We start from the raw sequence: 72,089 nt of genomic DNA, 5'->3' as shown, positions 1-72,089 counted from the left end.
CATAATATATGCACTTTCTAGTTTGTATGTCTATTTTTGACTGACATCTTTGATTGACAACTTAACTTTATATGATACATTCTGCACCTACAAGCTACATAGCACATATAATATATGTGCTTTATAGTTTGTACGTCTGTTGTGACTACACTAGTGCAATTTCTGTTAGCTTACCTTTTCTTTACATTATAAATAACACATTGAAAATATGAAGAAAATATTTCATTACAGTATAATGAATCATAAAGCTCCAACAAAAAGTTGGTTTGATATTAGATAAAACAAACACGGGGTGGGGTGGGGTTTCAAAGAACACTGAAAAGGTATTTGGGTGCTACACTGATTTATAAAAAAAATGATATCATCGTATTCGTCGACTAAAAAAATCAATTTCTATTTATCATAATTTAAATTGCTGGACACATGTTAGAGAAGCATACTCCTATAAAGCTTAAGATTTTATTATTTGGGGTGAAATACTTTAGTGATCTCAGCTATATTTTAAATATTGTGATTATGAGGTGTCATGTCGATGACATGGTTTGATCGTTCCATAGGTAGTTTCTGCTACTTTTCAAACATGTAAGTTTAGGGATGAATCATAAGTTATTGAATAACTGAATAAGAAAATATTAAAAATGAAAATAACATTAGATCTCTTTCATGCATTAGACGATCTTAACTATCAAAGAGCAGATGAAGAGGAACATTATGAACTACTCAAAGATCAGAGACTATATAAAGATTCAACCTATCTGTTACACCCGATAGTTGACAAATGGACAGGACTTTAAAAATATTTATTCCAAACATTAGATTTTGACGTTCCCTATAATTGTATAAATCAATTGAATTTAGTTGAACCAATACAATAAACTGGTTCAAATTGGGGTCTAGATTATATTGATAAAGAGAAAGACTATGTAGTTCATGAAGCTGATAAAGAAGATATGAAATTTTTTATGTTGTGTGTTATTTGTACTCTGATGTTATAAAAATAAAAAATTTCATCTCCCAATAAAATACTTAAAATATTTATTAACATGAAACTACGTAATACAATAACATGCAAAGCAAATCACAATAAGACATATAATTGTCATCATCTCCTAGAAGTGCTAGCACCTCCAAAGCTATTTGCTGCTCCATATGCATTAGCATTATACTCTCTCGATAGACAATTGTGCTTATCATGTCCTAGTTGTTTGCAAGTACATTATTTTTGAGAAAAAATACTTTGTGAAAGATCCATTTTATAGGAAATATGTGTGTTTGACATGATCTTTATTTTGAGCAAAAAGGATTATTTGCAATCATGGAGAACAGACTTTCTGGCGAACAATCCTTGTCACTCAGTGGATTCAACTTCCTAGAGTAAGTCCGTTTGTAGCACACCACCAATAATTATAATGCAATATAATCACCCAATGCAAAATTACAAACAAACTTGAACACCCTAATTGCATGAGAACATGCGAAGTAATTTGATTACGATTTACTACAGGTACATATTTTTTGCATCTTATTAACAATTTTCTTATTAACACCTTTTTAGTGGTGGAAATTGAATGTCCTGACTTCAAATATATTATCTATCATAAGATAACTTTGGATAGTGTGCATCGATGACTTTTTCCTATAATCCTTCATTTTTTTGGAATGTTTGGCATCTATTTTTGTTTACCAACCAATAGTTCTTTTGCCTACTTTGATGTCTAAACAAAACAATCCATGATCACACTATAAGACATTTCAATTATTGCAGTCATTGGTTACCCCCTAGCGTACTTTATCATGCCATTGAATGACTCATAGTGATTTGTTGTGAGCATGTTCTATATCCTATTGTCATCCTTATGCAAGTTCTATTTTTCTATGTCAGTATTCCTCTACCACTCATATGCTGGAAAGTGTATCTCTCTTATCAACTCTATTTGTAACAAGAATTTTTTCTTTTGGATAGCAATTGCTGTAGTCCATGATATGTTATTTAGTTAAAAATTTTTGAATGCTCTCTGATAAGTCGCTTTTAAGTGACTTAAATAGTAGTAGTGATAGGAAAATGGATCTTGCCAATTATGGTCTATAGTAATACTTCCAAGTATTTCATGATATCTGTTAGATATTAAGGTAATATCTTGACGATCATACAAAACATGCTGATGCAAATCTCTCAAGAACTTGGTCCATGTATCAAGCTCTTAGTTGTTGCTATTGCAAAAGTTAAGGAAAATCTGAATCCATTACCATTCGTGCCTACCACAATCAATAATTTGATATCATACTTGCCATATACATGTGTTTCGTCTATTAATATTACTAGTTGAAAGTAACAAAAATCATTGACATATAGCTTAAAAGTCTAAAAACATAGTTGAAAATATGTTCATCAACTTCTCCACATCGTTCGAATCGTCATTCATCAATGAGGCCTGGATTGAAATGTTTCATAGAAGTCATGAACCTTGTCAATTCATGAAAGGAGACATTTCAATTTCCACCAATATAAGCCTTCGATGACTTATTATTTTGCGGTACTTATTGAGAATAGACGTTTGAAAATGTTTGATAGGTTACCTATGAACAATCAGGCTTAAAAATTATAAACCAAAAAAAAAACTATTGATTTGTATAGTTAGATAAACCCCAAAAAATTGGACCTCAATGTATTTTCAATACACGACACAAGAATAATTGCAATCATATTTATATCCAAATTTAAGTGTCATCTATGACAGTCCATATTACAGTTGTGCTCGTCGATGTATTTTTGATTTTTCATATGTTATTACTGTTATTCTTAGTAGCACAAAGGTTGAATAAACAACCTTGATCTTCACGCTTGCAACAAATTTAAAGACTTCTTTTCTCCAAATTAATAACAAAGAAATCCCTTCTTTCTTTAATATGATAAAGCCTAGCTGCTCTTTGTAGGTCTTTTTTAATTTCAATAAAATCTTGCTAGCAAGATAAAAATTATCATTTCAAAAATCTACTGCTTCACAACACACACCTATAGAAATAAAATTATTTTCATACTTATCCGCAAACAAATCTGGCCCTTCATAAAAATGAAATTTCATTAGAAAAAAATGAGGCCTGCTGAATGACTGGTAGTGGCATTGGCGCCAACTGTGGAATTGATTCTCGTTTAGGAAAAGGTTCATGGACATGGATCTTTGTTCAAAATTGGACCTCACACCATTATCACTCGATGATGAGTCCTAGGGGCATTCATCTTCCTTAGCATTACAAGGCTCGCTATCATCACCTGTGACAATTCATCATAGTTTGGGTGATCACTATTTTCAATATCTTCTGGGAGAAGATGCTCATCTCATGTGATATTATCCCTACATTTCAAAGAATAGAATATTTATATACATTCCACATACATAAATAAAAAATAAATACATGAAATTAAACAACATAACTTAATACTATGTCTTAGACCCACCAATAATAGTTAGCAACATACAAACTCTATGAGAGAGGAACATTTGTAGATGTTCTATCATTGTCCATCCATCCAAGATGCGATGATTGACCATAATTATAATATTTTCCAAAAAATTCATCATTATTAGTCTTACCTAGAGTTAAGCCTCTAAATGAACTATAACATATGACATAAGAAATAGACACAAATAAGAGAAAATATATAATAACACAAATTAATAGACATTACCAATCACGTTCATTCAAAATTTCATTTAAATAAGGTATTGAGGATTGTGTTGACATGTTACCCAACATGATGTATTGTGTAATGCCCCGCACTTACCTAAACTAGAAAATGAATCATTGTTTGTATATGTGAAAACCCCAATTTTACAAGCCATATTTGGGCACCTAAATTACCAAGAGTAACCTAGTTATAAGAGAGATTATGATGTATTAAGTGTGGTTATATGAGTCACTTAAGGTAGTACAAGCTAAGAGTTTTGAAATCCATCAAGTTTTAGTGTTTGAATTCGCAAGGGTCATCTTTGAATGAGAATAACTTGATAAATATATGGTATTTCTGTATATTTCTACCCACAAAATTATAGAGAATCTAATTAGCTTTCCAACGATACCAATTTCACCAAAATCCAAAACCCGAGCTAGGAGTTATGGCTTTGCGAAGTAGAGTGCGTTACCTAACCAATCGCACATGGCCACTGGAAAGTATATGCGGCGCCTAAGTAAATATAGGCGATATCATATGCGGCGCCTAGGTAAATATATGCGATATCATATGCGGTGCATATATTATGATTTCAAGTGACTTAAACACTCCATTTTTGGGTTATTTTGAGGGAAATTATGTATTTTGGCACTCCTTACACACCCCTAAACTTAACATTACGAATTCAATAGATTCTAAACACATCATAACCCTATTATCAGTCTAAGTTCATCATCCAACAGAACTAAAGGAGAAAAATAACTAGGGTTACACAATCAATATTGAGGGTCCAATCTTTCAACGAATCCGTTAGCATAAAGGTATGTGGGGGTTATGAACAAGAAAACCCTTTCGTTCTTGTGCCCAAAGTTTGCATTATTTTACAAAGATACATGATTTTTACATGTTTTATCATGAATTTGAAGTGATAGATCTTATCCTATGTTGTTGTTCAAGATACTATGACTATTTTGAATGTTTAGAAAATAAAATCCATGAATTTGAGATTATTGTTATGACCAAAGGCTGAAATTTTTCAGATTTCCGTATAAATTATGCATGCTTGTGATGTAAATCATAAATGTTGAAATGTTTTGATTAAGTATGGCTATAAGGGTTATTAACCCACATTGAGATGGTTGTTTTGAGAATTTATGTGCTACATGCACTCATGTTTCGACTATTTTTGATGAAGTATAGAAAGATTTGACCTTTTGGTCACAACAGAGTTAAAATCCACTTTATGAAATGAGTTATGGATTTTATCATTTATTAACTTAAGAAATATGAGATTACCCTTAAAGTAGATTTTTCTTGAGATTTTAAGCATAGTATTGGGAGTAGTATTTAGCACCAAGTTGGGTATGTTACTACGGTTTCATACCCCAGAAGTACGTGCCACCATAGGTTGAGACATTGACTTCCACTATATGTGGAAAATTGAGATAGTGATCACTGAGTTGAGATTGTTCTACACCGATAAAAAGGGTAGGACAGCCCTAACCTTATGGGGGCAAGTCGTGGGACATCATGGGTGCTCACATGGTGTACATGTCGGTTAGAAGAACCTCCCAAAGAGTCGTCCCTCATTCTTAGATTGATTTTACTGATTTAAAAGAGATTTGAAATGCAGATTTATGATGTATTCAATATTCCAGATTTCACTAAGATTGCTTGATGATAGCATAAGAAAAGAATCTTGATATTTGGATTAAGTGTAATGGCTCATGATATCCATATTGGCATTTTTTTACCATTCATTGTGTATGATTTCATAATTTAGATTTCTTTCAAGCTTTATGAGCCATTTACAAATGTCCTGCATGATTTGGAAAGAGAACTTATGACAAGATCGTTAAATATATATATATATATATATATATATGCCTATAAATATGTTTATTTCATGTACCCCCATGTACTTAGTACATATTCCATGGTACTGACCACCTGTTTGGATGTGGGATACATTTTCCCTATAATATAGGTTCAGGTGCTCATTCCCAGGTTTGATCGTGATTATCTGAGCAAGTTGATCTACATCCTTTGTAGTGGTGAGTCCTTATGGTCTGAGGACTAGTTATTCAGATTTCCTCATTTACTTTGAGTTGTTTAGTTTATTTCCTAAGTTCGGGTTAGTTGGGGTTTGTCCCAATGGCTCATGGATATACAGTTTAGTAGAGGCTTGTCAGACTAGATGGATAGATTGATTAGATTTGTTAGAGATGTCGTATTTTGTTACTTTCCGTATTTCATTTGTATTGTAGTATGATATTATAGAGGATGCTTAGATGTTTTGATTATGATGACTTTGATTATAAGTGTTGAATGGTAGAAAAATGGCTAAAAGGTTAGGTTGGGGCTACCTGTAGCCTTAAGCACCGTGTGACGCCTCGGGACGAGTTTTTGGGGCGTTACATATTGGGAACATTCATATCAAAAAAATATTACATTAAGTTAAACGAGTATCAAGAACACTGGTTGGATTATCATATTGCGTAGAGACATTCGTCTATTTCGGAGAGTGCGCACGGCAATTTAAAGGTCCTTCATAATATATACTTGTAGAATATTCATCTTTATTTGACTAGTATAATCACAAGGAGCCCTCAAAAATCCAGTCAATAACTCATCATCACTGATAAATCATTCCCCATAATTTACTAATCCTTGTAATGAGAAGAAGTTTGGAAATTGTCCGGTTATAAATAAATCATAATGTTATATTAACAAAGTTTTGATAATTGACATATAAATAAAACATGTCACTTAAGATGGTTCAATCATATGAAGACATGAGACCTCACTAAGAGAAGCAAACAAGTTCGGTTGAAGACAGAAATGGATAAGCCCTCTTGATTGATTAAGTGTGAAAGAAAAAGTAGGGATTTGAGTAGGAAGTAGTGATTAAGAACAACACTTTGAAATAAGTTGAAGAGAAAGAGTTTCACTCAAATAAAGAGATTAACATGAAGAAGAAGTTTTACTTGAAGAAGGACTTTGGCTTAGCAACAAACTCTATTGAGTTAAAGAGTCCAAAGATAAGTAGAAGACTGATGACATTGAAGCACTCTTTGGAGAGTTGTTATATATCGAGGGAGTATATTTAATTACATGCTTATAAAGATAGAAACATATTGACAAATTATCTGCGAAGTTCCAAAGCTTGAAGCAGCCATAGAAGAACCTGTTCCTATTACTTAAAGTTAAGGAGTCTTAACTTTATATATTAGGTTGGTTCTTTAGTTGTATTATTTTCTAGTCTCAGTGAAGTATAAACTGTGTTAGGAGCATTGTATCCAAGTTGGGTAACTTAAAGACTTGGGAACACTTACCTTTGGAAGGTTTGTGTTTTGTAGAAATAGGAGTTAAAGTTTAATTCGAAGAGTACAAGAGTCTTGTCATTTGTTATTGTTGAGGCCTAGTAGTTTTAGTTGAGTTGGGGTTAAATCCTATAGAGGTAAAGGTCTTGGTTTTTTACACCTCTTTGAGCTGGGTATTTTTCACGTAAATATCACTATGCAAATTACTTAGTGTTTTAGCTAGATAGGAATAGGTTAGTCAACCTGTTCCATTTAGCCAACTGTTAGGCTAAATAAGTGATGAGTAAGGCACGTACTCTAACAAGTGGTATCAGAGAGAGGTCTCTTAAATAAGGTTAAATTCTATGAGTAAATCATTTTTATGAATTACGCACCACCTAGTAGTCACAGTAAAGGTCAATCTACCACTAGGCCACCACTCTTTGATGAATCTCATTTTATTTGGTAGAAAGCTAGGATGGAAATGTTCATTTGAGGAGAACACTATGAGTTGTGGTATAGTATCACGGATGGACCAACTATCCAAATGAAGCTAGAAGATAGAGAACATGTCAAGAAAGTAAGAAGTGAATTCACTGCTGAAGATTTGGTTGCACTAAGAAAAAATGCAAGGACAAATAATATATTAGTGTGTGGACTAGGTCCTGATAAGTAGAACAGAATATCTAGTTACACCACTTCTAAGAAAATTTGGGATGCCCTGGTTAATGCACATGAAGGCACCACTCCAGTAAGAATATTCAGAATTGCCCTTCTTTTTACTGAATATGAGGCTTTTAAGATGAAGGAGAATGAATCTCTACATTAGATGATGTCAAGACTCACTCCTTTATCAAATGAATTGTCTTCCTTGGGAAAAGTCGTTACTACTCAGGAAAAAGTTGAGAAAGTGTTGAGGGTCTTACCTAAGTCAAAATGGGACGTCAAGGTTATTACAATTAGGGAGACAAATGATCTAGCTAGTATGACTTTGGATGAATTAGTAGGTAACCTGATGACTTATGAGATGCAAATTGATGAAGCTAAGAAGAAAAAAGGAAGCTATTGAGAAAACCTTGTCCCTAAAGGCTTCAGTCAGTGATGGAAAGTGGAACTAACTGAAGAACAAGTGGCTTTTATAACAAAAAATTTCAGCAAACTCTTTAAAATGAAGAATGGAACAGGTAGCAAAAGGCATTCCAATGACAATCCCACTGGGTGTTATAAGTTTGATAAAAATGATCATCAAGTCAGAGATTGTACAAAGTATTAATGGGTTGAAACAACCAGTACTGCTGCATATATCATAAATAGATGCATGATCCAACCTATTCTACAGACACTCCCGATGAATTACTAAAAGAAAGAAAGCCTAGCATTTCTTACTTTAGGAAAGTATGTACGTAGTATTTGATGTATCTTATGCTAAGACTAATATGCAGGAAGAAATTGACTATGAAGAATAGTCAACGGAACAAGTTGCAAAATATGGTCCATCGACCGAAAAAACTAAATTTGGAGGCACCTCGACAGGGGGAAATAGATCTGGAGGAATTCAGAAAAGGGGAACTGAATCACCATATACTCCTTCTTAAACTAGTCATGGTGATCCTAGCATCTCTTAAAAAATGCATTCCAAAAGGATACAAGTATAAAGATCTCATCCTATAGAAAATATTCTTACTGATCTCACTTTAGGAATCACCACAAGATTAGGACTGAGAAGTTTGTGTGCCTTCATAACATTCTTGTCTATGATTGAATCAAAGAAGGTAATGAAGAACTCATTGATGCTGATTGGACCATATTCATACAAGAAGATCTCAATCAGTTTGAAAGAAGTAAGGTCTGATACTTATTTCCACCTCCAAAAGATAGACCTATGATTGGGACTAAGTGGGTGTTATAGAAATAAAGTTGATAAACATGTAGCAATTACAAGGAACAAGGCCATATTGGTGGTCCAAGGATACAATCAGGAAGAACGCATAGATTTTGATGAGACTTGTGCACCTGTGACAAAACTTGAGGCTATCAGGTTCTTGTGGCCTTTGCTCATTACAAGGAATTCACATTATACCAAATGGATGTCAAGAGTACATTCTTGAATCATATTATTAAGGAGGAAGTGTATGTGAAACAACCTCCTGAATTTCAAAGTAAGGAATTTCCTGACTATGTGTACAAGTTTGATAAGGCATTGTATGGACAGGAATTCCCTGACTATATGTACAAGCTTGATAAGGCATTGTATGGACTGAAACAAGCTCCAAAACCTTGGTATGAGTGTTTTTCAAAATTTCTTTGGAGCATAGACATACTAGAGGTAAAATTGATAACACTTTATTTTTAAAGACAAATGGGAAAATTTGTTAATAGTACAGGTGTATGTTGATGACATCATATTCGTCTCAACAAATATCAACATGACTCATGACTTTGCAAAACTCATGCAAATTTAACTATCACCTTCTGGAAACCTAATTCTTCAATAAAAATATATGATAGAACTTCTTAAAAAATTCTCCATGGAGGAAGCCAAGGAAATCATCACACCAATTGCCACTACTACTAAGCTGGATATGGATGAAAAAGGTCTATATGTGGATCATAAGTTGTATAGAGGAATGATTAGGTCACTACTATATGTCACAACAAGCATACCTGATATTATGTTCAATGTGAGACTATGCGTAAGGTTTCAAGCAAATCCCAAGGAGTCTCATCTAAGAGCTTTGAAGAGTATTTTTGGATATCTCAAGGGAACCACTGATCTTGGATTGTGGTACCCTAAAGGGAGTAATTTTAAGTTGGTATGTTACTCTAATACTGACTATGTAAGGTATTTAATGGACAGGAAAAACACTACATATATGGGATACTTCCTTGGATCATGTCTAATTACCCGGTCCACTAAGAAACAAAACTTAGTAGCCTTGTCTACTGCTGAGGCTGAGTATGTTGTTGCTGGTTCTTGTTGTACCCAATAATTGTGGATCAAGTAACAACTCATGAATTTTGTATGGATTTAGGCTATGTTCCTATATTTTGTAATAATACAAGTGCCATTAATATTGCTAAGAATTTCGTGTAATATAAGAGAACTAAACATATTAATATCAGACACTATTTTTTTAGAGATAACACTGAAAAAGGTCTTATATCAATCATGTTCTTCTCTACTGAGGACTAAATAGTGGATATTTTCACTAAGGCATTGAGTAGAGAGAACTTTGAAAATATCAGATTAGTTATGGATGATTAAGATTGCATAAAATCCCCTCCATGATTGACTAGAAATGTTAATTTTTTTTGTATCCTGACTAAACTATTGTGTGATTCAGTCTTGCACATTAATTTGTGTGTCGTAATTCCAGAATTTTGATGACCAGACAAAATTGTGAAGAAATATTAGTTCATACAAGTAATTTTAGTTGTGTTTTAAAATCTACAAGGTATGATCTTCATTAATCCTTTCTAGATTTAGCTTGATGAAAGCTTATTTGGTCCCAAAACATTTCAAGTCTATACCATCTAAGTCCCAAGAGTCCATTTTTTTTAAAAACAATAAAAACTCACTCATGTTATACATCTGCTCCCACTATAATTTCTTCATTATCACACCTTATATGCCACACATTCTCTCAACTCTCACACTGATCTCTCTTTTTTCATCAAAAACCTATTTCACCCTCCTTCTCCATGCCTCTCTCTTCATCCTCTTTTGATGCACCCAAATACAAACCACCAACCGATTCTCACCTCACAAAATTAATGCCCCTTGCTTTTCCAAACATCATCAGCCGCATTCCTCAAAATCTTCTTCACATCAGCAAAAAGAGGTGTGTTGCAATCTTTGTTACTACCCATACTCCTTTTTCTCCAGATGTGTTGCATTGTTCTATGACAGTGGGAAAATCATTTGATCATTCTACTTTTAAATCTTCTTCACAATCCATTCAGTCAAAATCTTTTTTCCTGTTAAGAAACGGGCTGTACAACTTATTCTTTATGACTCCTCCCACTCTGAAGATACTCAAAATGCCATCATTAATCAAGATACAAACTTTATGATTCAAGACATTCCTGGGACACTAATCCAATGCTAAAGTTAAGACATATACTTATTGAATTAGAACTGGAAGAGAAATTAGAACGCCAAATATATAAGAATACTTAGCCTACGTCCTGGGAAGTTACTAAAACCGAAATACTCTTGGCTCAAATTGTTCATAATACTAAAAAATTAGAATTGATGCTCTCTAAATTTTTCTGGATAAGAAGAGTGATACAGTGGATAATCTTGAGGCTGAGAGAATAATTCTTCTTCCCAAAATCAACTCCGTGCAGTATGATCTTTCTTTGGAACATGCTACCAAAGACCACCGTCCAACCTAGTTGGTTCTTTTTGTTTCTTCTATATTCACCAACTCTTAAAACCCTAGGATTTTTTTTGTTTCATCTGGTTGTTTTTAGAATGATTATATGTTATCATGTGTTGGTAATTTTAATAATATGGCTTCTTTTGCCTATTAAACTTATTTCTTGTTCATTTTTATGCATGATTTGTCTTTTCTTTCTGGTTCTTCTTGTTTTAGTGATAGCCCCAGCATCCATGAGTTATTAAACATCTATTTTTTGGTCTAGGCATATCTTGAACTATCTTTTCGATGATGCCAAAAGGGGGAAATGAGTTGTGTAATGTTGATAACCTAATGACTAATCTGTTTCATTTTTAGTGCTTTTTCTTGAATAAGTGTTTTAGGAAATATAGTGGCTACATCAAGGAAGTAAGTTTGTCATCATTAAAAAGGGGGAATTGGTTAGATCAACTAAGTTTTGATGATTGACATATAAATGAAATATGTCACTTAAGCTAGTTTAATCATATGGAGACATAAGTCAGACCTTACTTAGGGAAGCAGACAAGTTCGGTTGAAGACAGAAATGGATAAGCCCTCTTGATTGATCAAGTGTGAAAGAAGAAGTAGGGATTTGAGTAGGAAGTAGTGATTAAGCAACATATTTTGAGATAAGATGAAGAGAAAGAGTTCCACTCAAATAAGGAGATTAAATTGAAGAAGGAGATTTACTTGAAGAATGAATTTGACTTAACAACAAACTCTGTTGAGTTAACGAGTCTAAAGAAAAGTAGAAGACTGATGAATTTGAAAGACTCTTTGGAGATTTGTTATATATTGAGGGAGTAGCTCATTTATTTACTTACGCGCTTATAAAGATAGCATCATATTGACAAATTTTCTGAGAAGTTCCAAAGCTTGAAGCAGTTATAGTAGAACTTGTTCCTATTACTTAGAGTTAAGGAGTCTTTGACTTTATGTATTAGGTTGGTTCTTGAGTTATATTTTTTTCTAGTCTCAGTGAAGAATAAACTAAGTTAGGAGCATTGTCTTCAAGTTGGAAACTCCAAGTATTAGGAACACTCACCTTTGGAAGGTTTGTGTTTTGTAGAAATAGATGTTAGAGTTTTATTTCTAGATTACAAGAGTTTTGTAATTTGTTGATTGTTGAGGCTCAATTGTTTTAGTGGAGTTAGTGTTAAATCCTGAAGAGGTATAGGTTGTGGTTTATTAAACCTCTTTGAGTCGGGTGTTTTCCATGTAAATATCACTGTGCAAATTACTTATTATTTTAGCTAGATAGGAACATGTTAGTCAATGTATTCCATTTAGGCAACTGTTAGGCTAAAATAAGTAATCAATGGGACATGTACTCTAGCACAAAATCTTCACTTTTCATTTCCATTCTTCTAAGAATTGTATCTATAAATTCTTTGTAATCAATTGAAATGAGATACTTGGCATTAGGCTTGGAGGAGGTTTTATAGTACATTGTATTACCATCTTAAGAGCAATTTTAACACATTCAGTATCAATTTTCTAAGATTTTATCATGTTTTGAAAAGATGAATTGAATTTGAACAAGGTTGGAGAAGAAGAATTGAGTTTAACCAAGTTTGAAAAGAAGAATTGAATAGAGGAAAGACTGATGATATAATGAATGTATACATCTCTTTAAAAAGGACCTTTTTAAGATCTGGTGGAAAAAAAATTTAAACATACCTCATACATTTTTGGCACTATATTTGTATTTCACATCACTACTAAGACTACGAGAACATGATGTGGCATGGCTAAAATAGATAACTCTCTTAAATTGTGAGTTATTCATCTTACATTTGAATAACTCACATACTTTGTGAGCTTTATAGAATAAAAATGGATAACTCACATAATTTCTGAGCTTTATAAAATAAAGATAGATAACTCTCATATTATGTGAGCTTTATAAAATAAAATAGATAAATCGAATGTTATGTGAGCTTTATAAAATAAAAAATGAATAATTCACATTTTTTGAGAGTTTTATACTTGCAACCATTCTGTTAAAAAGAAAAGCTAAAACTAACCAAGGTTTCTGGTATCCTTATCGAAGCCCAATTAAATTTAACAAGTTGTTGCAAAATTTGAGTGTAGTGGGCAATATTAGTTTGATTTTCACTTAACCTTGAGCTTGAAAGAAGTGGAATTGGTTGAGTTCTATCTGACATTCGATGCACTATCAAGAATTTGTAGATCACTACCCAACCTTCAAGACCCGAGTTTAAAAAATAGAAGCATCTTTAAATCTTTAAAATTGATTGGTGTGTCTTTTTATGAATTCAAGATTATTGCATATGAATTCTTTCCCGTGTTAGAGGAATTAAAATTAGAATTGTATTATAAGTATATGGAAAGCTCAGAGAATTTTGAAGAGATAGCTTCAGTAGAGTTTTGATGTGTGAGTAGATGCTAACACATTTGAGGCTTTTAACTGAGAACAATTGTAAAGTATTTAGATACTATTGTTGTTTTTGATTGTTTTATCTTTGATATTGCAGTAACAGTCAAGATGCAAGAGAACCAGCAACAACAGAGGCAAAAGAGTTGATTTTTGAGTAAGTAGAGATGGAAGTATGGATGACGACTTCTCTGTAAAGTCATCATCTTTGTGATAAGTTATCAGAAGTACCGTTATCCTTAGACAGAGAATTGACTTCAACTGGAATACATGACGACATCTGTGATAGGCCGTCAGAGTTGCGATAAGCCATCAGGTTTGTTGTCAGGCTTGGGCAGTGCATGAGAAGTTAAAGTGAAGAAATGACGACATCCATGATAAGTAATCAAAGGTATGACAAGCCATCATTCCTTATCGTCAACCTAAGAAAGAGATTGTCAAAAGTGAAGAGGATCTGACGAAATTCCATATAAGTCATCAGACTCCTGATAAGCCATCACCCACGACGTCATCTGTCCGAGAAAAAAACTGTGATCTGTGATTTTATTTCAATAATTAGGATGAAGTATTTAAGGACAAGTTCTAGGGTTTTCATTAATCATCTTGATTATCTTGAAACGGCTGGAACTTATTCCAAAAGAGATCACCTCTCTTTGAAAACTCTTAACTTAGAATTCAATTTTCATCTCTTTGATTTGGTTGTAGGAATTTTCTATTGAACTTAAAAGAGAATAAACTTCAGACTTCATCTTTTGTAAGTTGTATTACTTTGAATGATGATTGTAATTGTTGCTATCTCTTTCTTTCTCACGTGGAACTAAAACCCAAAACTAGTGTTGTGGGATCTATGATTATTCCCTTATGGATTTAATAGTTTGTTAGGGTTTGAGTGATTGTGGGGACATCTTGATAATTCCTTTGTTATGATTGTTATTTATTAGTTGCAAACAATAAATCCCGCCTTATGTTGATTTGCTCGAACTAAGAAATAAACTAAAGGTAGCGAATTATCAATAAGGATTTGGGAAGGTTAATCTCCCATCTAATGATTAATGTTTTCATAATATTGATCAAATTGAGATAAAATCAGTATGAATAGAATGATTTCCTAAGTTGGAGAGAATTAGGAAGTTCAACATCTAGGCAAGTTGAGAAACACTTAGATGGACTGTCGAAACTGATAATTTGGTGTTTCCCATAATTCATGAGAACCCAATACTATAGTTATTATAAAATGGAGATTAATAATGTTAGTGATCACAACCCTAGTTTCTCTCTATCACTGATTTGAACCATTGAAATTTTAGTTTTGAGCTCTAAAGCAAGTCGAAACTTTAATTATTGTTTGATTGATAAAACCCCTCATTTTATCTTTTCGCAACATTGTTTAAATTCAACTTGTAGCTATAATTTCAAATTAGGTAAATATATTGACGACGACCGCCTTGCACTAAATTGACTTGTAAGTTGAGTGTTATAAAAAATAGTGCCGTTGTCGGGGAATAATTTGGCGTATAGAGTTGGTTTGGAATTTTAGCCTATTTTCTTGAATTCAAACTTGTAAATATTTGTTTTTAGTTTTCTTTTATTTCTTGTATTAGGTAGATTTTTATTTTAGTTTACTTATTACTATGGCATCGTGGAATGAACATGAGCTTGGTGGTTGGAAATCTTATCTTGATGATCCATGTCCATATTGTGATGGACTTTACTTTTGGTAAGATTGTAGATATGCTCCCTGAAGAGAGATGTGTGCACCATATCCATCCTACCGGGAGTATAATTGTTCTTTATGTGGTGGTCAATATGGACATTGGAGTGATTGCCCAAATGACCCTTCCCCCTATTGCGCTAACCCAAATTCTAGTTCTTTTTATAAGTTTGATAGGTCTTATGGTCAAGAAAAGAAATAACAAAGCACTGGTAAGAGTGGCATTGAAGCTATGTTTCAACGAATGTTGGATATGCAGAAAGAAACGTATGATATCATATGTCATATACGTCAAGACATGAGACCAATCATTCATGAGGAGATAGATATAGAGGTCAATCATTTAAAGAATTGTTCTATATTATGTTTAGATGATATCTTGTCTGTGGAATCATTTAAAATAAGTGAAGAGTGTGAAGATGAGGAGCAAGAACCCTATATTGATGTTGAGCTTGATAATGAGGAACCCTCGGTGATTTCCCAACCAACCGAACAAACCATGAGAGATGATGCCAAGATTAAGGACATGGTGCTAGAGGCAAAAAAAGAAACAAAGAAAATCTCTAATAAAAACTCTAGCCAATTCGAAGTGAAAAGGTCGAGAAGGTGAATAAAAGTGAGTGTGTAGTAGATAGTGTAAATTTTGAAGTAGGATTGATTGGGACTCATTCAAAGCACTTTTCTACATTATGTTTAGATTATATCTTGTCTGTGGAATCATTTAAAATAGTATAAGAGTGTGAAGATGAGGAACAAGTTGGAGGTCTAGTGGTTTACCATGCCAAATCTATTACTCGACTTCTTAATTTTTGTACCACCCCCTACGAACGAGGAAAGAAGATAGACTCTAAGTTGGAGGTGAAATTCATATCCTCAAGGTGGTGGGAAAACCTGAGTTGGGTTGTGCCACGACATTAAATCATGCATTGCTTGGGAGGCAACCCAAGGTATTTTGTTGTTTGTATTTATATTATGTGATTGACATCAGATCTTCACACCCATGGTGCCATAGGTATGTTTCTAACTCTCTTATTTTTGTTTGACACATTGGGGATATTGCATGATTTTAAGTTGAGGGTGGGGCTACTTGTGGGTGTTGATGTCCTCTTGGAGTTTTTGTTGTTGTACCTCTTTTTCCTGGAGTCTTGTTCCTAGTAGAGCTGGCATATATAGGCATATTGTGATTTTTTGTAAAATTTTGCAGTTGACTAGGAGAAATACAAGTACCTTAGGTAGTTAACATGTTTTTGTTGATTTTTGAACACCTCTCCAATGGTTTGTTTTACAACTGTGTGATATGCATTTATGTGTGACCAATATGCATCTTGTAATGGCATTAGTACTAGTGACATAATAACCATTGCTAAAAAATTGCATGAACCAAATGGGTAGTAGCTTGTGATGTACCTTTGTGCCATATGTGGGTGAGATACTACCTAGTTCCAGTTATTTGTTAAATCCAAAACTTGCTCGGTTGGTCTTGCCTTGGTTGTAGGATATCGGTTAGGAAAAGATCATAGGTCATTATTGATATTAGTCCACTTTTAACCTAAATGACCTTCCATGTGTAAATAATATCCCTTGATCCAGATTTTGAGCCTGAATGCCTATTTTTTTTATTATAGCTATCACCTTCCCATTTGTATCACAATGAACCTATTTTGGCCCTGGTCCTCCTTGGACATTATGCACTTTGACTTAAGAAAATAGCCTAAGTTGAGAGTGGGAACCATAGGGGTGCGTGATGTAAAATGAGTATGAAGAAAGGTAGAATAAAAGAAAAGAATAAGAAGCTGGGTACGTTGGAAAAACAATAAGAAAAACAAAAGTTGTGAAAAAAAAGAAATGATTGTCAAAAAGACTGCACCCATCCGGAGTATGTGTAATCAAAAAAGGAGAGAATTAGGTAAAGGTAAATAAGTGAGACCCCAAAATTTAGTGTAGCGCAAAGGAGTCTTAGTCACCTTAAATATCATCGAGTATCATACCGTCCCTTAGCCTACATTACAAGCCAAAGAAAAAGACCTATAGTGATCCTAGCTTATTTGTTTGAAAACCTTAGTAATGAAAATAAGGGAAAACTTATGGTATTTGGTAGACATTGACTGGAACTTCTTTCTGAGAGTGAGTGTATCTTGAACGTCCCCGCATTGACATGCTTGAGTTCACATATGAGTGAGGAGGTACCTCTTTGTTGTAAGGGCACACTGGTTATGTTGCTAGTTGCTAACTTATTTGGATAGTGTAATATTGGTACATGCATGGTTGTTATTGCTGAATTGATGTCATGTCTTGGTTCCTGTGTGTCGGATTGTTTTTCTTCAATAATATACATACTTTTTTTTTTAAAATTAATTGACCTTGGAGATGGTAAAGATGTTTTGAGATAATATGAATGGTTGACTGCCAAATGTACTTTGTATCCTCTTGGTTGTGTTTTAGTTGGTTGAGGACAAATAATTATTTTAAGTTGAGGGTATCGATGTTTGAGCAGATGCTAACATATTTGAGGCTTTTAACTGAGAATAATTGTAATGTCTTAAGCAACTTTTGTCGTTTTTGATTGTTTTCTCTTTGATATTGCAGTAACAGTCAAGATGCAAGAGAACCAGCAACAACGGAGATAAAAGAGTTGATTTCTGAGTAAGTAGAGATGGAAGTATGGCGGACGACTTGTCTAATAAGTCGCCAGCCTTATGATAAGATATCAGAAGTACAGAGAATGGACTTTAACTGGAATACGTGATGATATCTGTGATAGGCCATCAGAGTTGTGATAAGCCATCAGGTTTGTTGTCAGGCTTGGGTAGTGCTTGAGAAATTGAAGTGAAGATGTTATAACATCTGTGATAAGTCATCAAAGGTCTGATAAGCCATCATGCCTCATCGTCAACCTAAGGTAGAGATTTTCAAAAGTGAGGAGGAGATGGCGACATTCCTGATAAGTCGTCGGACTCCTGATAAGCCGTCACCCACGACGCCAGTCTGAGAAAAAAGCTGTGATTTGTGATTTTGGTTTTCATTCATCATCTTGATCATCTTGAAACAGATGGAACTTATTCCAAAGGAGTTCACTTCTCATTGGGGGCTCTTAACTTACAATTTAATTTTAAACTCTTTGATTTGGTTGTGGAAATTTTCTCTTGAACTTAGAAGAGAATCAACTTCAGACTTCACCTTTTGTAAGTTTAATTACTTTTAATGATGATTATAATTATTGCTCTCTCTTTTTCTCATGTGGAACTAAAACCCACGACTAGGGTTGTGGGATCTATGATTATTTCCCCATGGATTTAATAGTTGGTTAGAGTTTGAGTGATTGTGGGGACATCTTGATAATTCCTTTGTTATGATTGTTATTTATTGGTTGCAAAAAATAAATCCCGCCTTATGTTAATTTGCTCGAATTGAGAAATAAACAAAAGGTAGCAAATTATCAACAAGGATTTGGGAAGGTTAAGCTCCCATCTAATGATTAATGCTGTAACAAGTTTGATCAACTTGAGATAACATTAGTATGAATAGAATGATTTGCTAAGTTGGAGAGAATTAGGAAGTTCAACATCTAGGCAAGTTGAGAAACATTTAGATAGACTGTCGAAACTGATAATTTGGTGTTTCCCATAAGTCATGAGAACCCAATACTATAATTATTATAAAATGGAGATTAATAATTATAGTGATCACAACCCTTGTTCCTCTCTATCACTGATTTGAACCAATGGAATTTTAGTTTTCAGCTCTAAAGCAAGTCGAAAATTTAATTATTGTTTGATTGATAAAACCCCCCATTTTATTTTTTTGCAACATTTTTTTAAATTCAACTTGTAGCTAATAGTTTCAAATTAGTTTAATCGCCACTCACATTGTTCCTCGTGGATTCGACCCCAACTCCAAAGTTGGGTAAATATATTGACGACGATCGCCTTGCACTAAATTGACGTGTAATTTTAGCGTTATCAAGTTTATATAATTGAGTGAAAACACTCTTCTTGAAGAGCCGGCATTAAAGATTAAGAAATACATTAAAGAAATTACGGAAGAAGACAATAGCTTGATGTAAGGTGCAAATATCAAGTTCTACGGGAACTTCATCCTGTATAATATTAGTATTTTCTTGATATCATACGTATGCCCGTTTTCATTACCATGAGATCTGATGTATTATTAGATTTTTCTAAAGTGTTGCAGCTATAATCTTCTGTTACAGCAAAGCATGAAACTAGCAAGTTCCAATGCCTAACTTGGAATTGGCAGGCATAGACAGTCACCTTAACTTGGTCTGAACTGCCAAATAAGAGTTCTACCTTACAATATGATCATCTAAAATCTTCCAAAATTTATGTGCTGCGTCAATGTCGAGTGTCTATAAGAAATGTTGTGGTTGAGTAGAGGTGACTAGATGTACATACAAAAGTTGTAGTATTTAGTTGTCAGTTAAGGATCAAGTGAAGTTGTCTATCTACGTATTATGCTTATAATAATGATAGTCAGTAAAAGCAAGTAGAAGGGGCATTTTGAAAATAACAACATAGGGATGAAGGAAGAGGGATCATATATAACTGAACATGGATTTCAATTATCACAAAGTTTCAATTACAACTTCATGCTTGAGGATCAGCATGTGTTGTTTATATATGTTGTAAACGGTCATACATTTTGCTCGGAACCCTTAGGAACACTGGTTCAGATATCCGTTCATGCGCCTCCGCGACCTCCAAATCTTGAATAAGCTTTTTCACTCTACTATATCTACCCTCACCACACTTCACCCACTTAGTCCCCATCCTTATACCCTTCTCTAGATTCCAAAGTTTTTTAAATCAATTTTAAGGGTTGTTTTGTATGCTAAATGGAGTAAGGATATCTCCTGACATTATTTTATCTCACCTTGTAGATGGGATAGTGTCATTTTAGTATACATAGTGAAATAAGATAATCTGGGAATTAGCTAATACCTCGAACCAAATATGACTAAAATTTAATCTCAATTTTTATTTCCAAAATTCTTATTCTTATTTGACGTATCAAACGAGCCCATGTGACCAAATAAGAATTCCACTTAATCATGCTTTAATTTTCACTTTTTGTGCAGTCTCATTAGGTAAGGTTCCTATTTGGTCTGATCTGCAACGGTGTCCACAAAAGTAGAAAAATACAAAGGGGTAAATGACTTTTACGTGCAATTACATAGGGGTAACTTATGTCTTTTTCCTTTAATCAATGGACATAATTAGTGAAATTTGATTTATAAATAATTAATAACGTACTCACACTACTTTTTCTAATGTGATTTATCATTTTAAACATCAAATCGTATGGAGATTAAAGTAGTCCCCAGTCCTGCACTATGTGGGACATTACATTCTCTTTAATCCAACTATGTATTATAAAAGTTGGTGTCTGAGTCAATTTTTTTTTCATAACCTTTTTGAGTAAGAAAAATAATTTCATCCTTCACCTTTTTAATGGCTTTATGGCAGAGGAAGTCCAGATTAATGAAACTCGAAAGCGGAACTAAACACCGGACAAATATCCCAAAAAAAGAAAGAAATCAAGAGGTATCATTCGAGTTACGGTAAGATAGATATGATGCCTTCACCTTTAACCATAGATATAAGGTTTTAGTCTTGAAAATGGAAAATAAGATGCTTCCGGTTTATTGTGCATGAACAAGTCTGAATTAGTCGAGCCTGAAACCCAGCGGAAAAAAAAGGAAACAAAACAGGTCGGTACGCTTGAGTTAGTTTAATAATCAAAAAGAAACCTAAAGTAATAAATCCCTTAGTGGAATAATCTCAACAACTTTATTATGATGGAGTGTTTGATTTTTTTTTTACTGTTGAAATTCCTGTTTAGCCATTTACTTTAGCTTCTCTCTGAATCACCTCGTGTACTATTTCACACAGCTTCGTCTTGGCAGGTTTGTTGAAATTTAAAGGTATGATTATATATTCTTGAACCACTCTTATTTTAAAATTAACTCTTGCACGATGTTGAACATATGATTCAATTTTTCTCTCTTAAATTTTAATTATTAGTCTCTAAATAGATCCCTAAATAAAATAGTACCATCAAATCTGTTTATAACGACATTATTTGTCTGAATATTTTTGCTGCTATAGAAAAATTGTGTTATAGAGAACATGCAAAAAATTGATTCCAACACGAAAAACAATACTTTTGTTATTTATTTATTATGAGTCGTCTGGATACGTTCCTTTTCTTTGTATGCTTCAGAATGCTTCCCCTATCTTTTGCGGTGTCTTCATTTCTTTTGTTTTGTCCTTTTAAATCTGGTCTGAACTACTTTCGTAAATAGTCTGTCGAATACCACACATAGGGATAAGGTTCGTGTACGTTCTACCTTCTTCAGACCCCACCTATTGGATTACACTAGGTATGTTGTTGTCGTAGATGTCTGACCATATCTGCAGTAAATTGTTTCCTTCTATGATTTATTAAGTTTTTGTGTTCTTTATTTTACTTTCAATACATTATCAGATCTTAAGAACTAGTCCGGCTTGACTAGTAAAAGCTACAGACATGGAAAGAGGAAATGGAGGAGAAAAAGGGGAAGTGGAAGCAAACATATCATCGGTATGTTATGCAACATTTGTTTATACTTCTTTTTTTTTTTTTTTTTCATTTCACATAATTAAGTTAGTCTTGTAAGTATGTTCATTTTTATGTAGTTTCTATATAAGAAGCTGAATTTTACACCGGGCTAAGTTGGTTTAAGGGCATTGATTCAGATTGGGTAACGTGTCATTTTATGGTTGGATTTAATGTGCAAAATAGTGCTTATAACGATTTGGAGCTTGGGCCTATAATTCAAACCCAAAATAGTGCTCAAGAAAACCACCAGACCATTCTGTAGACAGTAAGGGACTCAAAACAGTGTTGAAAATCAAATGACTATCTCCAGTATATATTCATCTTTCTTTGATTTTGTACAAAGGCATCTGTTCTAATTAATATACTTCTTCTCATTGTATTCTCCATCCATTATAGTGAAATTCCTCTGCCTCTGCCCGTGGTTTTTTCCGTCAAGAATTTTCACGTAAATCTGTGTGTTCCTCTTTTTTTTTCTTTTTCTTGTGGTATTGCTTATTTTATTTGATCATATCAAACTGGTATTAGAGTAATCAATTATTTTCTTTGGGATGGAAACCATGAAGTATGATATTCCGTTGTTGGACCGCAATACCAAATTTTTGTTATGGCAAGTTAAGATGCGTACTGTGCTCATGCAGAGGTATTTGGATGATGCTCTAATAGGGTTTGATAAGATGCCCTCATCATGCACATAGGAGGATAAATGGCACAAGCATCGAAACGCTTTATCTCAGACCTATCTTCATTTATCCAATCAAATTCTACAGGATGTTTTGAAGGAGACCACAACCACTATGTTGTGGTTGAAACTAGAATCGTTATGTATAACAAAGAGCCAAACTAGTAAGTTGCATCTCAAATAATGACTTTATTCCCATTTTCTATCTGAGGGTATGTCTTTAGAGGATCACCTATCTGTATTTAAGGAAATCATTTCTGGAGGTTAAGTACAATAAGGAAGATCTAGGGTTGATTTTGTTGTGTTCTCTGCCTACATCATACTCAAACTTTAGGGATACGATTTTATAAAGTCGTAATACCCTGAACCTAGATGAAGTCTATGATGCATTTTTTTCTAAGGAGAAGATGAAACATCTTGTGAATTGGTCAGTGACTCAACGAGATGGTCTTATTGTTCGAGGAAGGACTCATGAGAGGAGCTCCAGAGGTGATGATAGAAATAGGTCAAAATCCAAAAACAAAAAAAACTATAATTACGTTTAGAAGAAAGGCCATATCAAATCTGAGTGTTATAAGTTACAGAATAGAAATAAACAGGAAGTTGAAAACCAGAAAGTAAGACAACTAGAGAAGTCCGGTGAAGCCAATTTTGTTAAAGATGGCGGTAGTGATGGAGAACTCTTGGTAGTTTCTGATAGTAACTCCAAGCCCTGTGAGGATTGGATTTTTGATTCAGCTTGCACATTTAATATGTGTCGCAATAAGGATTGGTTTACAACATATGAAATGGTCTCTAAAGGTGTTGTGTTGATGGGAAATAACACACCCTTCAAGATAGCTGGTATTGGAACAATCTGGATTAAGATATTTGATGGGGTTGTGAGGACACTTGGTGATGTACGATATATCCCTGACTTGAAGAGAAGTCTTATTTCCTTGAGTACCCTCGATTCAAACAGATATAAGTACACTAGAAGGTTAGTAAAGGTGCCCTTATTATGATGGAGGGATAGAGAAAGACTGCAAATTTGTATGTCTTGCAAGGCTCTACGGTTGCAGGTGATGCAACTTTTTCTACCTCCTCTCTAACATATAGTGATGTTGCTAAACTTTGACATATACGCTTGGGACATATAAGTGAATACGGGATGACTGAACTAAGTAGGGGAGGACTTCTTGATGGCCAGAGTATTACAAAATTGGAGTTCTTTGAGCACTGTGTTTTTGGGAAGCAGAAGAGAGTCAAATTCACTTAAGGCATCCACTCAACTAAAGGCACACTTGATTATATTCATTATGATCTCTGGGGTCCTTCTAGAGTACCTTCCATAGGAGGTGCGAATTACATGTTGACTATTCCAGAAAAGTTTGGGTGTTCTTCCTAAAGCAAGAGAATTATATGTTGCCTACTTTCAAGGAGTGGAAGACTATGATTGAAAAGTAAATAGGAAAGCAGGTAAATTGCCTATAGACTGATAATGGTTTAGAGTCATATTCTAATAAATTTAATGTTCCATGCATGTCAGAAGGAATTATGATGTCATGACCCGAGCCGAGGCCTTGGCTGCGACGAGTATCCCAAACCATGAAGGCTCGAGTGCCCTTCACTATTTGGAAATATGCACACATTCATATACAAAACAAAAAAAATATGGAAGTACACAACAACACAAAATCATGGTCAATATTATAATTCAGTTGAACAAATTTGGAATAAAATCCATACATCTCTAATAGAATTAACCTCAGTCTACAAAATCTCTAATACAACAAAGCCAACATCTTATCTAGAACTGGGATAAGGCCCCCAGTTAGATCATAAAACATAAAGAGATAATGAAATCTAATAACTAGGCCTTCCGAAATAGAGAAGGCTCACCAACTGAAAGTTCTGACACATAAGTCTACTGCTAAATGGGACCTAGGACTGTGCCTCATATCTTGAAATATAAGGGGTCAATACATTTGTACTGGTAGACAGAGCAATCCAAAATAATGACTATTATACAACATAAGCAAGAGCATTTTATAAACTCTTTACATAAGTTATGTGGAAAACACATGGGCATATTTACAAGACTTAGAACATTTATTTGAAATCCACGACTCATTATTTTATTTTACTTCTGAGCTAGGTGGTAAACCCTACAACTCTATAATCCCATGGGCTATATGGAATCCGCCCTTAACTCAGCGGCCAAGCCCCCAACCCATGTTTGCCACAAGGGCTAGAATCTTTATCTTCAATACACCAAAGGGAACTAGGCCAGTGTATGGTCCCTCTTGGGGACATAATAAACCCGTATCGTTAAAACACGATTTTGGGCTACGAGTTATCTAAATTCAAGTCTTCTTCGAGTAACCACCTAACTCTCTTTAAGCCCGTTTTAACTTTTAAGGCATACATTCTTTGAAATCAAAAATCTAAAAATCTTACTTTGTTATGACATTCATCTGCTTTGATATCGTCATACCAAGACTTGCAATTCATATCTTCTAAGCCATAAAATATCATGTACATCTCTTTTATTCAAAACAATGCTCAGACCACCAATTCAAATGATAAAAGAGGATTCATATTTCAAAACATGTGTCAAACCATGCAAAGATTCTCTCTTTTCAATATTTCGGCAAGAGGTGGTCAATTTCTCAAAACAACCATGCAATTCCTTGATTTTCACATTTAACATTTAAAAATAAGAAGTTATCCCTCTCTTCAATTCTCAATCAATACAAAGTTCAAATAAGATAGTAAAGCTCTTGACTTATACTTAAACAGGCACTTTTAGTAACCCATAATTTGTAATTCAAGGAGTAAATCAATAAGAGAGGAAAAATTCATTATTCTTGCTCTCAACTCATATTTCAAAACTAAAAATTACATATATACATATACACAAGAAAAATTAAGATTTAAGGGAAGGCCTTAAGACCAAAACGTTATCATCGAAGGATTCACAATACGTCATTGTCAATGCAAATTCAAGAACCTTTGTAAATACAAAATTTCTTAACATTCAAACATTATTAAAATGATTTCACCATTCCCATGTAGTTTAGGAAAACTCCATGTGCCTTAGATGACCTAATTCAAAGGATAGAACTAAATTCTTAATTTGTTTCTTGGAAATCTTGACCTAAGAGCTTGATTCTTAATCTTTGGGTCTCTAGGGTTTTCTTGAAATTAATAAAAGAGAATAAAGATGTACAATGATCTTTAGGGATTCAAATCATATGTTTTGGACGGTTTTGAGTGAGGTAAATGACCTTATTGCGCTTAATTATGCATAATTATAAGCTAGAAATTTTTAGAGTGCACGATGGAGGGCTTGGAATGGGCTTCATAGCACAGGAATGAGTGCACGATGTGGGATCTATAGCACTATTTTGGAGTGCACGATGTGGGCATATTGAGGGATGCTACTATTTTGGTTATCCAAACTTCCCCTTACGCTTATCAAAAAATTTTGAAACTCACCCGAGATATACTTCTTACCACTCCAATCATGATTCAACGTTAAAATCAACAATACACTTTTGAAAAAGTTGAAAATAAAATCATCAAAGTTTGAGAGGTCAAAATGAGGCTAATTATCCAACACTTAGTTTTATTTTTAAGGTTCTAAGTGTCTTAAGTTAGCACTAGGGGTGGTATCAAGTTGAGAAGGCTACGGGGTGCTATATGTAAGGCACTTAATAGTTCGTCGTACTCGGCAACAGAATGGTATGGCTGAACAAATGAATAGGACTATAATGGAGAAGGTGCATTTTATGCTCTCTAATATTGGTTTACCCAATTTTTTTTGGGCCGAAGCTGCTTTCACAATTTGTTTTCTTATTAACTACCCTCTTTTAATTGCGATTGACAAAAAGACCCCATAAGAGGTATAGTCCGGTACTCCTCCCAGTTACTCTGTTATGAGGATATTTGGATGTGTTGCTTATGTTCATGTTGATAATGGAAAGTTGGAACCTAGATCTGTCAAATGTTTATTTATGGCTTATAAGTCTGTTGTTAAAGGATATAAGTTTTGGTGTCCAAAAAGCAAAAAGGTTATAATTAGCAGGGATGTTGTGTTTGATGAAACTTCCATGTTTCGTGCTTCCTCCAAATCTAGTGCTTCGCCCCCAAATGAGTTTAGTGTCATGAATCAAAAAAATTCAAGCACCCACGTTGAATTGTAGATTAGAGAAGAGTCCACACCAGTGTCTACTTCTCAGTTTACCCTGGAGATATAGAGTGATACTATTTCTTCTACACTACCAGTGATGCCATAATATTCTATTGCTAAAGACAGGACTAACAGAGATATTAGACCTCCTCAAAAGTATGTTGAAGCTAATTTGGTTGCTTATGCATTAAATTTAGCAAAAGGTATTAATTTCGGTGAAGAACCTTCTTTTTACTCAGAGATAGTTAGTTGTGATAATTCTTGATGATGGATGATTACTATGCAGGAGGAGATAGAATCACTTCATAAGAATAGAACATGAGATTTGGTGAGATTGCCTAAAGATAAGAAAGATGACCGTTGCAAGTAGGTATTTAAAAAGAAAAAAGGAACATCAGGAGTTGAAGATGCTAGGTACAAAGCAAGACTAGTTGCTAAAGGTTATAGTCAGGTTCTAGGTGTTAACTTCACAGATGCGTTTTCTCCAGTTGTAAAGCATAGTTTGATTCGATCCTTACTTATTATTGTGGCCATGAATGATCTTAAACTTGAGAAGTTAGATGTCAAGACTGCATTCTTATATGGAGAACTTGAGTAGGACATCTATATACAACAACCAAAGGCTTTTGTAGTCTCAGGAAAGGAGGACTATGTATGCTTACTGAAAAAGTCCCTTTACGGCTTAAAACAGTTGCCCAGATAGTGGTATAAGAGGTTTGACTCCTTTGTGACTTCTCATAAGTTTAAAAGGAGTTGTTATGATAGTTGCGTCTATTTCAAGAAGGTAAGTGATGGTTCGTTCGTGTATCTTCCCTTGTATATTAATGACATATTGATTGCAGTAAAGTATATAAGAGAGATAGGAAGAGTAAAATCCCAGCTGAGTGAGGATTTTAAGATAAAGGATTTAGGGGTAGCAAAGAAGATCCTTGGCATGGAAATTCTGAGGCATAAAGAGAAGTGTAAGTTATACTTGAGTCCGAAAAGGTATATTGAGAAAGTGCTTCATAGGTTCGATATGAAAAACACCAAAAATTTTAGTACTCCATTGGCAGCTCATTTTAAACTCTTAGCCATGTTATCTCCAAATGCAGATGATGATCGTGATGATATGTCTCGAGTTCCATACTCTAGTGTTGTTGGGTCTCTTATGTATGCGATGGTGTGTTCCCAACCAGATTTATCATATGCAGTCAGTGCAGTTAGCAGATACATGACAAATCCTAGTAAATAACATTGGTAAGCAGTTTAGTGGATTTTCAGATACTTGCATGGATCTGTTGATGTTTGTTTGTAGTTTGAGAAAAATAGAAATAGAGTGATCGGTTATGTTGATTCTGGTTTTGTAGGAGACCTTGATAAAAAGAGGACTATGTTTTAACCATTAGTAGTTGTGCTATCAGTTGGAAAACTATTTTACAGACTGCAGTTGTTTTGTCAACTACTGAGGCAGAGTACATGGCTATTATAGAGGCTTGCAAGGAAGCTATTTGGATGAAGGGTTTGTTTGGTGAACTTAGCAAAGACATGTAGATTACGACAATATTTTGAGATAGTCAGAGTGCTATCTTCCTTACAAAAGATCATATGTTTCGCGAAAGGATAAAGCACATCGATGTTTGGTATCATTTTATGCGTGAAATTATTGCTCCTGGTGATATTATGGTATGCAAGATTAGTAACCATGATAAACCTATTGATATGATGACCAAGACACTACCAAGTGCCAAGTTTGTGCATTGCTTGGACTTGATTGGTGTCAACAGTTAAGATGCGCCCTTAGGGGCTTTTGTAGAAAACGTGGAGAGTTTTCTTGAGATGGATTTGAGTTCTGAATTTGAATTTGTGTCAAGGTGGATATTATTAGAGTTTGTGACCTGAATTCTGTTGATCCGGCCCTAAATATTTTGCAGTGCAACCCATCTTTGTGATTTTTTGTGATGTCAGTTGTGGTAGCATAGGGATCGGGTCGATATGGACCAGTTTGTTTTTGGGCTTAGGATTTATTTGTACACACACATTATATAAGTGCAATTAGTGGGACAGTTTTGGAAGTTTAGAAAATACGTCATTCTCCTCATTGTATTCTCCATCCGTTATAGTGAAATTCCTCTGCCTCTACCTGTGGCTTTTCCTGTCAAGGACTTTCACGTAAATCTGTGTGTTCATCTTGTTTTTCTTTTTTTTTTTGGGGTATATGCTTTTCAATCATAACATCTTCTGCATTTCTATTAGCTACATGTTGTAATTCAGTTCATGGACAATTTGAGACAATATTTGGTCTCTTTAGTAGGTGTCATCCATTGTATTTCGTGAGGGCATTATCAATATTCTTGATTTCATAGAAAAATTAAATAACGGTCGTATGAAAATTTCAATTCTTAAAATGGATTGAATTGAAGAGATGACATTTGTTTCCGCATTTTCATCAATATTGCTATTTCCTTTCAGAAGGTTGTATTGACAAAATCTTGTCTTGCATATCAAATGAGATTCATGATCTGGTTCAGTCACTTTTTCATTAGTGTGGAGAAGGCGTGCTGGTTAAATTTATGGATCATGATGTTCCTTACCTCCAGGAAAATATCAAAAATTATGTTAGCTCACATAACTATGTTGAATCATGTCATGTGCCCATGATCGAGGATCATTTGGTTGAGCTTTTTGATGCTATCCTCATGTATCTGCAATATCTACTCAAGTGTTAGTCTGAGTTGATTCAATATTAGTTTTTCAAAAATTATTTAACATTTTAAGAGATTTCATCGGTTGAAAGTAAAAGGTCGTATTAGTATGAGACAATTGAATATGTGTTACCTCATCTTCAATTTATGGCTCAGAGAGTAGTAAGCTTCTGCTTTACTCTTTTGGATTATCATCTTGATGAATTCAATGGATCAGAGGAAACAGATGAATCATATGTATCCCAATTTAATTTCAAGCTGGCCAATCTGCTTGTGGATATTATACCCATTGAACTAGAGGTTATGCACATCTATTAAACAAATTTGAAAGCTTCAAAATCGGCAGAAGTTGGTTGCTTCATTAGGAACACTCGAGAAGCCTCTCTGGAAATTGTTAGAGACTCTCTAATTTATCTGTACAAACATATGGTTAATGATATTACTCCTAGTACCTCAGTGGGAAACATTCATATCATGATAGAGTTACTTTCGATTATTCTTTCAGATGTGCCCGAGGACATCATTCATCATTACAAGTAGTTTTTTTTCTTGGCATGTGTTGAAGCACTTACCAAGGAGGTATTTGTTCTTGTTCGCAACTTAGGAGTGAACTCAAGAAATGAAGAGAATATGAATGAAATAGGTGGTGCAAGTTTAAACTTACCAGAAAAAATTGAACTCCTGAAGGAAGATCTCAAGAATGTTTTCATGAAAGCCCGCACAGACTCATACCAGCTCAGCCTCCCGCTGAGTGATGGACCACTCTTCATGACTCTTCTTCTCAGAAACTTAACTAACTTGCTCAATTCCAATGCTTATTTAGTTGCTCTAATAAAATAACGAATTAGGTAGGTGAAAGAAGACATGGAAATCATTAAATTGTTCTTTGGTAAAGTTAAGCAAGAATTGTATAGAGATCTTTGGACTCATATTCTCGATGTGGCATATGAGTCGAAAACTCGGATTAACTCAATTCTTGCCAGAGATCCTTCTCTATTACAACTTATCTTCTTACTTCCTGATATTGTGGAAAAAATCAAGATTATCAAAAAGAGGTACAAAAGCAGATCTCCAAGAATACAAGTATCATTTCTACAAACACTCACAACAAGCCAATTGAAATCAAGTCCTCAATAGTTGGTAAAACAATTACTGGTTTTGTGGAGGAGAAAAAGTGGATAATTAGGAAGCTCAATAGTGGGCCAGCTGAGATAGATGTAATTTCCATAGTCGGCATGCTAGGTCTTGGAAAAACTACTTTGTTTTACAAAGTTTATAAAGATAAGTCTGTTGTTTGTCATTTTGACATTCGTGCACAGTGCTCAGTCGATCAGGAACTTAATGGGGAAAACTTATTGCAGAAAATTTTCATTGAAGTTATTGATTTGAAAGAAAGAGACAATAAGGATGTTATAAAACTAATAAGGATGTATATATCATCAGCATCATCATTTAGAAATTCTACATTCTTTGTCTTTTCATTATCTTGCCAGCTCCAGGTGTTATTCTCCACAAATCTGACATCCTTTTTAACAATCAGTTTGACATTTTAAGGCCGATAGATGCTGTAAGCTTTTGATAGACTACTATATCCTACAAAGATTCTGGGTTCAGCTTTTTTATCCAGTTTATCTCTTTCCATCTGAGGTACATAAGAAAAACAAACATAAATAAATATTTTTCAGATTTTTTATTAAGGTTTTGTAACTAAGCCAAGCCTTAAATGGTGTCTTCTTTTGTAAAGCCTAGATTGGCAATCTGTTTAGCATAAATACTGCGGTGTGGGCAACTTCAGCCCAAAATTTCTCTGGCATCCCTTTCTCATGGAGCAAACACCTTGTCATCTCTATTAGTATCCTATTTTTCCTTTCCACTACTCTATTTTGTTGGGAAGTATAACGTGCTGTTAGTTGATGCTCGATTCTTTCTTCATTCCAAAATTTGTTGAAATTTTCTAAAGATACTCGATTCCATTATCTATTCTTATCACCTGAATTTTGCAGTCACTCTGATTTTCCACAAAAGCTTTAGTTTTCAAGAATACATCAGCGACCTCAGATTTAAAAATCAAAATATAAATCCAACAATATCTGGAATAATCATCTATAAAGGCAATATAGTACTTACTATCCTTTAAAGATGGTGTTTTCTAAGGTCCACCTAAATTCGAGTGAATAAGTTGCATTTTATTGTTTGCCCTCCATGATGAATTCTGAAAAGGAAGCCTTGTTTTCTTCCTGAAAAGCTTCACAACCAGAAAGATTTTTCTCAAAGCTCGGGAGACCTTTTGCAAGTTGATTTTCTTTCACGAAGAGTATTGAATCATGAGGATGATGTTTGAGTCTTTTGTGCCATAACTATGAATCATTTTCCAATCAGACAACGGTTGCGTGCTCCTCGTCCAATAGATTCAAGGAAAAACTCCTTCCTCTCATCTTGACCTTGAACATCTCCTTATCATCAGAATCCTTGATGACATTTGCTTTTTCTTTAAGCAACACTTTAAAACCATTTTCAAGTAGCTTGCCAACCCTTAAGAGTATTTGTTCAAGATCAGAAACAAAGAAAACATCAGTTATAAGTTTCAAACCTGTAGGGCTTTGAATTGCAACTGTTCCTTTGCCTTTTCCATCAAAATATTCTTCGTTTCCAATTTTGACTTCAGAGATAACAGATCAATCTAGCTCTTTAAAGAGCTCTTGATCAATGGTTATATGATATGTACATTCGCTATCAATCAATCAATTTTCAGAAGTGCTTTTGTTAGCAAAACAAGTTGCAACAAATAATTGCTCTTCTTGATATTGATTTATAGAAGCTTTGGCGTTTTCTTGTTGCATTTTTGACTTGCATACCCTCTCCACATAGCCTAGTTGACCACATTTTTTGCACTGGACATTTGGCCTCCACAAATATTTTTGTTGAGAGTGATTTTTCTTTTTGCAATGAGAGCAGGGTGAATTAATTACTCCCCGATTGTTATTATTATTGCCTTGCCTTTGCTTGTGGTTCTTTTTTGTTCCATTTTCTAACTCGTTCTATGATTTAGATTGAAAATCACCTTCAATAAAACCTTTTTTCCTCATCATTCTCTTTTGCTCCAATGCCTGCAAAGCTTTAATAAGTTCTGCAAAGGTAATGCTTGATAAATCGTTAGAATTCTCTAAAGAAGAGATTCTGGCTTCATATTTCTCAGAAAGTGTGATAAGAATGTTTTGAAAAATTTGTTCATCAGTAAAATCCTTACTAAACAATCTCACCTTATTGGCTAAGTTGAGTAGTTGATCTGCATAATCTTTTATAGTTTCTGATTCTTTCATTCTCTTTATTTCAAGTTCCCGAATCAGATTTATCACTTGCATATTTTAAAATCAGATTCATCACTTGCATATTTTGCACTCTTTCACTTCTTTGGTATTCCTCTTCGTGATACTCTCAAATTTCTATAGCAGATTTCATTTGCATAATTCTAGTAAGAGTTGAAGGAGATACTACGGAGAAAAAACATGCTTTGTCTTTGACTTTCCTTGTCTTTCTCTCCTTGTGATGTTTTATCTGATTCATTGTTGGATTATATCCAAGAGGAGTTACTTCCTAGTACTCTTCTACTACTTCCCAGAGGTCTAGTGCTTCAAGGTGAACCGTCATTCTAATTTCCCAAGTGGGATAATTTTTAGGTTGTGGAGCCTGATTAATATATGACGTAATGTTATATATTAATGTTCATGTTGTTCAACCTTTGAGAAATTATATTCTAATTTTCTAAATTTTAGGCTGTACCTTTTATTCTCATTTCTCTATGTAATTGAACATACTCTAATTCATTAATATCAATAGCCCATCCGCTGGGGAGGTTACCCACGAGTATTACCACAAAATTAATTCTCTCTCTCTTTCTTAAAGAAATCTCCCTCTAGTTTTCTTCATCCTCTCCATAGATTTAGTGTGTGTGAACTGCTAATCGAACCTAAAAGATAATTCTTACCGTTGAAGACAAGTGAAGTTACAAAGCTTGTTTCAGAATTCATTTCCTATAAACTATTTAAGACAACATTTTAAAGAATGGTTATATAGAAAGAAGTTATATTGATTCACTGTCTTCTCATAGTTCCCTCAAGATGACAATGCTCTTGATACAAATCTGTTGACTAAGAAAAGAAAGAGAAAAAGGCTAGGTTAAGTTTCATTGCTTATTGATGTTAAGTTTTACAGAATAATTAAAAGACCAAAAGAAGATAGGAATTTTGAAATTGAAACTGTTCCACTAATTAAGCCTAATCATATTTATAGATTTGACATTATCTTAACCAGTTGAGATTTTTGAATTTAAAATAGATTTTAACTTCTATTTTTGGTTTTGAATTAATCCAATCGTCCTTTCTATAAAAATTAACCATATAATTACTTCTAACCATTTATATGTTCTTAAATTTTGATCAAAAGTGATTATCAATTATCTTTGAATAAGACCTCATTGTTGCATTCGATTCTGATGAAGTTACACGGCAATTCATTCACTGGCTTTACCTCTTCTAGGTAACAATTTTTTTTTGCAATAGATTTTTGAATCTTACTCGTATCTTCATTTCAATACCAAGGAAGAAAATCCTCAATATACACGTATTAGAATATACACATACATGTGTTTACATGTTTTTGCTCAGTTTACATGTAAATATTTCATTATTCAAACCAATATTTACATGTCTTTGTTCAGTTTCATTTTTGTAAGCATTAATTTGATAAATGATATTCATAGGCTTTATCAGGTAAAATTAATTAAAATGGAGTAGTGATATATGAAAGGAAAAGGATGAATTTGTGGTGATATCATTAAAAGATTATAATGTTTTTGAAATTTTAGTCATTATTTTAAGAATTATGAAGAGAAGGTTTTGAAAGGGAAGAGGACAAATATAGCACTATATTTTGACGATTTGTTGCGTCTTATTTATTTTTCAATCTACTTGATTTTCTTATGTGTATGATATCTTAATTTTATATATTTTATAGACGATAGAAGTAACAAAGAATGAGTTAAGTCACAACACAATGAAATAATACTAAATAGTTGCAAATGTATAAATCAAATATAAGCAACAATAAAGAAAAAATAGAAACAAAGAGAAGCATGAAAAAATAGAAGAACAAACATATTTAAAATTAAGCTACGAAAGGTAAACACCATAGTATTGATAAGTGTAATTTAAACTCAAAGTTGATTGACTATTATTATTTTAAGCCTATACTGGATTAAACAAAAAGGATCTTCATACATGGAGGGGATCCTAATGCAACATCAGATTGAAGTTAGGACAATGTGGCTTATTTTTAAAAATGTCGTATGGATTATGAATATAAGTAAAAGTCTATAGAATCTAATTCAACACTTTATTATCATACTCTGTTTATTTCATTTTATTTGGCATCGTTTGACATGATAGGTTTAAAATAATTCTTAGATATTTGTTGGGTTATTCATCATTTCAATTAGGGATAAAATGGATATTTTAAAATAAAATTATTTTAAATATAATAATATGATATTTTTTTTAGATGGATTAAAAAGAAAATGGTACAACATAAAAAATGGAATGAAAGAGTAAAAAGTAAGGACACATGGCTTTTGAAATTCCTATACCAAACACACCTTTAGTTCTTTAAAGAACACATAAAATTTTCTCACATATAGGAACATTTTTGTTGATCAACTTTTTGAATGAGTTGACAACATTATTGGTGAACTGGGATATGTATCCGCGCGATGCATGGGCTTGTTATCTCTAACAATTATAGCAGATCAACAATTGTAATAAAACCAGATTCTGCAAGATTGCAGCCTTATTTAGCTTAACTTAATCCAACTCTGAAGTTTTATTTTGAATTACAACAACAAGTATGACTAATATCCTACTTTTGAGGCACTAGTCTTAACAAATATGAACATTTCTTTGAACCTCTTCCTTACCATTGTCATTTAAGACACTTGAGGCTTCATAAAAAGTTGGACCTGAAGAAAGCATATTTGACGGATTCTTTGCTAAATGAAATAGGCATGCTAGTTCATTTGAGGTGCTTAATCATTTAGATGGAGGAAGAAGCACTCCCTCCCTCACTTTCAAACCTCTAGAATTTAGAAAATCTAGATCGAGGTGTATAACCTGGGACCAATCTCAGTACTATCACGTAGTATCTCAAATCTTGAAAAGCTACGAAATGTGTTCAGCGGTAATTGTACTGTCTTTTTTTTTTTGGATATTGACAAACCAACAAAGTTAGAGAATCTGAGAACATTAAAGTTACTTAAGATTTCCTATTCGGTAGACATATAGATTATTTTCAGAAGGTTTTTCAATCTTTGAACCCTTGATTTCCTCATGGATTATTCAGCAGTGGAGCAGCAAATTATTTTCCAAGATTGGATGTCCTTAATAAACTTGAACAAGTTACCGTAATTTTTGTCCGCTTTGGGCATAGACATGCACATCGGTTCGATTTTCACTTCCCTTTGAGCTTGAAAGAACTGAAATTGGGTGGGTTCGATCTGAAATTCGATGCAGTACCAAGAATTGGGACATCACCACCCAGCCTTCAAAGGCTATGACTATCAAGCGCAGACATCTAGGAGGGGGAGAATGGAACATGGAACAAGTCACCTTCTAGAATATCAAATCTCTAAGTTTGATTGGTGTGTCTTTTTCTGCATGGTAGTTTATTGCAATTGAATCCTTTACCAAGCTTGAGGAATTACTTACATTGTATTGTGCATGTATTAAAAGAGCTCCCAGGTTAAAAAGTCAGCCCTCAACATTAAGGAATATGTTACATAATTGATGGGAGAAGACAAGTATGAGGTAGACTACACAGGTATATAAATTCATTGACTTGTTTCGTACATTAAATTACCTCTTCAAATATGATATTCTAATATTACTTTTAACTTATATAATCTTCCTTTCAGTGGGCGAGAGCATAATAAGTTCTGGTCGCGGTTTCAATCGCTAGAGACTTTATGTTAGTGGGAACTCATCATGATCATCTTAATTAACTGCCTGTTAATTTAGAGCATACTTAGGTCTTAGATCTATATCTCCAAACAAGTTTGAGGTACACTGCGGAGAAATGGATTCATCTTAGGTCCATACCTCCAGGCAAATCTCTATTAGTATATTACATTAACTTCTTTCCTACCCGTTGGGGCTTCAAGTGTTGGATCTATCATCACACACTTATGCCTTCTTCAAGATATTTCAGTTCATTTCCCATTAAGCACTGTTTTTCCCATCTGATTCTTCTTTTAGCAGATGCTTATTTTTACATAGAAATTGATGAATGATCAAAATGGAATTTTGACTGACAAATTGTTTCTTATCCTTTGGTTGACATATTATTTTGTTGTTGTTACAGATCCTTTTTCTTGAATGCGTTATAATTCTTCCTCTAGTTTTGTTTTCTCTTCCTATCTTATATATGTGTTACATGAGTTGGGAGTCTTTTGCAAACAAGCTTTCTACCTCCATGAAATAGAGTTGAGGTCTGTGTACACTCTATCCTTCCTATACCCCACTTGTGTGATTATAGAGTATCTTGTTGTTGTTGCACTATCCTTTCAGGATGAATCTTCTCTTCCTTTTGCCTCACAAAAGTGTCAACAAGAGTGGACTATTTGTAATTCTTTACATTGCCAGTGCCCAAAACATTAACTCTTTATATATGGTCGTTGAACGTTACTTATGATAGTAGTAAAGTCACAACTATTGTTTGCCACATTAAAGTAACTAAACTTGTTAAAATATCTCTCAAGCACTCTCACACACACATATAACTGCCATTCCAGCAGTTACTGAGCTCGATAAGAAGAAGGAAAAGAAGAGAGAGGATGATCTAAGATTGAAACTTGTATGTTAGTTATGTACAATGTGAGTTCATGCCACCTATTTATAGACTCACATGACTAAAATGTGATTATCTAGAAGATTCGTAACAAATTCCTAACAACTTAATCAAGTGGCCAGCTCACTAACCAACTTGACACACCTAACAGACTCGACTAACAAGCAATGCAATAGAGTTAACTAACAGTGTTAATCAACTGTTAACTAATTAATATAACAGAAAGTATGAATACTGAATATTGATACTATAAGTTTTGACACTCCTCCTCAAGCTACAGGGTGCAAAATGTTGAGCACACCAAGCTTTCTTAGGAGATGTAAGTGTTGATCATGACTCAAGCCCTTTGTGAGGATATCTGCAACCTGTTGATTTATCTGCACATACATGGGTTGAACCAACCCTTCCTTGATCTTATCTCTAATAAAGTGGCAGTCCACCTAAATATGTTTGGTCCTCTCATGGAATATGGGGCTAGCAGCTAGCTGAATAGCTGAATTGCTATCAGTAAAGATGATAATAATTTTAGTTATAGGGATCCCTAATTCTACAAACAGTCCATCCAACCATGTTACTTCTACCAAAGCTTAGGCCATGCTCCTATATTCTACCTAAACTGAGCTTCTGGAGATAGTGTTCTATTTTTTGGACTTCTAGGATATCAATAAACCACCAAACTGCACCATATAGCCTATAACAGACCTCTTAGTATTTGGACATGCAGCGCAATTTGAGTCACACCAACAAACAAACTCTGTAGTAGGTTGTTCCTGGAGCCATATACCTTGTCCTACAATTTCGTTTAGATATCTTATCACCCTGTTTGCTGCCTCCAAATTTTATTTTTTAGGTTGTTACATGAACTGACTTACTATTTGTACTTCATAACTGATATCAAGTTTTGTTATTCTTGCATACAACAATTTTCCAACAAGTCTTTGATACGATGTTATATCCCTTAGAATAATATCTCCTTTAACACCTGCTGCTTCATTCACTTTAACAAAGGTTAGCTTGATATTAATATCTAATGGAGTAAGATATGGCTTAGCACCAACAAGCCCTATGTCAGATGTAAGCTCCAATATATATTTTCTTTGGTTCAATATTACTCTACTTGCAGACCTCAACACTTTAATGCCTAAGAAGTCCTTAAGCTCACCTAGATCCTTAAGTATAAATTGCTGATGGAGAGTAACTTTTGTTGCATTAATCATGTTTGTATTATCCCCTATTATTAGAAGATCATCTACATAAACTAAAACCACCACCATACCTTTTGACTTCTTTAAGGTAAAGCGTGAATAATCATATCTGCTCAGAGAGAATGCTGTATTGAGCAATGCTGCAGTAGGCTTTATATTCCACTGCCTTGATACTTGGTTAAGTCCATACAATGACTTGATTAATCTTCAAACTTTGAGTTACTTCCCTCCAAGAAACCATCTGGCATTTCCATATACACTTTCTCATCTAAATCACCTTGTAGAAAAGCATTATAGACATCCATTTGGTACATACACCACCCTTTTGATACAGCTAAAGTAATAAAATTTCTCACTATAACCATTTTTGCTATGGGAGAGAATGTGTCATGGTAATCTAGTCCCTCCTGTTGGCTGTAACCCTTGGCGACCAACCTTTCCTTAAACCTTTCTACTTCTCCATTAGCATTGTACTTGATCTTGTAGACCCATTTTGATCCAATTATATTCTTGTCCAGAGGAATATCAACTACCTCCTAAGTATGATTTTCTTCAAGATCTTTAACCTTCTATTTCATAGCTTTAATCCACCTCTTATCTCCGCCAGCTTCATTATAAGATTGTGGTTCTACTTTTGTTGATAGACTGGACATAAAACTTTGGTATCTTGAACTAGTATTAGCATAAGATAGATAGTTTTCCATAGGATATCTGGTTTCTCTTTTTCCCTAGTAATGCATAGTCCAACAACCAAACAAGTTGTTTGATGACTCTAGATGATTTTCTTGGAGCAACTTCTGCAGGTGATAAGGATGGCTCATCTTTGCTGGTGAAGTTATGAGTGTCTTCATCTTGGATACTGTTAAGATTATGTGGTGATGTACTTTTCTCTTGTGGATCATATGATTGATTATCAGGATCTGTGTAAGTATCTACTTCTATTACTGCATTAGTATGATAAGATAAACTCAGCTTAAGGAAATCAACAGTTGATTCTGAGCTTGGGTACTCTACAAAAAGGAATGAATCATGTTTGAACACTGCATCTCTTATGACAAACAATTTGTTAGTACACCAATCCGACAATATATAACCCTTCTGAGTGGTAGAATAACCCTTCAATACTGCAACTTTAGCTCTTTTAGAGAGCTTATCACCCTTTGGTAGTACTGAAGCATAGCATTTGCATCCAATAACTCTTAGGTGTGTTAGTGATGGGACTTTACAGAATAATATTTCATAAGGACTTTCACCCTCAATAGCTGAGGATGGTAACCTTTTAATAAGATACACAATAGCCTTAACATTTAATCCCTAAAGCTTCATAGGCACCTGTGATTGAAACCTAATGGCTCTTGTGACATTCAATATCTGTCTGTGTTGTCTCTCAACCACACTATTTTATTGTGGTGTGTATGGGAAGATACTTTGATGTATTATTCCCAAGGTCTGAAACAACTCTGTACATTTAGAATTAAGGAACTCTTTCCCATTATCTAACCTTAATATTTTCACTTGAGCACTAAATTGATTCTGAATTAGAGTAAAGAAGTTTTTTATGGCTACAATACACTCAGACTTTAATTGTAGTAGATGAAACCATGTATATCTTCTATGATCATCAACAATAGTTAAAAACTAGTACTTCTTTTCAAAAGTAGGTGTCTTATAAGGCCCCCAAGGATCCATCTGTACAATATCAAAACATTTTGAAGATCTAGATATACAGAGAGGAAAGATTTGTCTAGTTTATTTAGCTAATGGATAAATATAACACTTATTTAGAATATGTACATCACTACTGTGTCTTAATAGATTGAAAGTTCTTAATGCCTGGGAAGAGGGATGTCCCAGCCTCATATACCACAGACTGCACTCATGCATCTCTACTCCTGTATCCTGCCCTTGATGAGCCACATTATTGATAATTCTATTCTCTCCACATACATTTTTGAGGATGTATAATCTTTCTTTTTCCTTACCAATCCCCTTCACCTTGCCACTATAAAGGTTCTAAAGTACACAAAAGTCAAGATAGAATGAACCAAAACAAGAGAGTTTCCTAGTCATTTTAGACACTCATAACAAGTTCAGTTTAAAATCTAGAACATACAACACATCCCTTACAACCTCTTCTTTCAGAACTTGTGCTTCTCCTACATGTGATATATCCACCTTGGCTCCAGTAGGTAGGTTTACTTAATCACACATTGTGTTGTCAATTTTGTGATAGTGTGAGAATATATCCTTGTGTGCTACCACATAATGTATGGCTCTAGAGCCTATGATCCATTCATATGGAACAACATGACTAAAAAAACAAGTAATAGTACTTGTCATATTAGCTTTTTCTGAGTCATTTGTCTCTTTGTTGATCAATGCTATGATCTGTCTATATTCATCTTCTGAGAAACCTTATCCCTTTAACAGACCAGCATTGTTGTTCCCTTTACTTTCCTGGTTACCAGTTTGATCAGCCAAGTATGATTTCTCTACTTGAGGTCTAATAAAGTTATGAGCTAATGACTGGCTGGTATTTTGACTAATAGCTAATTGTCCATCTCTACCACCTCCACCACCTCCACCTTGACCATTGTAGAGTTCTTGATTTTATACCCCCTTGGATTGTTGTAGTTACTTATTTTATTGTTTCTCCAATCACTTGGATATCCATGCAATTTGTAATAGTTTTCTCTTGTGTGGCCAGTGAAGTTACAACAATCATATCTTTTACCTTTTAATCTTGGCTTCCATAATTGGTTGATGCCTGATTCCTATTCCAAATCTAGAATTTGCATATTTTCTATGTACTTGCATAGGAATAGGCTTAGTTTTATGAATAATATTTACAACACAAGCAAGTTGCTGGATCTCATCTTTAATAATCATTGCATATTCTTGGTTAAGTGTAGGTGTTGTTCCCTTTATCAATATATGTCTATTTACTTGGTCATATGTATCATTTAGTCCACTTAGGAATTGTATTAGCCTCAACTAATCTAAGTGCTCTACATACTCCTTAGACTTAGAACAATTACATGATGGAGCTAGAATAACCGCATTATGTTCACTCCACAAATTCTTTAACTTAGTGAAGTAGGTTGAGACCGAGTCAGTGCCTTGGTGTAGGTTGTTGATTTCCCTGTTCAATTGGTACAATCTCATATGATTCACTTTGTCAAACCTCTTCTAAAGATTTTCCCATACCTCATAGGCATTTTTTCCATACACAATACCACTGAGTAACTGTTCACTTACTGAACTCATCAGCCATGAAAGAAATACTGCATTGAATATCTCCCATTAATCATGTAATTCCTCTCTGTATGTGTTCTTTTTACAAGTACCAGTCACACAAACATACTTCTTCTTTCCCAATAGTCCAATCTTCATAGATTTACACCAAATTCCATAATTCTATGAACCAGTCAACTTAATGGGAATCAATGCAGCTCCTACTACATCTGATGCTCCTAGGCCACTAGGATCAATCTTAGGTGCCATGTATATTTTGTAGGATACAACTATATTGGAATAAAAATGTCATAGAAATCTCAAAATACACCACTTGTATATAGAGATCTAAACTCCTCTAAGCTCACTAGCTCACAAATAGAAATCACAGATAGAAGGAACTCACTGTATTAAAGATGTATTGACATTCAATTGTTATTTCTCCAGTTCCATGATCGCGTGGATTTGATACCATGGTAAAATATATCTCAATCACTCTCTCTCACAAACACTAATACCATTGCAGCAGTTACTGAGCTCGATGAGAAGAAGGAGAAGAAGAGAGAAAATGAGCTAAGATTGAAACTTGTATGTTAGTTACGTACAATATGAGTTCATGCCACCTATTTATAGATTCATATGACTAAAATGTGATTATATAGAAGCTTCCTAACAACTTAATCAAGTGACCAGCTCACTATCCTACTTGACACACTTAACAGACTCGACTAACAAACAATGCAACAGTGTTAAGTAACAATGTTAACCAACTGTTAACTAACTCATATAACAGAAAGTATGAATACTAATTATTGATCCTATAAGTTTTAACAGAAATTTATCCACTATAATGGTTACTAAACGTTAATACTATTGTATACACGTCTTAGATACAAGCAACTGAGAGTTCTTGAATTCAACTTATCTAGCAAAAACTAGACGGTTGTGCAAACTAATTTTCCCTGCATATACTCTGGTATTGCTTAGCATACAGTTATAGAAAAAGCCTATAATTCAGCAAAATAGGAGTGCCCAAACTTAACTTTCAATATTACAATTCATAGTCTCCCTTTCGTTTTGTTTCTTTTTACTCTCTTTTCTATATCTAACCTCTATTTCTCTTTTTTCATATTTTTTCTTTTTTGTTTCTCTTTCTGTCTCTTCTATCTCTAGTCGATACTTCTCTTTTTTATGTTTTATTTTTTTCTTTTTCATTATTTTTTTGATTGTATTTTATATTTTATATCTTTTTTGTATTTTTGAAAAAATATGGCAACGTCTAGTATAAGCCGTGGATAATGATGGAAACATCATGACTGCTCATTGTCTTTATATTAACCATCATTTTTTTCTTTTCATTTTCTCTTTTTTCATTTTTTTACTTTTTGTTTTTTACTATTTTCATTTTCTTTTTTTTTCTTTTCATTTTGTTTTCTCTCTTTTATCTTTAGCTTTCGGTTCTCTGTCTTCTTTTTCGTCTTTTCTATTTTTTTTCATTTTTATGTATTTTTTTATTTTTTGTGCCTTTTCCTTTTTCTTTTTTTTTTATTTCCATTTTCTTCTTCTTTTTTTCTTTATTTTTTTATTTTTGTTTTCTCTCTCTTCTATTTCTAGTTACTATTTCTCTTTCTTCTTTTTTTCCCTTTTTCCTTTTTTTTCGTTTTTTTTTCTTTCTCATTTTTCTGTTATACTTTATATTTGTTGTATTTTTGAAAAATGTGGCTACGCCAAGTACAAGCCGTAGATGATAAGAAAAATACCATAGTCAGTTATTATATTTGTATTCACACCATCATTTATATTTTTTCATTCGTTGATAGAATAGTATTTGTATTTTATATATTATAGTTCACGCTTGTATTTGTATTGTATTTTATAATTTGCATCTATATTTGTATTATATAGTTCCCACCATCATTTATATTTCATATAATTTGCACTTATATCTTAAAATATTGTTTTGTATTTGTATTTAATTGTTGACTTCATATTGTATTTTCATTTTTGCATAATTTCTTTCATTTTATTTGTATATGTATCCTATTTTTGTTGATATACTTGTATTTGTAAAGAACTATTGTAACTCTCCACATTTTCAGGCTAGAATTCAAATCGTTGTTCCAATGTGTATAGGCCAGAACCCAATGATACTAAGTCAATCCAAGAGTGATGATCAATTCTATAGTTTGGGAACATCTTTTATGATCAACCGAGATCATAAAAATCTCTTAACTAAAAGATGAGTTGAGAACTTTTTGTCATGACCCGAGTCGGGGCTCTGGCCGTAACAAGCTATAACGCTCCGAATCTGATACCCGCAATGCTACACAATATTCATGACCCCGAAGGACCACAAGCTAACCCATGACTGATATCTTTACCTGTATACTATATAATATATTGTATAATGCAGAAACATGAACTGAAAGGCGACAAGGTTCAAAACTGTAACATAAGATTTGATAAATCATAACATATGGATGGGGTATAATAAACCTAAAGCAACTGAAATAACTAACTGAACATGGTAGTCTAAAAAGCCTCTAACTGACTGAACTGTCTGGATAAAGAGTTGATGGGACATGTCCCCAACTAACTCCAACTAATAAATTAATTAATGAGATAATAAAAGAATGATCATGTCATCGAAAGATGGGGAATCACTGCTCACTCTGACTACTGAGACTGGAATACTACTGATACTCTGGAGCTCATGCTTCTGAACCTATGGTATAAGACACCATACCGCAAATGCTTCAGTACTTTGAATGTACTGGTATGCATATGAGGTAGGCTGAATGCATGAGGTTCATATACATGAACAATACTAGGTAACTGACTATATGAACGTGAGAATACATGCATGAATTCATAGTAACTTTATCTGAGATCGTGATAACATGAATTTACTGATAACTAACATGACTAATGACTGAGTTCTGATAACTAATATAACTGATAACATGATAGACAATATCTTACATTCTTGAATCTGATGGAACTAGATAAGCTCCCTACTGTTCTGAGTTGACTGTATCTGATAGTCCTGAGCCTGAAGAACTATCTGAGTTCTATTACTGATACTGATACTAAAACTGTGGAAAATAGTTATATAACCGACAAGACCCAAATAACACATTATAGTTGAATGGGTCCAATCTATGCCCTGATTGGAAGGGTTTCAATACCACGCCACTGGTAAGGACAATTTATGAGTGACCCTCATATAACAAGTAATTCCAATGAAAATGGTGGGAACCCTCATATGACAGGTTAAGCCACCTCATCTACCCTCATATAGTAGGCTATGATGTCTTAACTTATGCTGGCTACATAGTTCTGGAATGCAAGGATTGCTTCTAAGAATCACATCCTTATATAACAGGTGAGTTCCCATCCTTGGGTTCACTCGGTGCTAATTTCTACTCCCATTTGTATAGATACTGAACATGATTAACTGAACTGACTGGACTGAGTTAACTGAGTTCCATTGACTGATGGAATATTACTGAGGTCTGATAACTGACTAAGATTTACTGAATTTACTGAGGTTTCCTAAGTCATGAGACTGACTGAATTCTACTGAACAAGGCTTGACTGAGAGTATCTTGAGAACATGACATAGGCTCTAGGCATAAAGCTAAATTGTCGGATACAAGTACCCCTAGGACTCAATGGAAAGAAACTGACAAAGCAAGACTTTCTTGAATACATAACCCACATCACAATCCCTAATTAATTTATTAAGGCTTTTCATCAAACAATTGGTGTGCCAAACAAGGTTTTGGGCTACGAGTTACTTGAACTCAACCCTTCTTCGGGAAACCACCTAACCCTCTTTAAGCCCATTTTTAACTCTTTAAAATATGTATTCTGTGAAATCAAACTCTGAAAACTCTAGCTCTATTATGACATACATTTATATGGTATCGTCATACCATTGTCTAGAAAGTCACATCTTTGAGCCATTATTAGCACATTAAAATCTTTGTTTTCAAAAAATAAGTTTGGGACCACCATATCAATAAATTAGTTCAAAGAACTCTTTCTTTAAATTCATGTAAACACATGCAAGGGACTTTCTTTTTGTCAACATTTCAATAATATAAGGTGGTCATGTCACTTTACTCAATAACATGCAATTCTCTCTTTTAACCAAGCATATAGGTATAACAAGAAACTCCATCTCATTATCTCTAAATTATGTCAAATACTTGGATATTGAAAAGACCACTTTCAAATCATAAAACATGTACTTCAAATCATTCCCAATAAGTTCATAAACTCTAATTCATCAAAAGAGAGGGATTTCAATATTAATGCTCTCAATCAAATCTTCAATTTCATGCATATACATATAGGTATAAATCAATTTAAGGGAAAAGACCACAAGGCCAAAATAATTCTACCATTAAAAGGTTCAAATTCACAACTTAAAACATAGGATCCAAAACCCCTTTATAAATTCATGCTTGATAACTTTAAATCATATTCAAGATATTCAACAAGCCCATGTAAGATTTGAAAGATGGAACCCAGATCTTGATCCGTCTCTTGGAATTCTTGATCTTAGGGATGAGTTCTTGATCTTTAGGGATGAGTTAGGGTTTTGATTTGAGAGGAAAATTGAATTATAGAGTGTATTGTCGTTTTTGGGGCGCAAATCTTATGTTATGAATGGATTTTGGGTGAGGGAAAGTGACCGAAATTCGCCTAGACCCATTAGAAAACTGATTTAACGAGTTAAATATTCTCGTAACGTGCTGGCCAATGTGTCGCATCGACAACGTGTCGGCTTACTGCCTCATATGGAAAATGTCATAACTTTTTGTTCGATTGTCGGATTTTTGCAAAATTGGTATCGTTAGAAAAATAATTCAATTATCTACAATTTGATGGGTCTTGAGCTTAAAAATTCTATGTGTATCAAAAGTTATACACATTTAAAGTAGACCCTTGTAGAATCGAATATCCAATTTTTTATGAATGAAAGGTTCTTAGCTCAACTTTGCTTTAGGCCATTTCAATGAATATTTTTCACCTCATAATCACTTCATAGGCGAAAGATCATGACACATGAATCTAAACTTAAACCATGGAATTAGAGATTACGCATGTAGGAATGACGATTCAATTTCTAGCTTGAAAATGCAGGACATTACATTATCTCCCCATTGGGATCATTCGTCCCCAAATAATAGGTAGGGACTTTTGAGGACGTAAAAGTGTAGAATAAAGAATATAATCTTGCATTGAATAATTTTCCTCAACAAAACATACAAAGGCATCAAACGAATTTCATGGTATCCCCGACCGAAACGTGTAAGCACGAAACATGAGGCAATGACACTTTACATAGGGATGATCATGCACATGAGCTCTATGAACCATAATCATCACAACATAAGTCATGAGTGAATTTGGTGATCATAGATCTGATTTATATTGGTACTAATAATGAAATAAGATTTCGCGAAAGATAGGACAAGAAGCATTTTCTACCTTACAAAGTATGACGAATAGACTTAAACTTAGGGGAACTAATAGTCTACACTCCAAACAATCAATAGCATACTTCACACTTTTCAGCTTACATTTATCCCATCATATGTCTAGACACAAGAGTTTGAGTCGCACTACTTAAACTATAGGACCCTATACTTTACATCCCTTTATGAATATTGCCTCACCTTATCACTATCGTCAAACACTCTCGGGTTTTAATTCAAGGAATACTAACCACATAGTACATGGTATGAGTTTTCATCAATCACAATATTCAAGCCTGTCATTACTACACCCACTTCATAGATTTCCCCCACAAAGACAAGAAAACTCATCACATTCACAAAGATTTTCACCATATATCTCATTCCCAGCTATTTCTCATAATAAAAATCCATTCCCTTCTTAGCTATTTCACACAACAAAAGTTCATCTCCTTTCTTTCGCTTTCACCTATAACCTTAGCCCAAGAAATCACATCAAAAAAATTTTCACCTTCAAGACCATCTACACTCCTACCTACCACATCACTACACTTCTACATCCACCATCCACTATCATAAGGAGGGTCATTAACGGACCCGAGCACAAATGTCATAAATGGGAGTAACACTATCAGACCATAACTTATAATTGTTGCACTACTCAAGGAGGGACATGAAGTGAAGATACGATAAAATAGACATAAGGTGCTCCATATATTAAGTATTTGGATCATAAGCAGAGAGTTATTTCAAAAAAACACAATAATGTATGAATTCTTAGGATAGAGCACTGTCAGACAACATTAGTGCACATTTCAAGATAAGATTAGGGAAAGAGATTGAATTACCCTCCTAAACCTAGAAATTCATAAGAAATGGGTACCTAACGCATTAAGCGATGCACCATGTCAGTCCTTATCGATGCGGCGTGATGCATCAACATTGCATTGGCCTACTATTTTGATCATCCAAACATACCTCAAATATCATCTGAAAAATCTAAAAATTTCTTGACACACCCCCTCTACATCCCTGATCATTAATCAACTCAAGAATCTACGTCTTGATGTTGGGAAGATCAATTTGAAAATCATGGAAGTTAATAGCTCAAAAATATGACTAAGTCTTTTAACAATTAGACAAATTTTTAGGTTGTCATCTCTCCATACATGCAACCAAGAGTGGTATTGAGTCACGGAGTGTTACATTACAACTAAGACAAAGATTTCCATTTGAAGCGATTGCTCCTTCGCAAAGAACTAAAATTTTCCATGAGTTTACAAAAACTCTATCACTTTGGATAAAATGAATAGGTGACATATAGAAACATATTTCCTTTGGACCAAGCATGCTGAGAGACATAGATTTTCATGGATCACGAACAACATAACATATGGCTTGAATACATGAAAGACTGGATTACTGAGAGACATAATTGCTTCTAGTTTGGAGGTCAAATCATAAACATAAGTCTATAGAGAACTCAAACCATAGGCATAGGCATGACTTGAACATATGACGTAGGACATTAGCAGAATAATATCTGAAATGGAACTAGGAGGAGTATGCTTGAGTAAGAATAGATTTGTTATAAATCCTCCGCACAACTTGCCGAATTGAGAAAAATTTGGGAACTAACTTAATTCACCATCTCCCCCTAGATAAAAATAACAACTCTAGACTTACAAACATATCCCCACATCAAAATCTATAGCCACAACTCTCAACATAAAAGAGACATTACCACATACTTAAACTCTAAACTCTCTATGAACAACTATACTTTCAAGGCCTTGCTTTTCTGTAAGTGTAACTCTTAATTGCCTCTATATCCATCACTCTACAACTACCAGTCTCATGAGCACACATATCCCACTCCTTATCAAAAAATGGGGTATCAGTATATACATGAACACAAACTCTTCTCATTAATCTCTAATACAAAAGAACTAAAATTTTTTCTAATACATCCCCTTTCAGGGACACGAATCGTAATATCTTCTAACTCCCAAAGTCAATAACTTACGAATAATATTTTCATGGGCATAGACACCCACGCTTCTAAAGACTTAACACTCCATCTTCAATTCCTTAGAATACTATCATTACAGCTCAAATCACAAACCTACAACTTAACAAATCTGTGGAACTATACCAAAGGTGCACATTGTCTACCTATATTTCCTCAAGTTCAACTTTAATGAACACTATACAACAACTCCCCAGACTTCTTCGTACTGCAAAATTCAAAACATAAGTTTGGTATACATGACACTTATACCATACAACCTTATCTAACAACATGCTATCTCGGGTTCAACTTATTCTTATATGACTGTCACTCTTATCATCTTAATGACTCAATCATAATTCATCATTTTTAACCCTAGTTCTCATGTACACATATAACTCACAACAACCACATCAACTTTTCAAAAATCATCAACCTACACCATTTCACACATCACATCAAACTTGCTAATTACTCCACAAAACATGCATCATTAATCTTAAGCTATTATTCTCACCACTACACTCCATATCTAAACTCCACATCTAAAGTTTAAGCCTATTGTCTATCCTCAATTATATACCACCGGTAAAGCATGCCACATATTATAATAGTCCATCAAATTGAGAAATCATTCCAAATACTTTACTTCACTTAGCTACTATCTACAATCACAACCCCACCATAACCTTATTATTACAACTCAAAATCCGCTACTTACCTTTTCACATGAAATACTAGTTTACTACTACTAAAGGAAATACCATCAAAGGGGGTAAAGTCACACAATAGTATTAGTCGATCTTAACCTTATAGTATAACCCATTTCAATCTTATCAACATATTCTAATTCCTCATATCATACTTATGTAACCAATCATACATCACAATGATTCTATACTTATTACTTATTAACTAATCTACCCCTTTATACTTACCACTTATAAATGATTTGTACAACAACCATAACTATCTCTTTGAGCTCCTTCTCTATTTTGAATAAATAATAATCATATCCAGTCACTTTCTTCACAAACTACCATACAATATAAAATTATTGCTACCATATTATCTATTACTATAAAATGGAAAACCATACTTAATTAACAGTTCTACAACTAAAACTCTCTATTTACACAAAAGTTACCCCCACTCTGACTTCAAACCTTGTGACTCTGTATCATGAACTTCCTGACAAACTCAGTACCAATAAGTCATGACACTTTAACATACACTACTACTCGGGTGGAAATACAGTTCCAATATTCTGCTACACATCACTACCCTTATGGAAGACATTTGTAATTAGAATTTTAGAAAGGGACTAAATAGAATTTGTACCTTAGGCTAAAAGGCACGATTTTATTAGAATAAAGGTATACACTCAAATCAATACACCTTATGTACTAATGGACTCCTCTCAAGTCCTTATGCTATTTCATAACTTTATGGATAACTCAATGAAAGAGAACCACATTATTAGGAGAGCTAGGCTCTTAGACTTTTATCACCTCAACAGTGAGGCATGGCCCATGAAATTAGAATGAGGAAGGAACTTGGATAATTTTCTTATGGATGACCCTATAGCACGAACTAGAGTATGAAAGAATAAGAAACAACTCCTAAATGTCTGGTAGCATCCTGATTATAGGTGTGGTGCACAACACACCCAAAAGAAAGACTCTACTAGACATAATTTTGCAGACACCCTGGGTTATGAACCGTGCTCTAATACTAAGTTTGTCATAACCCAAGTCGAGGCCCTAGCCGTGGTGAGCATCCCAAATCATAAAGGACCGAACACCCTTTCCTATCTTGTAATGATGGACAATATTCATGCAATAAAGAAAAGATGCAGAAAATAATTCATAATGGAATCATGGTCATACTCTGAGTTTAATTTGATAATAAAGAAGGAAATCTAACAACATCTAGACAACAGATAAATTAGTTTGCAAAATCTCTACTACATGCAAAAATAACAACTATTTGAAACTGGGACAAGGCCCCCAGCAGACCTAAACCCAAAATAAATAACAAAGTCTGAAAGACATGGGCCACCCAGAATAAAGAAGGCTTACCCACTGTACACTTCACTTCTATCTGAAAACTCTATGACTTAGCAGGACCTCTAGATTGAGTCTCAGACCTTGAAAGGTAGGGGGTCAATACAATTGTACTGGTACATAGAGCAAATCCAAAAATAATAATTTTTATTCAACATAGATAAGAGAAGTTCAAAAATAGTTCATAAATATAACATATGATATGAAAACACATGGGCATTTTTAGAAGACAATGAACAATTATCCGAACTTTGTGACATACTATTTATTTTACTTCTGGACTACGTAGTATACCCTACAACTCTGAAATTCCATAGGCTATATGGAATCTGCCCTTAGCTAGGTAGCTAAGGCCCCAACCCGAGTTTGCCGCTAGGGTTGGAGTCTTTCTTTTTGATATTCCTTAATGCACTAGGCCAGTGTATAATCACTCTTGGAGAAATAATGAACCCATATCGGCAAAACACAATTTTGGGCTATGAGTTATTTGAAATCAAGCCTTCTTTGGGCAACCACCTAACCCTCTTTAATCCTATTTTTAACTCTTTAAAACATGTATTCTCTGAAGTCAAAATATGAAAACTCTAGCTCTATTATAGCATACATTTATATGGTATCGTACTACCATTGACTTGCAAGTCACATCTCTGAGCCATTATTAGCATATTAAAATCCCTATTTTCAAAACATAAGTTTGGGATCACCATATCAATAAATCAGTTCAAAGAACTCTTTCTTTAAATTCATGTAAACACATGCAAGGGATTTCTCTTTGTCAACATTTCAATAACATAAGGTGGTCATGTCAGTTTACTCAATAAAATACAATTCTCTCTTTAAACAAGCATATAGGTATACCAAAAAACTCCCTCTGATCATCTCTAAATTATGTCAAATACTTAGATATTGAAAATATCACTTCAAATCATAAAACATGAACTACAAATCATTCCCAATAAGTTCATAAACTTTAATTCATCAAAACAGAGGGATTTCAATATTAATGCTCTCAATCAAATCTTCAATTTCATACATATACATATAGGTATAAATCAATTTAAGGGAAAAGACCACAAGGCCAAAACAATTCTACCATTAAAAGGTTCAAATGCATAACTTAAAATATAGGATCGAAAACCCCTTTATAAATTCATGGTTGATATCTTTAAATCATATTCAAGAGATTTATCAAGCCCATGTAGTTTTAGGATAAACCTCACGTACCTTAGATTATAAGATTATAAAGATGGAACATGGATCTTGATCCATTTCTAGGAATTCTTGATCTTAGGGATGAGTTCTTGATCTTTGGGGATGAGTTAGGTTTTTGATTTGAGAGGAAAATTGAATTATAGAGTGTATTATGGTTTTTCGGGGGCAAATCTTATGTTATGGACAGATTTTGGGTGAGGGGAAGCGACCAAAATGCCACTAAACCCATTAGAAAACTTATTTAATTATTGAAATAGTCCCATAATGCGCTGGCCAATGCGTCACATCGACATCACGTCGGCTTACTGCCTCACATGGAAAATGTCATAACTTCTTGCTCGGTTGTCGAATTTTGGAAAAATTGGTATCATTGGAAAGCTAATTCAATTATCTAAGATTTGGTGGATCTTTATCTGAAAAATTCTATGTGTATAAAAAGTTATACATGTTCAAATTAGACCCTTATAGAGTAAAATATCAAATTTTGGATGAATGAAAGGTTCTTAGCTCAACTTTGCTTTAGTCCATTTCTATGAACATTTTTCACCTCATAATCACTTCATATACTAGGAAAAAGATCATGAAACATGAACTAAAAATAAACCACAGAATTAGAGCTTACGTACATAGGAATGACGATTTAATTTCTAGTTCAAAAATGTGAGGCGTTAAGCTTTTCAACTGATAGAGTTTTAGCAGATGCTCCTACTTGGATCAACTTCCAATAACCATTACTCCTATAATATAGTTAATAAGGTGGCCTAATTTTGAACAAATGAAATATCTTCGAGCCTTCTTTCCAACACATTAAATTTAACCTTAATCTGATATCGAAGTAGAAAGTTATGCTCATTTTACCTAGAGGTAGGTGTCTGTCTAAGAGAAGGTAACGACTTGAGTTGACAAGATGTCAACTAAGTGAAGAGCTATAAAATTAGTGATCTGCCTTAACCAAAAAACATCGTAAATTATTTAGAGAAGGTTATGACTAAGTTGACAAACCATTAACAAGTTGACAAGCTATCAACTAAGTCGTCAACCTTAACCAGAAAGTGTCCAAATCAAGTTAGGATTGATGAATAATTTGTCAACAATCTGACAAGATGTCAAGTAAGAAATTTCTATAATTATTTTTAGTTATTTTTTGGGGTATTTTGGTTTTTTCTGGACTCAAACCCTACCCCACGATTTAAATTATTCAATAAGCATTGTATATCTATTATTAATCAATTTTCAATGCTCTTTATCCTCTCCACTCTCAAGAGAGAAAAGTTTGAGTTTCTTGCCAAGGCTCATACTTAAAAGTGTTAGATTCACGATGTCTTGAATTTTGTTCATCAAAAAGGATGTTTAGCTGTATTAACACTCATGGGTGTAAGTAAGATGTTTTAATAAACTTAAAATAGTATATGTATATATGTTATGGATTTTTAAATTGTTTGAAGAGCATGCATCAAGAACCCGTTTTCATGATAAAATTTTGTATTAACTATAGGGTTATCTATAAAACTTTATAATTGTATTTATGTGTATGTATTATGTATTTTTTAAGTAGATTTGAGAGCATGAACTATAAATCTCCTTTTTCAATCCTTAGATTTATTTATTGACTTGTGTCGGGGGTCGTTTAATGAGTGGTAATAAACTTGAGTTGTAAATGTCTCTTTATCAATTACGCATTGTCATTTTACGTGTGTTCAAATAGGTTTCTCTTATTTATAAATGATCTTTGTGTTAAATGGAAGAATTGTATTTGATTTATAAAAGAGATGGCCACCCTATGTTAAAGTCTTAAAATGAGAGTACTTTTGCATAAGTTTTATGTGCTTTTGAATTAAGAACTCTCATGTGATATGTAAATCTTTTAATGGTCATTAACATATTTTGTAATGAGAAGGGCTATGGATATGACATGATATGATATGATACAACTTTCAAGTGTAGGTATGATGCTACCTATTATGGAATGCCCTTTACATGGAAAAATGAATGCTTATAATCATGAAACATGGTTTTAAGAGGCTAAAATTTGGACTAAAAAGAGTTAGATGGTTACTCGAAGAAGGCATGAGTTTAGATAACTCATTTCTCAAAACCATGTTTTACCAACACAGAATTATGATATCCTTCTTTTTGATCTTTTGTACTATCATTTCATGTTGTTTCATATAGTGATTATGGTACCCTTCTTTGTTATCATATGTACCATCATCTCATATTGACCTAATTATGGATTATGGTACCCTTCTTTGTGATCTTGTATACCATCATGCCGAGACTCAAATCTTTGCAGAAAACTCGAGTTATGGTAAAACACCTTGGTTTCAGGACCTTAGAAAATTTCCTAGAATTCTGTTCTCCAAACCCAATATGCCTTAAGGGTATGAGTTATATTTTGGGGTACATATGGTATGGACCTATCATATGTTGACCAGTGTTAGTTGGTGGGATTGATTTGGTCACTATAATAGGTACAACTTAGGTGGTATGAGTCATATGTTGGAATATGGATCGTATGGGTTGGATTTTTCTTCACTTAACCTTAGACTTGGTAACTTAAGTTGCGTCTAAGTACGAGTGGCTCACCTGGAGCCGTAAGATAGGATACAAGTCGTAACTTGCACTCATATAATGGACAGTGTTTAATACTCTTAGTATTTTCTATGTTGCCAGGGGTAAGGGTTAAAGGTATGAATCATATTTTGTGGATATAACTTGGATTGTATAAGCCATATTTTGGATAGTTTTAGGTCCAAGGACTGAGGCTTAGGATGTGAGTGATGGGTACCACTCATAATAGAGGGTACGACTCGTGTGGGTCATTCGTATCCTTGCATCAGGATTTTTGTACAACTTAAGTAAGGGTATTCTGGATATTTTCCCACTTAACCTTATAGGACCCCATGACTTCTATCCTATTTGGGAGAGTATTTTCCCTATTATTTTATTCATTAACAGTTAGCAACTCTTCCTAAACACTTTATAATCCTCTCAAGAGATTTTACGAAAGGGAAGCTAGAGTTTCATCTTAAGGACCAATTTGGGGATTTTGTTGGTGATTTCTCTCCATATACTTTGTCAATTAAGGCATATTCTCTTCCCTCATTGCTAGTTCCAACTAAAGGCATAGTTTTTACTATTGGTTTTCATGATTTCATTATTGTTTGCTTTTGGTTTTCAAATATAATTTGGGGGTTTTGTTTATAAATGGTTGGTCATGGTTTCTCATTGTTTTAATTATGATTTATATGCATTAATGGTGGTTTTGTATGCATTGATTTCATGGAAATGGTTAAATGGTACTTGGAAATGGTTTTGGTTATATCATGCCCCTAAAGTGTTTGAAAAATGCTTATAAGGATGTTTTTATTGCATTAAGGTATTTTAATGGAACTCTTGCTTATTTTAAACTTGGTAAAGAAACTCAAATAGCTTAAATGCTTTAAAAAGGTAATATTCCAAATGGTAATATTTGTGGGGTACATGGTGATCCCCAAGTTGTTTGATATGGTAAATGGAAAGTCACTTAAAATTCCCCTTAATCCATAAATGGTAGGCTATGGACAATACGTGCAAGTTATTGGTTGGTAAAACTATTGATGGCCTTTGTTAATAAATGCATAATGATTTGGTTGGTTTGAAATGGTTTTAATTGGGCATCAAAGAGGGAGGTGTAGCAAAACCGTAGAAGGTGGAGGTTCGAGGGGACCAAAATTGTAAACTCATATTTACTGATATGAGATTGGTCTTGGTGATCGTGTACATATTGTCACACTTTACATTGGGGGATGTACTAGTCATCCTAGCTTATTTCTCTGATCATGCGGCTTCATGCACTGGGGCCTTTTTAGTAGGTTGAGCTAAACCCATATAGCCTATGGATGATTTAGAAATGCAATTGCTACACAACCCAGGTAAAGGTTTTACGTGTATGATAAACACGGTTCCCTTTCCTGGCATGAATATATATCTATATATATATGGGGGGCGTATGCATTATGGATGGTTTTACTTGGTTTTATAAATGGTATTATTTTCTTATCCTGAATTGATGGTAGCAATAACTTGCTAACCTATCTACTGGTGGTTGCAAACCTATGCTATGCAGGAACCCACTGTTCTACTCTTCCTACATAGTGTTTGACTAGGTATTAGCATTTGGATTAAAGTGGTGAGCTTCCATCTTTTCGGAAGGCTCCATCTCATGATATGGATATTACTACATACTTTGATTTTACTTTGTTTATTAGCTTTGGCCATGGATAGGTGCATGTCCCAACTGGTTATTTTGACTTTTTTGGTTAGAGGCTTTGTGTAATGCCTGCGTTAGCTCATTGTAATATCCTCTTAGAGTTAAACGACTAGAATGGTGTCAAAGAGACTTAGTCTCATTTTTGAATTCTAAAGTGAGTTAAGTTTAAACCATATATAATTTCCCAAATTTCAAATTTTTATCATGTGGGAAATTAAATGAGCTTTTTGTTGATATAAGATTCACCCAAATCCAATACCCGGGCAAGAAGTTATGGCTAATTTAGGTACTAGTCGTAAAACACTGTCATTTTGGTGCTTGGTGCGTCGTGGAGGGGGTTTATTTAAGAATTGTCAAATTCTAGTAGCCTAGCACGATTGTGGTATGTTTCACTGAAGCTTCAGGTCCCAACCAATGGGAAAACGCGATGGCTCCACGTTGCGGTGATCCTAAGAATCCTATTCATCAATTTCCAGTTAGTCACCACGATTGTGGCGCGTCATGCTGGCCCATAAATTCGGGATCCCAGTTATATTTTTATTCCATCTCATTAAGGGTATATTAGGTATTTTCCACCCCCTTATCAGCTTAAACATGAGATTTAATCCTAAAGACACTGGAATACATTCACAATTATCCAAATTACTCAAGAACACTATCTAGGGTTTCAAACTAAAAACCCAAATAACTCAAGATTCAACCGTGGGTTTTCGAAACAAATTGAAGATTTGGAATCCCCAAACCGTAGGCTTCAAGAATCATTCATCAAACTCCTAAATTGATGTATGTGGGGTTTTCCTAAAAATCTCATAGGCATAGAAATCATGATTTTAAGAAAAATGGTTTTAGATTTATGATTTATAATCATGTTTTAGATGTTTCAATGACATTGTTTTTATCTTTAGGACTTTCCCCAAATTGATTTGAAATTCTATATATATGTATGCATGTGTTTTAGGATGAATATTCAATTGAGGGCATGAATTATAATGAATTCCTCTCCTGTTATGATTTTCCATTCTTTCATATGATATGAATTGTTATGAAATACACTTGAAAAGCATAGTATGAAATGTCTTCATTATTACTACGACTTGAATATGATTTGTGAATTCAAAAGAGAGGGTTGTTTGTATTGATAAATATTGAATATGAATATCTAAGGGAAAGAGTTGCATGGTTTGACAAAGATTTCAGAACCACCACATTGTTAATGAAAGAATGATAATCTTCCTATAGTTTTTACTTGTTCTTTCGGAACATAAAATCTCTTATACTATTTACATTTTTGGGTGGTCTGAATTGAGTTTTGATGAAAGAATCATGCATGATGCATTATGACTCAAAAATAGGACTTACAAGTCTTGGTGTGATGACACCAACTCAGATAATTCCATGTTAATTCAGAACAGAATAGAATGCATGTTTGAAATCAGATTTTTCAGATTTTGAAACTAGAATGGTGGATGTTTCATCACAAACTAAAATTGGGCATAAAGAGAGCTTAGGTGGTTCCCCGAAGAAGGCACGAGTTCAGACAACTCATTGCCTAAAACCGTGATTTGTCGATCCCGGTATATTATATACGCTGGCCTAGTGCCCTGTGGTGTATCAGACTCAGACACTCCAACCCTTGCGAAACACTTGGGTTGGGGGATTCCTTGCCTAGTCAATGGCGGATTCCATATAGCCCATGGAATATCAGACTTGTAGGGGAATGTCACCTAACTCAGAAGTAATACAAAGATCAAAGGCTACATTGACAGAAAAGTTTTATGATTATCAAAGATGCCCCTGTTTTTGGAATTTATATCGTATGTGATGTTTTATTACTAGCTCTCAACTATTTTATTTATATTAAAAGCTTTATTTTGGATTTCTCTACGTACCAGTACATCTGTATTGACCCCCTTACCTTCTAGGTTCTGAGGCCAGTCTAGGGGTTCTGATAAGCAGTAAATTTTTTCAGATAGAAGTGCAGGGTCTGGTCGGTGAGCCTTCTATATTTTAGAAGGCCTTGTAATTTTCATACATTTATTATCAGTTATGTTTTTGGTTTACTGGGGCCTTGTCCCAGATTTTTAGACAATTATCTTTATATCATATAGTAGAGATTTCGCAAACTGTTCTAGAAGTTGTTTAGTTGTTTTTAGATTTCATTCCATATTATTAAACTGGAATCCAGAGTAAGACCATGTTTCCGTATTAGATCATAATTCTACATTTTTTTTACTATATGAATGTTGTACATGATTACCAGATCAGAGAGAATAGAACGTTCGGGCCTTTAGGTTTTGGGATGTCCGTTACGGCCCGGCCTTAGTTCAGGTCATGACAAAATTAGTATCAGAGCATGGTTTATGGTCCCAAGGTATCTGTGAAATCACGTCGGGCAGAATCTTATTTGTGGGCTTGTACCGCACCATACTTATGAACAGGAGGCTACAAGGCGTTTAGGAATATTTCTTTTCTTTGTGGTTTAGTTCGTACTTTAGAGTCTAAATTATCCCCTAATCAATGATCTCTTACATTTTAGAAAAACAATCATGCCTCCCTATCGTACTATCGATCAGAATGCACAGACAGATGAGGTCCATCCCCTAATGGGATAAAGACTCGAAATAAAGCCCCGACACCAAAGATTGATGCTACTATGGGAATACCAATTACTTAGACCATCCCAACTAGGGCCCCCAGAGCTCCCCAAATGGGGACTAGCCGCACTCAGCCTCGCGCGAGAGAGGTATCTAATGCAGAATTCAGACAGTTAATTCACATGTTTTCACAGTTGGTAGCCACACAGACTCAATGGTTGGAAGATTTTGGGTCTACATCGGTCATATTTGTGGCTACTAGGGTGGGTCAGTTCATGATAATGAGCCTGCCCAAGTATTCAGGCACAAGGTAGGAAAGGATCCACAGGAGTTTGTGGATGAGATGGAGAAGATCTTCAAGGTGATGCATATAGATGAGGTGGAGGGGGTGTAATTTGTAGATTACCATCTTAAAGAAAATGTGAACTAGTGGTATAATGAGTAGGAGGATTCTAATGATGAGAATGCTGAGCCCACGGTGTGGGGCGAGTTCGTGGAAGCCTTCCTTGATCGATTCTTTCCCCTTGAGTTGAGAGAGGCCAAAGCTGAGGAGTTTATGATCCTTAAGCAAGGAAAGATGAGTGTCAAGGAGTAAAATCTAACGTTCAAATAAATGGCTCATTATTCTCTAGAGATAGGTGCTAATATGAGAGCCCGAATGAGAAAATTTACGTTGGACCTTTCAAATGACTTAGTTCTTAATGTAAGGGGACTATGCTGAATAGGGACATGGACTTCTCTAGGCTGTCAATGTATATGTAGTGGGTGGAGGAGCAGAAGAAGAGAATTGTTGAATATAGGGAGAATGACAGAAAAGCAAAGAGAGCCAGAATAATGAATTAGAACCACAGACAGCCACAAAGTGGTAATTGGGAAAATAAATGGCAGAAGAAGAAGAATTGGGGTAACGCTCAGTATGCAGCCAGCGCCCCAGGGCCCAGACCTCTATTAGACCAATGAACTCAGAGTTTCCAAACTAATCATGGATCCAGAGCTCAGGATACCTAGTCACAAGGAAGAATAGCTCAGCAACATCATATGTTTCTATGGTGTGAGACCTGCGGTAGGCATCATCCAGGATGGTGTCAGCTGGGTTAGCTGGTATGCTATTCATGTGGTTAGTCAGGTCATTTTCAGAGAAATGGTCCTTCATCTAGAAGGATTATTGGTGGGGCTAAATCTCAAGCAAATTCTTCCGCACCACCACCGCCTCAAAAGGGCACTACCTCAGTTGCTGGGAGTGGTTGTAATCGGATGTATATGTTATCCAACCACCAGGAGGTGGAAGCCTTGCAAGACGTAGTCACCAGTATGTTACAAACCCTTTACCATGATATAATTGATTTTGATGCTATCCTAGGGATGGGATGGCTTCATTTGTGCTATGCCACATTAAATTGTAGAACCCGTAGGGTCACCTTTTCTTTTTCAAATAAACCAGTGATAGAATGGGAGGGGAAGTTTTTAGCGCCTAGAGGGAACTTTATATCTTATCTCACAGCCTGTAAACTTATGTCCAATAGTTGTTTGTTTAATCTTATTTGGGTTAAAGATTCTAATACCAAAAGTCTTCCTCTCTAGTCATTCCCTGTGGTAAATGAGTTTCCAGAAGTCTTTCCAGATGATCTCCTTGGAATACCACCCGGTATAGAGATAGATTTTGGTATTGGTTTGTTGCCAGACACCCATCCTATTTCTATTCCGCTATATAGAATGGCTTCTGTAGAACTGAAAGAGTTGAAAGAACAGCTAGCAGACCTTCTATACAATGTTTTTATAAGTCCCAGTGTTTATCCCTGGGGTGCACCTATACTTTTCATGCGAAAAAAAGAAGGTTCCCTGCATATGTGCGTAGATTACCACCAGCTAAATAAGGTCATTATTAAAAATAAATATCTTCTTCCTAGGATTGATATCTCTTTGACCAACTTTAGGGTGTTAAATATTTTTCAAAGATAGACCTTCATTCGGGATACCATCAGTTAAAAGTTAGAGAGTTAGACATTCCAAAAATAGCTTTCCGAACCAGATACAACCATTACAAATTCCTAATCATGTCTTTTAGGTTGACTAATGCCCCTGCAGCTTTCATGGATATTATGAACAGGGTGTTCCATCCGTTTCTAGATCTGTTTGTTATAGTTTTCATTGATGATATTCTGATTTATTATAAGAGTGAGGAGGACCATGCCAATCACCTCCAAATCATCCTATATATTATCAAAGATCATAAGTTGTATGCAATATTTTCCAAGTGCGACTTCTGTCTTAATGCTATTGATTTTTTGGGGAATATCGTGTCTACTGACAGGATTAAGGTTGATTCCCAAAAGATTGAGGCAATGAAAAATGGCCCAGACCCACGACTCCAACCGATATTCGAAGCTTCTTGGGTTTGGTAGGGTATTATAGAAGATTTGTAGAGATTTTTTCTTCCATAGTTGCACCACTTACTAAGTTGACTTAGATAAAGGTGAAGTTCGTGTGGTCTGATTCCTGTGAGAATAGCTTTGAGAAGTTAAAAGATAAGTTGACGACTGATTCTATTTTGAATTTTCCTAAAAGTACGGAGGGGTTTGTTGTGTAATGTGATACGTCCCGTGTGGGACTCGAGTGTGTAATTATGAAGAATGGTAAGGTGGTGGACTATGAATCTAAGCAATAAAAGGTGCATGAGAGAAATTACCCCACCCATGACTTGGAGTTAGCAGGTGTGGTGTTTGCGCTTAAAATGTGGCGGTATTATCTCTATGGGGTACATATTGATATATGTACTAACCACAAGAGTTTACAATATGTTTTCTCATAGTAAGATTTTAAGCTTAGGAAAAGGCATTGGTTGGAGCTTTTAAAGGATTATGACATAATCCTGCACTACCATTTGGGCAAGGAAAATTTGGTAGCCGATGCCCTCAATAAGTTGTCTATGGGTAGTCTTTCTTATATTGAAAAAGGAAAGAGGGAGATGATGAAGGATATTCACTGACTTGAAAATCTAGGAGTATGACTCTTGGATTCCAAAGATGGGGGAGTTGTTGTTAATGAGGTAGCTAAATCTTTCCTTTATGCAGAAGTTAAAGAGAAGTAGGTTGAAGATCCTATCTTAATGTAGATCAAGAAAGATATGGGTCAGTAGAAGGTGATGTCTTTTAAAATAGGTGGTGATGGTATTTTAAGATATCAGGGTCGACTATGTGTGCCAGATGTAGATGGGTAACGAAAAAGAATCCTTGACAAAGCTCACATATCGAGGTATGTTGTTCACCCGAGCTCTACTAAGATGTACCTGATCTAAAGACCTTATATTGGTGGAAAAATATGAAGCGCGATGTGGCTAATTATGTTTCCAAGTGTTTGAACTACCAATAAGTTAAAGTAGAACATATGAGGCCAGATGGTACGTCCTAAGAGATAGCTTTTCCATTGTGCAAGTGGGAGATGATCAATATGGCCTTTATTACGGGACTTCGGAGGTCCCGAAACTAGTATGATTCTATTTAGGTGATTGTTGACAGGCTGACCAAGTCAGTACATTTTCTGCCTGTGAGGACCAACTACTCGGGAGATGATTATACTATGCTTTACATTGAAGAAATATTCCACTTGCATGGAGAGCCTATATCCATCATATCTGACCGAGGTACGCAATTCTCTTCTCAGTTTTGGAGATCAAGGTGACAGACTCATTAGCATATAAAGAGGATCCTATTGCAATCTTAGATCGCCAAGTTCGGCAGTTGAGGAGCAAAGAGATAGTGTTGGTTAAGGTATTGTGGAAAAAATAGAAAGTTGAAGAAGCAAGTTGGGAATCATAAAATGATATGAGAGCAAGATACCCAAACCTGTTTAATCTGGTGAATGACGAAATGGAAGGTACAATCCTTTCCTTATTCTTTTACGGTCTTAGTATACCTTAAATCATGTTTATGTGTGTTCCACATCATCATTCCGGGACAAATGATCCAAAGGAGGGATAATGTAATGCCCCACATCATGAATGCCTTAGCTCGTGGTAATATGCTCTTAGAGTTAAATGACTAGAATGGTATCAAAGAGACTTAGTCTTATTTTTTACTTCTAAAGTGAGTAAAGTTTAAACCATATATAATTTCCCAAATTTCATATTTTTATCAAGTGGGAAATTGAATGAGCTTTCCATCGATTGATAACGCTCAAATTACACTCTTGAATGGGTATAAGCGATCGTTGTCAATATAAAACCCAACTTGGTTAGGGTCAAATCCCATAAGGAACAATGTGAGTGGCAATGAAACTAGTTTGAAACTAAAGTTATAAGTTAAATTCAAACAATCAATATAAAAAGATAAAATGGGGGTTTTAGGTTCACAGATAGTCAATTATCACTTTCAATATTTTAGTGTTGTAATCAATATCAAGAGGAAACCAGAGTTATGTTCACCATGGCTTTTGGGAGTTGATAGGTACTAGGTAATAATTGGGATTCTTAAAGTACATAGAACATCCGACTATCCTTGACTATGATACTTTCTGACTTATCTCTCGACCTCACCAGACAATTTATTATCTAATTCTCTCAAACTTAGATAACTTATCTATTTCCAATAGGATTTATCTCAGGTAAATTAATCCAGTTACAGCATCAATTATTAAACAGAAGGTTGGTAGCTTCCGAGTCCCTGTTGATAATTCACGACCTCTAGTCTATTCCTCGATTAGAAGAAAATAAAACCTAAGGCATAATCTAATGTTTGCAACCACTAGATTTCAGTTAAAACAACAGAATTTCAAGATGTTCTACTTCTCTAATTCATTAAACACCTAGCATCTTATCAAACCCTAATCCATGGATCCCATAAATCCAGCTAATGAAATCAGCCTCTCATGATTTGATGAACAAAATAACAATTTGAATTCATGATGATATGGATCAACTTACGAATGGATGAAAAACAGCAAGTAGTTCCTTCAATTTAATCACAAGGTGGAAGACCAAAAATAGTTGATAAGAAACAAGAAGAATAATTAATGAAAGAGAGCCATGTACGTCCCTCTGTTCTCATAGTTAATGTCTCCTAGATAATGACCAATCCTCCCCGATCACTTGTATCTGTATTAACACATTAAAAGCAATCAAAAATAACAAAAGATGCTTAAGATCTCACAATTATTTAGAGTTAAAAGCTTCAAATGTGTTAACATTTGCTCACACATGATCAATATAAAATTTGCCCAAATCTAATACCCGGGCAAAAAGTTATGGCTAATTTAAGTCCTAATCATAAAACACCATCATTTTTGTGCTTGGCACATTGTGGATGGGGTCTATTCGACAATTGTCAAACTCCAGTTGCCTAGCACGATTATGGCACATCACGCTGAAGCTCCAGGTCCCAACCAGTGGGACAACGCGATGGCTCCACGTTGTGGTGACCCTAAGAATACCATTAGTCAATATCTAGTGAGCCACCGCGATTGTGGTGCATCACAGTGGCCTATAAAATAGAGCTCCCAGTTATATTTTTATTCCTTCTTATTAAGGGTACATTAAGTATTTTCCACCCCCTTATCAGCTTAAACATGAAATTTAATCCCAAAGACACCAGAATATATTCACAATCATCCAAATTACTGAAGAACACTCTCTAGGGTTTTAAACAAAAAACCCAAATAACTATAGATTAAACCATGGGTTTTCAAAATAAATTGAAGATTTGGAATCCCCAAACCTAGGCTTCAAGAATCATTCATCAAACTCCTAAATTAAGGTACATGGGGTTTTCCTAAAAATCTCATGGGCATAGAAATCATGATTGTAAGAAAACGGGTTTTAGATTTATGATTCATAATTATTTTTTAGAAGTCTCAATGACATTGTTTTGGTCTTTACGCCTTTCCTCAAATTGATTTAAAATTCTATATATATGTATGAATGTGTTTAAGGATAGATATTTAATTGAGAGCATGAATTATAATGAATCTCTATCTTGTTATGATTTTCTCATCTTTCATATGATATGAATTATTTTGAAATGCATCTTGAAAAGCATGGTATGAAATGTCTTGATTATTAATTTAACTTGAATATAATTTTTGAATTATAAAGAGAGGGTTGTTTGTACTTATAAATATTGAATATGTATATATAAGGAAAAGAGTTGCATGGTTTGACAAAGTTTTCAGAACTACCACATTGTTATTGAAAGAATGATAATCTTCGTATTATTTTGACTTATGCTTCCAAAACATAAAATCTCTTATACTATTTGCATGTTTGGGTATTCTGAATTGAATTTTCATGAAAAAATCATACATGATTCATTGTGGCTCAGAAATAGGACTTGCAAGTCTTGGTGTGACGACACTTACTCAGATAATGCCATGTTAATTTAGAATAGAATAAAATGCATATTTGAAATCAGATTTTTCATATTTTTAAACTAGAATGGTGTATGTTTCTGAACAAACTACAATTGGGCATAAAGAGAGCTTAGGTGGTTCCTCAAAGAAGGAACGAGTTTAGATAACTCATTACCCAAAATCGTGATTTGCCGATCCAGGTATATTATATATGTTGGCCTAGTGCCCTGTGGCATATCAGACTCAGACACTCTAACCCTTGCGACACACTTGAGTTGGGGGATTCCCTGATGAGTCAATGATGGATTCCATATATCACATAGAATATCAAACTTGTAGGGAAGTGCCACCTAACTCAGAAGTAATACAAAGATCAGAGGCTGCATTAACAAAAAAGTTTTATGATTATCAAAGGTGCCCATGTGTTTTGGAATTTATATCGTATGTGATATTTTATGACTAGCTCTCAACTATTTTATTTATATTAAAAACTTTATTTTGGATTACTCTGCATACTAGTACATCTGTATTGCCCCCCTACCTACCAGGTTCTAAGGCACAGTCTAGGGGTCCTAATAAGCAATAAATTGCTTCAGACAGAAGTGTAGAGTCTAGTCGGTAAGCCTTCTATATTTCAGAAAAATAGTTATTTTTAGACATTTATTATCAGTTATGGTTTTGGTCTATTGGGGGCCTTGTCCAAGCTTTTTTGACATTTATCTTTAGATCATATAGTAGAGATTTTGCAGACTGTTCCAAAAGTTGTTTAGTTGTTTCGATTTTCATTCTACATTGTTAAATTAGAATCTATAGTATGACCATGTTTCCATATTAGATCATAATTCCACATTTTATTTTACCATATGAATGTTGTGTATGATTACCATATTAGATAAAGTAGGACGTTCGGGCCTTTAAGGTTCGGGATGTCCATTACGGCCAGGACCTAGTTTGGGTTGTGATACTTGATGGCACTACTATGGGTTTGTATGGGTAGGATATGTACTGGTGTTGGGTCTTGGAATTGGAATAAGCTAGTGGGCTAACACCATGTCACATAATTTCTCATTGTTCTATAGTATTATATTTTGGGATTGATATACTATGTCTTGATATTTGTTTGGTTATGGCTTGGTTTGTAGAAAGTTTGGTATGATTGGATGGTTGGTTGGTTGTACTCAGTTGGGTCGATCACGGTCATAATCCTATCCCAAATTCTTCATATGATCTGTTAAACTATTTTGTTATATACTTAAAATTCAGCCAGCTTAGGGTAGGCGGATGGAGGTTGGGTCAGGTAATGGGGGTATTCTTTGGTCCCAGTCAGATTTAGGATGCCCAATACAACAAGGCATCCAGTCGGGTTGCATCAACTTGGTATCAGATTTTTAGGTTTATGGTTAATTTTGAGTCCACAAAGCCGTGTCAAGTAGAGTGTCTTTTAGGGGTGTGTAACATGCGACACTCATAAGGGAGAGGCTACAACATATTTAGGAATGTTTCACTTGCTTGGTATTCTATTATCAAGATTGGAGAATAAAGTCCTGAAATCTTCTCTAATCCTTGTTTGTACATTTTCAAGATCATGCCTTATAGATCTGGAACACAAGAAAATTCTTCTATCCCATTTGGGGACAATGCTGAAGCGGTACATCCTTTATCTTAAATTCATCTTCGATCTCAGGGGTCTATTCCTGATGGTGTTGGGGTTCCTCCTAATCCTACCAGTTTTTCTCAGGCCCCTTAGGGTAATATGATGAATATGGAATATTATCAATTTATTCATGTTATTGCTCAGTTATTTACTACTCAGGTTAAGTGGGATATATCTAGTGGGTTATCTGTTGAGGCTGTAAGGGTTGGCTGATTATGAAGATCGGTCCTCTTACTTTTATTAGAGTAAAGGTAGAGGGGGATCCATAGGCTTCTTGGATGAAATGGAAAAGATATTTTGAGTAATGCAGACAACTAATATAGAAGGGTTAAACTTTACAGGTTATTAACTTAAAGATGTTACATACCAGTGGTTTGAAGAGTGGGACAGGGATAGGGGTAATTTGGAGGAATCAATGTTGTGGGAGGCCTTTTCTAATTCCTTTTTGGATCATTTCTTTCCTCAGGAGTTGAGGGAGGCAAAGATAGAGGATTTTGTGAATCTCAAGAAGGGGAGAGTGACTATCAAGGAATATGCCTTAAAGTTCCATCAGTTGTCAAAGTGTGCTCTTAATTTGGTGGATAACATGAGAGAGAGAATGAGGAAGTTTTCTTCTGTGTTAAATCAAGATTTGATCTTAGAGAACAAGACTACTTTGCTCATTAAGGATATGGACATTTCTAGGCTGACTATTCATATGCAATAAGTGAAGGATGGGAAGAAAAGGCAGGAGGAGTTTGGAGATAGATAGGGTAAGAGGAGCAGGTTTTCTTACTAGGGAGGTTCTCAGTATTAGTGTGGTCGAGATGGTGGTAAATGGAAAAAAAAAAGTGGGGGAGTTTTGTTTTCTTCTCTACTGCTGGTGTCCCTTACCCAAAGCAGTCGGATGACTGGCGTCATTCAGGTGGTGATAATTTTAAGGCACATAGTTCCAAATCTCAGGCGAGTAGAGGTCATTAAATTCTTCATGCCCTCCTTGTCAGTTCTATAGTTGACCTTATCGGGGTTATTGCGATAAAGGAAGGGACAAATGTTTAAAGTGTGGCCAACCAGGTCATTATCTCAGGGATTATTCAGTTAATAAGGCCGCTATGTGGATGAACAAGGTTCTATGGATTTATGTTTTGCTCCTACACCTGGTGGTATTACATCTTCTTTTGTTATTGCTCCTTGTTCTAGTGTTGGTCAGAACAGATTGTATACTTTGCCATCCCAATAGGAATTTGAGGCATTACCTGATATCGTTATTGGTACGTTACAACTCTTTTATCATGATATATATTATTTGTTTGATTTGGGGTCCACTCTCTATTATGTGACTCCTTATGTGGATTTATATTTTGGTTTCAATCTAGAAGTTATTTCAGATCTTTTTTCTATTTATACCCCAGTAGGTGACTCAGTTAGTACTAAAAGAGTCTATGGGGGGGTGTGGTATCTATTGGTGACAAATAGACCCTGGTGGATCTGTTTGAATCAGGAATGGTGGATTTTGATAGTATTTTAGGTATGAATTGGTTACACTCCTATCATGTATCCTTAGACTGTCGAGCCCAGAAGGTTATCTTTAGGCTTCCTAGTGAGCCGGCTATAGAATGGAAGGGTGGTTCTCTGGCTCCTAGGGGAAAGTTTATTTCTTATCTTAGACCTTAGAGGTTAATTTCTAAAGGGTGTCTTTATCACTTAGTCTGAGTTAAAGATTCTAGCTCAGAACGTCCTTCTTTAAAGTTAATTTTAGTGGTTAACAAATTTCTAGAGGTCTTTTCGGATGATATTTCTGGTGTTTCTCTAGATATAGAAATTGAGTTTGGTATTGATTTGCTTCTGTACACTCATCCAATATCTATTCCTCCTTATAGAATGGCTCCAGCTGAGTTTATGAAACTCAAGGAGCAACTTAAGGATCTTCTGGACAAGGGGTTTATTTGTCCTAGTATTTCTCCATAGGGTGTACCAGTGTTGTTTGTGCACAAGAAAGATGGTTCCCTTCGAATATACATTAACTACAGGCAATTGAATAAGGCAACGATCAAGACCAAGTATCCTCTTCTACGGATAGATGATATATTTGATCAGTTCTAAGGTGCTAGGTTCTTTTCTAAGATAGAACTTTGGTCGGGGTACCATCATCTTAAGATTAGGGAGGTCGATATCCCTTATACAACTTTTGTACTTGGCATGGGCATTATAAATTATTGGTGATGTCATTTTGATTAACTAATGTCCCGATGACATTTATGGATCTAATGAATAGAGTTTTTAGGCAATATTTGGATCTCTTTGTAATTATATTTATTAATGACATTTTGGTTTATTTAAAGAGCGAGGTGGATCATGCTAATCACCTCCATGTGTTGTTCTAGACCTTGAAGGAACAACAGTTGTATGCCAAGTTCTCTAAGTGTGAGTTTTGGTTGAATGCTGTAACTTTCTTGGGTCATATTATTTCTGGCAAAGAGATAATGGTGGATCCTCAAAAGGTTACTGTGGTTAAAAGGTGGCCTAGACCCATGACTCCATATGATATCTAGAGCTTCTTGGGTTTAGCTGGGTATTATAGGTGGTTCATGGAAAGCTTTTTGGCAATAGATGCTCCTTTGACTAAGTAGACTCAGAAGAAGGTCAAGTTTTCCTAGTCAGATACTTGTAAGGGGAGTTTTGAGAAGTTAAAGGATATGTTAACTTCAGCTACAATTCTAACCCTGCCAGAAGGCAATGATGAGTTCGTAGTTTATTATGATGCAGTATGGGAAGGTGATTGCCTATGCTTCCAAGAAGTTAAAGGTGCATAAGAGGAATTATCCTATTCATGACTTGGAGCTGTTGGTGGTTGTGTTTGCTTTGAAAATTTAATGGCATTATCTTTATGGTGTTCACGTGGATATCTTTTCTAATCATAAGAGTTTATAGTATGTGTTCACTAAGAAGAAGCTAAATCTCTGGCACAGGAGATGGCTTGAGCTTCTCGAGAACTATGATATGAGTCTTTCACTACCACCCACGTAAGGCTAACATGGTTACTGATGCTCTTAGCAGGTTTTCCATAGAGAGTTTGGCCTATGTAGAGGAAGGAAAGCAAGAGTTGTTGTAGGATATTTATCGCTTGGAAAATCTTGGAGTTCATCTCTTGAACTCTAAAAATGGTGGTGTGGTGGTGCAAAAGTGGTTTGGTCATCTCTTGGTGCTGAGACTAAGGAGAAATAAGTGCTAGATTCCATCTTGATGAAAATCAAGAGTGATATTAGTGGTAAAAAGGTGGTGGTGCGATTAGTAGTGATGGTACGTTACAACTAAGGGAGGTTATGCATTCCTGATATCGATAATTTGCAGTAAATGATTTTAATTAAAGCGTATGAGTCACGCTATTTTGTTCATCCTAGCTCGGCTAAGATGTATCATGATGTCAATGAGAACTATTGATGGAATGATAAAAAGAGGGATGCAGTTGATTTCGTGGCCAAATATAGTGTGTTAGCAAGATTAAGTTGAGCAGATGAGTCCTGGTGGGTTGTATTAATAAATTGACTTGCCCGAATGGAAATAAGAGATGACCAATATGGATTTTGTTACCTATGTTCCTTGGTAGTAGAATCATTTTGATTTGATTTGGGTCATCGTGGATAGGATAAAAAAGTCTGCTCACTTTCTGCCAGTGAGAACTTCCTTTTCGATGGAGGATTGTGCAAAGCTATATCTTTAGGAGATTTTAAAGTTGAATGTGGTGCATATTTTGATTATTTTTTATCTTGGTACGTAGTTTACATCTCTCTTTTGGCATTCTTTCCAGAAAGGGTTGGGGACTAAGGTTAGTTTGAGTACTGCTTTTCATTCGTAGTTGGATGGGTAAGTAGATAGAACTATTCAGACATTGGATAATATGCTTCGGGCATACATGGCTGATTATGGTGGAAATTGGGTTAATAATCTACCTTTGGTCGAGTTTGCTTATAACAACAGCTATTATTCTAGTATTGGTATGGCCCCTTTTAAGGCATTATATGGTAGGAGGTGTAGATCTCCTATCGGTTGGTTTGAGTTTGGTAAGGAGAATATGTTTTATCTGAATTTGGTTTACCAAGCTATGGAGAAAGTAAAGGTGATTGAGGATAGACTTAAGGTTGCCCAAATCCGCCAAAAGTCTTATGCGGATATTAGGCATAGATACTTGGAGTTTGAGGTTAGGGATAAGGTATTCCTAAAGGTGTTACCTATGATAGGACCAGTCATATGCTGACCAATGTTGATTGGTGGGATGGATTTGGTCTCTGGAATAGGTATGATTTAGGTTGTACAAGTTGTAAGGTTGGAATACAAATCGTATGGTTTGTGTTTTCCTTCACTTAACCTTGGACTTGGTAACTTAAGTTGGGTCTGAATACGAGTGGCTCATTTGGAGCCGTAAGACAGGATACGAGTCGTATCATACACTCGTAAGGTGGGTAGTGTTTAATTCTCTTAGTATTTCCTATATAGCCAGGCGTATGGTTTGAAGGAAAGAATC

The 72,089-nt window shown here is 34.6% G+C and overlaps 1 long non-coding RNA gene across 1 annotated transcript; it reads left to right on the top strand.

Annotated features, from left to right (window-relative positions):
- Positions 1 to 21,075: 21,075 nt before the first annotated feature.
- LOC124895753 lies at positions 21,076 to 43,071 on the top strand. The gene is made up of 4 exons (XR_007051870.1): positions 21,076 to 21,425; positions 21,989 to 22,084; positions 36,419 to 36,506; positions 36,601 to 43,071. It is a non-coding gene; the product is annotated as an uncharacterized LOC124895753 (long non-coding RNA).
- The last annotated feature ends 29,018 nt before the right edge of the window (positions 43,072 to 72,089 follow it).

Source organism: Capsicum annuum, unplaced genomic scaffold (assembly GCF_002878395.1).
Source record: "Capsicum annuum cultivar UCD-10X-F1 unplaced genomic scaffold, UCD10Xv1.1 ctg995, whole genome shotgun sequence".
NCBI lineage: Eukaryota > Viridiplantae > Streptophyta > Magnoliopsida > Solanales > Solanaceae > Capsicum > Capsicum annuum.
This window is presented reverse-complemented; position numbering and strand designations above follow the sequence as displayed.